Source organism: Apodemus sylvaticus, chromosome 10 (genome assembly GCF_947179515.1).
Source record: "Apodemus sylvaticus chromosome 10, mApoSyl1.1, whole genome shotgun sequence".
NCBI classification, from domain to species: Eukaryota; Metazoa; Chordata; class Mammalia; order Rodentia; family Muridae; genus Apodemus; species Apodemus sylvaticus.
This window is the reverse complement of record NC_067481.1, coordinates 27,883,430-27,954,428: the sequence shown is the minus strand read 5'-3', so window position 1 is coordinate 27,954,428 and position 70,999 is coordinate 27,883,430. Positions and strand designations below refer to the sequence as shown.

Genomic DNA, 70,999 nt, shown 5'->3' with positions numbered 1-70,999 from the left:
GCCTTCCAGGTCCCCCGGTAGGCGAAGGGTCTCTACCCGGGCGTGGGTTGTTGCTTTTGCTTGGACAATGGGGGTCAGTTTCCTTGTGGCTGTTTTTTTTTTTTAAGGAGGTAGGGTGTTGGCCTTCCCAGGATCTCAATTTGGACTTCAGAGTCTCATCAGTACTATTGGCTTCGCCTCAGTAGGTCTGGGTTTAGGAGGATGGGGAAATATTGTTTTAGGGAGCAGACTTCGAATGGCGGTGTAAAATCAGTCCTCACTCCCACAAAGAATCATGTCTGCAAAACAATACCATAACAAACAAACAAAATCGGTCCCCAGTGACTTTCCTTCTGTTTACAAGGTGGTAGGGGGCAGGCAACCAAGGGGAGATTAGAAGCAGTTCAGAGGAACCCCCTTCCTCTCTTTCAAGCCACCCCACCCGCTGTAAGGGGGAAGGCTGGGCAGGAGGAGGGAGGGACTTAGGCCCACGTGGTGGCGGGAAGAACTGTGTCTCCTGCATCCACCCCAGGGCCCCTCTACACTTTGTCATAGACCATCCTCTTCGGTTCCAATTGGAAGAAGTTCACCCAGCCTGGAGTTCTTCAACTGCTGCTGACAGGGCCAGGGGGAGGTGGTGAGAAGGAAGCGAGCAGGCAGAAGACCGGCTGTGGTCACCGGGGTGGGGGCTGTGCCAAGGGTCAGTGGTGTCCTTGGGAAAGTGAGTGCAACGCAAAATGGGCTGTTAAGGTTTGCAACTGCTTAGGCCAACTGGGCTGGACTGCTCTTCCTTCCAGCCTCTAAGCATGTCTCTCTGTCTCTGTCTCTCTCTGTCTCTCTGTCTCTGTGTCTATGTGTGTGTGTGTGTGGGGGGGAAGGGCTGTGGCAACTGTCCATTAGCTCTCTACAGTCCAAGTTCTGGATGGCAAGTGCCTTGCTGCAGAGCTGAGCCTATATTCCCAACTATCATTCAATCCAAAGGGGTCTTTGTTGCTTTCTACACAAAAGGGCTGGAGGGCCAGGTCCTGGTCCTCTGGATGTCTGGGGTCACTGGAGGATCCAGGTGAAGACTTGGTATCTGGAGACAGTGCCAAGGGGCTGGGGGGAGCCTGTCCTAGGGCCTTAGAGTTAAAAGGGTACTCTGGGGATTTGAGTCCTGTTTTGAATAACAGTAATGATTATACCATATGTTGTCTGTGTGCCAAGCACTATGCTAAGGATTAAATGCCTCTCCTTATCTAATGATTACAATATTTCTGTATAAGATAGAGCCCATATCCCATACAGATATGCACATTATCCTCCTTTCTTTTCTTTCTTTCTTTCTTTTTTCTTTTCGCTTTTTTTTTTTTTTTTTACAAATAAGGACACTGAGGCACAAAAGGGCCAAATACCCTTTCTAAAAGCAATCGGAATCCCCAGCTAACCCGCCAGGGGATTGACTGTCTTCCTGTCTTCTGTGGAGTGATACAATGTATGCAGCAAGGGCAGAGAAAGGTGAGAGAGAGAGAGAGAGAGAGAGAGAGAGAGAGAGAGAGAGAGAGAGAGAGAGAGAGAGAGAGACTGACTCCTGGAGAGCAATGCTTGCCGTGAATGCAGTAAGAAAAGAAATAATACTGACTGGTCACTGTTGGATCTCCTGTGCTGTACAACCCGGGTAAGGGAGCCCCGTTCTTATTCTTGTTTCATAGGTGAAGAGACCGAGGCACGGAAAAGGCACACACAGGGGCTTTGTTCGTTTGACTGCAAGGTAAGAGCAATGGAAGCTGAGGAGGCGGTGGTGTGTGCTGTGACCTGGAGTGATGGGAAATGGGACCCGGATGGAACTAGAGGGGCTTCCCTGGCTTGCCTTGGGGACCGAGGTGGCCCGGGGAAGGGAGTTGGGAAGCAGAGATTTGAGGAAGAGGGACTGCAATGGGTCAAATGTGCAGTGAGGAGGGACTCCCAGGGGTGTGCCGGCAGGGGCAACGGAGAGAAAGGTGGCTCAAAGACAACCCCCAAGTGGACTTAGCCAGTGGGACAAGGAAGAGTTGGCTTGGGCAGCCAAGGGAGTCCAGGGCCAGAGCTGCGTGCTTGAATCAGGGGTTTAACAGCATTTGATTGGTCCATGAAGCATGGACCAAGATTCTGGGTTGCCGCTCCATCAGGCAGCCAGCCTCGGAGAGTTGGATCCTGCTGCGTTTCCTGCACAGGTGTCTTTCCCAGCCCTGCCAATGTAAGCAGGTGAAACTTACATACATGCAGATGTATGCAAATGAGCAAGCCAGCCAAGGCCCAGAGCCAGAGAGAGAGGCAAGCCCTCCCCCACCTCCAGGGACCCAGAAAGGGCCGTCCCAGCCCTGACTCACGAGCTGACAAGCCACTTGGAATGCCACCTCCCCTGCCTGGCTTCCTCCAACTTGGTAAACTCGCTCCTGGAATCTCTCTGAAGCTCAGGCCTGACGTTCCCAAGCTGGAACGCTGGAAGCCAGGGCTGCGGAGACATTCTAAGCCAAGAGTACGGAGTTGTTCTAAGTCCTTCCTCCAAAATCAAGCGGCTGGCGGTGGGAGACAGGTGCCTGTCTGGGTTAAAAAGCAGTGTGGGCCAGCAACATGGCTCAGGCCCTGCCTACCTGGTAGAAGGAGAGAACCAGGCCCTTCAAGTTGTTCTCTGACCTCCATGGATTTGTGTCCCACACTTTGAAAAGAAATAATAAACATTAAAATGTGTGCAATGCACACGGTATTTCCTAAAAACCTTTTGACACACACCGGGGCTTTGTAACGACTTGTGAAGTGCTTGGTTTACTAGCTCCATTTTACAGATGGAGACACAGAGGCCCATGTTGAAACGTCTTGTCAGGGAAAACCTGACTTGTGTTCACAGAACTGGCTTTCCAGAGCAGGCAGGCCCTGCTGACTCAGTGTTCTTGGCTCCACTCTGTGGTTTGTGCTGAGCTGAGGGAAGGGAGGGGGAGCAGATTCTGGAGTCTGGGGCTCAAATTTTCCCAGACAATCATGGAAAAGAAGTGGTGTGTTTCTTTTGTATATTTAATTTTTTTCATTTATTTATTTATTTGGGTTATGCTGGGGGGGGTGGAGCCCAGGGCCTTGAGCAAGTTAGGCAGACACTCTGCCAATGAACCTGAGGAAAAAACTTCCTTCCTTTGGGTCCCTGTGCACTCCAGAAACTAAGTTCTTGCCTTGGAAAGGGGGGCATACCCTTTGGGTCGAACCATGCATCCTGCTGTGGCCCCAGATTTCTTTCTTTCTCTCTGTTCTCCCTTTATCCCCTCTCTGTTTCCAGATACAAGGTCCCACTGTGTAGCCCAGGCTAGCCTGGAACCCTCAGTTCCTCCTGTTTCCATATCTCCAATACTGGAATCATACTGCCAGCACTCCGGGGTGTGGGCTTCTTTTATGAACCTACTAAGTTCAGAGTCTACAGCACACGTGGGAGATTGGTGTAGATTCCACTGAGTGAACAGTCACACACTGTGTGCACCTGTGGTGTGTGTGTGTATGTGTGTGTGTGTGCTAAACTTGTGGGGGAAATTACTAAATTTAAAACACACTGGCATGGCTCAGCAGTTAAGAGGACTTCCAGAGGTTTAATTCCCAGCAACCACATGGTGGCTCACAACCATCTATATTGGGATCTGATGCCCTCTTCTGGCACACAGATACATGCAGATATATACATAAAATAAATACATGTTTAAAAAAAAAAACAAACATACAGCACAATGAAGTACCTTACAAACAAGGTACTTGGGCCAAGAACTGGAACTCCTCAGGCCTCGCTTGAGGGACCCGCCTGGATTATGACTCTCCCTCCTCATACACCCTGGCTTGTACATTTGTCCTCTTGTTTACCTGTCTCCTGGTGACCTTCCATGACTGGAAGGCCACACACTGGCCTTCAGCTCTGGTTATTCCAAGACAGGTTTTCTTTTTCTCTTTTCTTTTCTTTTCTTTTCTTTTCTTTTCTTTTCTTTTCTTCCTTTTTTTCCCCCCAGACAGGGTTTGTCTTTATATTCCTGGCTATCCTTGAACTCACTTTGTAGACCAGGAAGCTGGCCTTGAACTCAGAAATCCACCTGCCTCTGCCTCCAAAGTCCACTGCCCAGTGACAGGTTTTCACTGTGTAGCCCAGACTGCCCTCAGATTCCTGGACTTCCTGCCTCAGTCTCCCAAGTGCCGGGATTCCAGACCTGTCCATCAGCTTCCTGCTTCCCTTAGGGCCCCTCCTGCCGGACTGTGCAGCTCTCTGGGCTTTCCCTAGAACTGCTCCTATTCCTTCCCTGTCACGTGCTCTTGATGGGGTTTGCTCCATCAAGACATGGATGGAGTCCTGTAAGGTGTGACTGTGGTACACCGACATGGGGTTGACACGTGCTAAATGACCAGTGAACATGAACTAAATAAATAAATGAAAGTGAGTGTGTGTGTGTGGAGGGGAGGGATATGCTTTTGTCTCTTTCATCAGAATCCCAGCGACACGGGTCCCATTGAGGCTACAGGGCCACATTAAGAGACAGGTTTCTGACAAAGGTCCCTGCTCCCTCCTTCCCCTCCTGCTGCTTCTCAGCGGGGCTATCAGCTTGGGTCCTGGCCTTTCCCCCAGTGCAGCCAGGTGGAGCACTCCAGCTTGGAGACCCGGTCAGTCTGAATTCTAATCCTGCCTCCACCCTACAGTGACTTGGACAAGTAAAACTTCCCTTGTGTCTCAGTTTCCTCATCTGGGGAGTGACACAAGAGCGAGCCCAACCTCAGAGGACTGTGAGGATGTAGGAAGTTACCTGGTAACTGCATGCAGCCCAGGGTTCAGGTATCAGAACTCCCTTCTCAGCTCACACTCGGCCTGCCAGGTGCCAGACTCAACCTACTTTAAGAAAAGTTTTGGTATTCTAGGTGTGGTAGCACATGCCTGCCACTCAGGAGACTGAGGCAGGAGGATCAAAGGTTCAAGGCTTGGGGTTGGGAGTTGATGACTCAGTGACTGAGAGTGATTGCTGTGAAAGCAAGAGGACATGAGTTCAAATCCCCAGCACCTACGGAAAAGTTCGTTCGTTGTGCCCCTCGCCCCAGGGTTAGGGGTTGGAATGCTGACCTAGGATACGTAGAACTCTAGCTTTGATTCCCCAGCACCACATAAAACCAGGGGCTGTGGCATGATCTCATAAGCCCAGCACTTGAGAAGTAGGTGCAGGATGATCAGATGTTCAAAACTAGCTTCAGTTACAATAGTTGGTTTAAGGCCAGCCCGGACCACCTGGGACCCTGTTTCAAAAAAAAAAGTAAAATGGAAAATAAAAGCCAAGGAGTCTGGTCTTGTTACTACATCATAGAGCTCAGAGGGCTTGGTGATGGCTGGAGGTGTCACTCCAGGCTGTAGAATTCATGCAGGTTCTGTCCATCCCCAGACCCCTAGCTACCAGTGCCTGACACAGTGTCCTGCATCATCCTGAGATGCTCAGGGCAACTTTGATTCTCCAACCACTCCTAACGTTGCCCTCAGCTCCTTTTGTGTCCTTGGAGGGTCCTTGTTGGCTGGCTTGTACCTCTCTATTAGGATCTCAGCTAAGCCTCACCCTGTCAGGTGGGGCAAGTATTTCTGTCCCCATTTCACAGATGAAGAAACCATGGCTCAGAATGGCCTAGGACCTTGCCTTGCCCAACATTGCACAATGATGTGAAAGAGCTGGGGCTAGATCCCCAGGCTGGTGTCTCTGGGGAGCAGCTCTCTGGGTCTTCCCAGAATATTCCAATAGATTCTTAAGTGGGCAAAGGAGGAGAGATCTACAAGATGCCGATGGCCAGTTGCCTGGGTCTCTCTGGGCCATGCAAGAGAGTTGGTGGTTGCCTGAACAAAGCCAGACCCTGGCAGCCAGACAGGACAATGAACAGGGTGAAGACTCGGAGAGGAAGAAGCAGCTGATCCCACAGACAAAGAGGGTGGGATGTTAGAATTCTCTGAAAACCCGTGAGGGGCTGCCCACTAACTCTGTGTGATTGTCCGTATTTTGCTTTGTTTTCTCAGTATTAGGAATGGAACCCAAGGCTGTGTGTATGCTAGGCAAACAGTAATGATGGACTATAGCCCAACCTCTAGTACTCTGTGATTTAAAAAAAAAAAAAAAAAACAACTCTATTTTTGTTTTGTTTTTACATTTATTCATTTTGTGAGTATGGCGTGTGTGTATGTGTGTGTGTGTGTGTGTGTGTGTGTGTACCCCTCCTCAGACACATGTCACCACAGATGAGGATATCAGAGGGTAACTTTTAGAATTTTGTTCTCCCCTTCCACTAAGTGGATCAAAACTCAGGTTGTCAGGTTTGGTGACAAGCACAGTCCCTTGAGTTCTCTTGGTCCCTCTCTGACTTTTAAGGTCACATGCAAGACAGCAAATAGAAGCCACAGGAATGCAGTTCCAGGTTCCATAGGAAGTTATTTTTAATAATGTGCTTTCTCAACAGCCCAGATTCAACTCAAGTCCTTCCATGTCCTGGGTACATCATGGGTCCTTTCCTGCAGAGACACCTGATCTGCAAGCCCCTGCGTCTAGAGGGCTTCCCACGGAGGCTGCGAGATGTAGTTGAAGGTCTGGACTCTAGAGCAGAGACAAGAGATTTGAACTCCAATTCTCTAGTTTACTAGCTAAGCGCCCCTGGACAGACGGCGGCTTAGGACCTGCGGTTTTCACTTTTCTCATCTGTAGCATGGGGTTACAGCTACGCATGAGGTCATTAGAAGATCAAAGGACACATCATGTGCCCGGCAGAACACAAGCCCATGGAATGCCAGTAAGGTGGGTTTTGTGATGGTGGTGTGTGTGACTGGGGGCTGCATCATAGGCTAGAGGAATGTGCTGGGTGCCCACTAATGTTGTATGATTCTGTCCCCCAAGTATCAGGAAAACAGCCAAGAAGCAACCAGGAAGCAGATTGACTCAATATAGGAAACGGAGTGGGAAACAAACAGACCCTCTTGGAGGTCCAGGGAACTTCCCTGCCTTTGCTCTGTCCCCACCCCCAGGGCTGGGATTGACATGGAGACTCTCCTGGTTCCTGGAGGACCCTGGCATCTGTAGAGGTGGCAGGAATCCCAGACAGTCCAGCCTACCCTGGAAGCCCTGCCTCTGTGCGGCGTGGGGCTGGAAAGTTCTGACTCGGTCACCACCTGCTATAACCACAAACCCTGAAGTGGCCCAAGCCTCCAAACCAGCGAGATGACGTGGCTTAGCCTGGAAGGTGGTGGTGGCCTCTGAGTGCCAGGCGCCCAGCAGGGCAGGGAGGAGCACTTGGCAGCCTGTGGACAAGCCCTCAGCCTCCACCCTGTGGGGCTGCTCAATTACCATGGTTCCTCTGTGCGTGTGTGTGTGTGTGTGTGTGTGTGTGTGTGTGCGTGTGTGTGTGTGTGTGCCAGAGGTCAACATCAGGCGTCTTTCTCAATCCCTGTCCACTGAACCTGGAACTCAACAATTCAGCTCAGCTGCTGCTGGTAAGCCACAGGATTCTCCTGCCTCCTGCCCAGTGCTGGGATCGCAGGCATGTGTGCTGTGTCCAGCTTCTTAGGTGATGCTCAGGATGCAAAGCCATATTCTGATGTGTGCATGACTCTGCCCCTAATCTCTCCACTGCCATGGGCCTTAGAGCGAGAAGATATCTGAAGTCCTCCAAACCAGTGGGCTTTGAATTCTGGAACCAGGAGAGATGGGGTGGGATTGGTAGTTTGCATATTAGTAAACACCTTGATGGGAAAAACCTTTCATCCCTGTGCCCCTCAGGAGACACATGAAGAAGAGAGACACAGGAGGGGACAAGACTGGTGTGTGCTGATGTAGTAAATCAGATGAAAACCAAGCTGTTAAGACTCTGGTACAGGGTGCCTTTCTGTCAACTATCTTTTTTGAGATAAAGTTTCTCAGGGTTTCTATAGCCCTGGCTGTTCCTGAACTGTAGATCAGGCTGGGTTGGAACTCAGAGATTTGCCTGCCTCTGGTCTCCCAAATGCTGAGATTAAAAGTGTATACCACCACCACCCAGCTTTTTGTTTATATTTTTTCCTATCTCCAACCCCCGGCTCTGGTGCCCTGTCCCTGAGACAAAATCTTACTGTGTAGTTCTGAATGTCCTTGAACTCACTCTGCACACCAGGCTGGCCTCAAAATCAGAGATCCACCTGCCTCTGCCTTCCAAATTCTGAGATTAAAGGCATGCGCCATTACACTGACCCTAAAACCAACTATCTTTCAAAGCTCGTTCCCCAAGATTAGAGAGGACCAAGTTCACAGGGAAGTCCTTCTTGGGTCTGTCCTCCATACCTCTGTCACAGGTGGTGTCAATCATATGAGAACCAGTCAGCCTTCCCAACTCAGCCCCCCACCCTGCATCACCAATGCTGCTAAATCAAAGGGAGGTTTTTTTAAACTTAAAAAAAATGATTCTTTATATAAATAGGTGGCATGTATGTATGTATGTATGTATGTATGTATGTATATATGTATGTAAGTATGTATGTATACCACTTTGATACATGCAGAAGAAGGTATATAAGATCTTCTAGAACTGGAGTTACAGCTAGTTGTGAGCCTCCTTGTGGGTTCTGGGAATCAAACACAGGTAGGTACTCTGGAAGAGCAGTCAGTGTTTGTAACTGCAGGGCCATCACTCCAGCTTCCAAAAAAGATTAAAGTGTGGGGTGTCGGCAGGTCCTTCAGGCTGAAGTCTGGAACACATGGGTGAATGTTTGGACCAAGTTCTCTCAGGGGCACTCAAATGCTTGTGAAATAGGTAACCCCGCAATGGGAAGTGGGGATCTGGTTTGGAGAGAGTCAGTCTCTGGCTCAGTGCAAGCGACATTACACTGAAGGCTTGGCTTGTGGGACTCAGGCCTCTCCAAGGCATGGCGTGGGGTCTCACCAAAGTCTGGCCAACAACATACAGTGAAGTGCTTTCTGAGGAGAATGCCAGGGAGCGGCCAGCAAATGAAGAGAGGGGTGGGGCACTAGTGATTCACTCTCTCAGCCTCCCACCCCAGGGCCCAACTGCCAACTGAGCACCAGAGATTTCATGGACCTGTGTGTCTGTGTGATGGATGGTGTGTGTAACTATGTGGCTGGTCCCTGTGCGGCTGAGGCCATCTGATTAGTGTGTAACTGCGAATGTGGTGGGTGTGTAACAGAATGTGTGCGTGTGACTCCCTGTGTCTTGGGCGTGGCTCTGCACATTGTATGGGAGCTATGCAGTTGTGGCTGCATGTGACCATGAAGCTGTGTTTGTGTGACCACGTGCACAAGAATGAATGTTATTTGTGCTGCGTGTGTGAATCCCAGAGACAGGTTCTGAGAGCCAAAGGGCGCTGGGTAGATGGAGACAGAGGCGACTGTCTGCATAGCTGTGTCTTGCTGCGCGTGATCTGTGTGCGGCTGTATAGAGGCAGCTGCGGTGGTTATGTGTGGCCATGTGGGACCCTGAGATGTCTGCACGTGTGTCTGAGAGTCTGAATGTGCTTGCTTCAGTATGACCTTTTAGACATCACTGCTTGGTGGGTCTCTGGGTGTCATGGCTTCAAGTCAACTGTGTCACTGTGCACTCCTCTGAGGGACTCGGTTGGTCACTGTGTGACTGTGACTGTATGTGACACCTTCCTCAGGTGCCTTTGATGTGGTTGAGTTTCTAGGGGCCCATAAGATGCTGCCTCACTCTTGAAGACCTCAAACGATGCTGATGCCTTCAGCACAGCCTGGGAAATCCCTGTCCCCCTCCCCACCCTTCTCCATTCCTTCAGGAACCTGCTTGTTTTCTGTTTTTACTGCCTAGGGTGAGTTCATGGCTACAGCTGACTCACTCTGCTCTTTCCTAGAGACTTGAGGAAGGATTTGAGATTGCTTGGTTTGGGACTTTGCTCAAAGGCTCCATCAATTAAGTGCATGGTCAAGGACATCATGGGCACTGTGAGCACAAAGGCATCTCTCTGTCACCATCTAGTTCCCACCTTCCTGCCCTAAATCAGAAAGCCTCTCTCCTCATCTGAATGTCCTGCCTCCTAGTCACAGACCACCGAAGGGTGCTGGAGACGTTGGATGCCACATTCTGGTTCCTGGACCCATCTTCCTGTGGGTGATTCACAGTGCCTGGTGCCAGCAGGAGCTGCATCCGTACTGTGTGGGCGCCCCCTATGGGCAGAGCCTGCCCTAGTGCAAGGAGAACTTAGTTGGGAGGCTGCCACAGTTGATGGGGAGGAGATGTGATCCTTGTCCCCAAGTGTCCTTTAGTCTTTTATAGGGGACTCAGAATTCCACTCAGGACCAAGGTCCAAGACAAAGAACAAAGAATCATACAGTTTTCTGGACTTGGGGAGGAATCCTAGAGGCTTCTGGGAGGGGCTCAGGACCCTTTGGTACCTACTAGGAGGAAGAAAAAAATCCAGGAGGGTAACTGACCAGGACCTAGGGAGGAAACAAATTCTTGGAAGGTCTGAAAGACTGGAGAAGTGGAGAGACTGAGGGATTCCTGTTCTATGTGGGTGACGTGGGAGGGCTTGCACTGAACCCAGTCCCCAAGGCAGACGAACTCTGCCTAGGCAGTCTGTAGATGGGAAGTCCCCCTGGTATCTACCTGGTATCCCTCCAGCTGTAATTGACATGCAACCTGATGTCTCATTTCCAAGGGTAAATTTGAAGGCTGGAGCCTCTCTTCACCCTTTGCCTTCACCTAGGCAGCCAGTCCAGCTGTGCTCTGAGCTAGCCCACAGGCCCAACTTGCCCCATGTCCACCCTGAAGGTGTTTCTGGCAGGCCCTTGCCGAGCCAGTGGCCAAGGCCATGAAAACTTCCGCCTCCGCCATCCTGGCCCGCTGCCTCTGCGGCTCCTTCCAGCTCCTGGGACAGACTAACTCAGCAGATCAAACCCTCCCCCACTGGCTCCAGCCCCAGACGCCCCCATTCCAATGTAGGGGCGTTGGGAGAATAGAGAAGTTAAGGGGCTGGGCTTCAGGCAGTTCTTGGTTGAGGTCTAACCTCAGTATCCCAGTGGATGAAATGGAGATCTGGTGTGTGTCCTGCTGGGCGCATAGGGAGGCTCCAGTGAGCTCATGGGTGTGAAGGCCCTAGTGAGCCGTAAATAGTCCAGTGCCCGTGGGAGGGAAGGGGCCATGTTATTCCAGCTGGCCTCAGCTACCCACAGGGAGGCTAACCAGTGGGGCTGGGAACGGGAAGGGTCTCTGAGTCAAGTCCGAGAATGGTAAAATCCTGAATTGGTACCTCACTCACTGAGAGCCGCTAGGTGCCGGTCAGACCTACAGAGGCCACATATACCAGGACTAACTGCTGTGTGACAGCTTCAGGGTCTGAGACATGGGGACTCTGGACAAACCATTTGGACATGTGACTGATGAAACTACTTTACAGAGAGGGGGTGTACCCAGAACCCCAAGATCACCAGAGTCACCACTCAGCCTCCGAGGCCTCTGCTATACATGCCTGTTATCCCAACCCTCAGAAGCTGAGGCAGGAGGACTGAACGTTCCAGGCCAGCCTGAGCTATATAACATGACCTTGTCTCCAAAATAGTAATTAACTAATTAAAAAATTAAATAAAGAGCAAAGAAAATTCTAGATCTAGAAGTGGTCTGCTTGGAAGATCTTGCTACTTTTTTCAAGGCTGTTAAAAAAAAAAAGGCTCTAGAACCTTCTCCTTCATCTTCAAATGGGCAAACCAATGCCCTCCCGCATGCCCCTCACTGCCCCAGCCTTCCACCTCAGAGCCTGGGAACAGGCTGCACCTATTTGGAATGCCTTCCCTAGAACACACCCCTCCATCCCTCTCCCAAACCTTGCCCCACCAGCTTCTAGCCACGTGGTGTCGGGCAAGTCACAGCTTCTCTTTGAGCCCCCATCTTCCCATCTGTAAAATGGGAATGCTACTACCCCGCAGGGTGGTGGGGACCAAGGAGTGGCTTGTGGAGTCCCAAGCCCAGTTTCTGGTGCCAGGGAGCCCAGTTCCTCACGCCTCTAGGAGCCTTTCCCACGCCTGCCTTAGGGATCGCTGTAGAGTTTAGATATTTTGTTATTTACTGAATACTTAGCAGAAACTTCTTGGGAAGCTCAGGAGGGGTTCTGTGCCTACTTGGAAACACAGATGTCATTCCAGGTATAGGAAGTGACATTTATAGGCATGGAAATAGCCAGCCACTCTGACAGCATGGCTATCGTGCCTGGCTGGAGCAGAAAAAAAAAAAAAAATCAGAACAGAAGCAATCCAGGAAGGCTTCCTGGAGAAGGTATCCCTTGCAATCCCAGCAAAGTAACAAAGTAACAAGAAGGGCAACTCCACCAGGAGCGTGTGAGAGAGAGATGGGGATGTATTCTGTGGGGACACAAGAGGAAGTGGGGCTTGGAGACTGGATTGGAAAGGTCAGGACAAGCACTGGAACCCTCTGAGAGCCAGGCAGAGGAGCGCCCATCCATCAGGGTAGAAAAGCGGGGCTTGAGTTCTTGAGTAGGGGAGTAAAAGCTGACTGAGGCCCCCTTTACTAAATGAAACCCGCTTTCCGGAATTTTGCTAAGTGCTTGCTTGTAATGTCTTCTCAGTCTTCAAGCAAGCAGATGAAATAAACACCATTACTTCTGTTGTATAAGGGGAGAGATAGGCAAGGTGACATTCTCTAAGGTCACAGAATAAAAAGAAAGCGGGGTCATCCTGAGTGGCACTGCCTCCAGCCCATGTGCGTGCCACAACAACCCGGAGGCCCTGACAGAGGATGTCGGTAAGAACACGGGGCCTGTCTTCCCCCCCTGCCCTGATGGCTCCCCTCTGGTGGATTTGCTCTGCTGTGTCTCAGCCTGAAGAGATGAAGAACGCTGGACTTGTTCTCCAGCTATTGATGAGATGGAGGGCTTCACCCAGAGAAGAACAGGGAAGCCACAGAGGACCGCAGGCCAGGTGAAGTCCTGCGTTCCAACCCTTGGTCTGACACAGTGGCCAGGCAGAAAGAACCTCTTGCATTGGAAAGTCAGCCTCCGAGCTCAGCAGAGGTGCCCAGCACCAGGACCTGAACAGGTACTGTTTCCTGTCCCATCTGGACGGTGTGTGTGTGTGTGTGATCCTGCCTTTTCTGCCTGTCATACACAGACCTATGTTCTAAGGTGGTGGCAGGGCACACCAGCTCCCCTCTCCCCACCATCCCTCTTCCCGAGAGACTGCCACTCCTCCCTGAATTCCAATAAGGCTGTCTCTGGGGATTCTCTCTGTACCAATCCTGCCAGTCTGAGGGTTGTGTATGCGACTCTCCCTCCCCGGGATGTACCCTCACTTAGCAGAGGTCCTTGGAGCCCTGGCTACGCCTGCCACACACTAGGCACCAAGGCTCCAGGATCTCACTGAGCAGAAGAGGAGGCAGATGATGACCAAGGAAGCAGAACCTTGGTGCAAGGATGAGAAGTGTGCTGAGGAGGAAGGAGAGACAGACAGACAGACAGCAGACAGACAGACACACACACACAGAGAGAGAGAGAGAGAGAGAGAGAGAGAGAGAGAGAGAGAGAGAGAGAGAGATGAGAGCCCTGAGACCCAGGGACACAACCTTAAATGAATCATGGGTCAAAGTCTTGGGAAATCTCCTAACTTTGGAGTGGCAAAAATAAGGAAAAGTGGGGCTGGAGAGATGGCTCAGCCGTTAAGAGCACTGACTGCTCTTCCAGAGGTCCTGAGTTCAAATCCCAGCAACCACATGGTAGCTCACAACCATCTGTAATGGGATCGGATGCCCTCTTCTGCTGTGTCTGAAGACAGCTGCAGTGTATTTATATACATTCAAATAAACAAACAAATCTAAAAACAATAAATAAGGGAAAGTGCGAAAAGAGCACCCTTCTCGGAAGGAATGGCCAGTGCAGAGGTCTTGAGGTGAAGAAGACAGGCCTGGGATGTGGAGGAACCACAGGCTGGGGTCAGTGAGCTCACTCGGGGTAAGGGCGCTGGCCAGGAAACCTGAGGACCTGAGTTTGGTCCTTGAGAGTGTCATGGTGGAAGGAGAGAACCGACCCCTGCAAACTGTCCTTTGCCCAACATACACACGCACACGCATGACGAGGCGCACGTGTGCCCTCACCCTCCTCACATAAACAAACCCAGTAGCGAAATTAAAAGGGAAGATGGCTCAGCCTAGAGGGGAACAAGTGAGGAGCTGTGGGCGCTCCAGAGGTAGGCAGGGCCCAGAAGTACAGGGAAAAAGGCTTCCATGCAGGAGTCTGGCTACTGAATGGGAGGGGGGGTTAAGCAAGGCAGACCCCCCCCCTCCCGCATACTGATTTAGAGCCTTTTGGCTAAGTAAGGCAGGAGTGCTAAGGTCAGCTGAGGTCAACTCTCTCCTTTTCCCTACTAGGAGTTCAGTGTCTCCCACATTCAGAATCCTCCAGATATCCAGACTCAGGTTCCAGAACATTCTAAAAGAGTTGGCTTCATTTTTATCTAATGAGGAAGATTCTGGGGTGACTTCAGGAATTGCTATCATGGAGAAACTACCTCCTTTGCCTTATGGGGATCCCTCTGCGCCAGCCTGCCGTGGGGTGCCTGCTGTAACTGGGACTCTGTGAGGACAGTGCCTGACCGGGAGGAAGGTGCCACATCTACCCCAGGCTGAAATCTTCACGTAGACTAATCTTCCAGTTGGAGAGGGAAAGGTCGGAGGTGGTAGAGCAAGTGGCCAACCGGTGACCTTTGCCCTCTGGTTTCCCCACATCCTGTTGAAACCTCTAGTGGGCAAGTAGGGCTGGAGATGGTCTCTGTCAGGGTGGAGCTCCTGAAAGCTAATGGCCTCCTGGGGCTGACTTTGGGCAAGGCCGCCCAGCGGCAGGCCCAGGGAAGGGACTGAGTCAGATCCGGAGAGCAGTACAGGCAGCCTGCTGAGGTCACAGTCTGGTGGCTGGAGGTGGCCTTCTGACTCCAGTTCTCCACCCCAGCTGCTGTTTGTCCAGTGCATCCTTCAGCGTGTGCCAGGCACCCTGTGGCGTCCCTCAGGCACTCCTGGGACATCAGCTGTCCAGAGCCAAGTCTGGGGGTGGAGCTGCTGTCATCACACTTCCTGGGCCCAAGTCTGAGGGAAGATGCCTCTTGGCCTTCTGGGAAGAAACATGACCCTATCCCCCAAGAGCCCAGTCCAAGCACAAAGGCCTTACTCCATGCTCACAGAACCTCAGCCTGAGAAGAAACTAATATATATTTCAAGAACACAGAGACACATTTGAAAAGGCAACCTCAGCGAGGCAGTGGTGGCACACGCCTGTAATCCCAGCACTCTGGGCGGCAGAGGCAGACAGATTTCTGAGTTCAAGACCAGTCTGGTCTACAGAGTGAGTTCCAGGACAGCCAGGGCTACACAGAGAAACCCTGTCTCAAAAAAACCAAAAAAAGAAAAAAGAAAAAAGAAAAAGATAAAAGAAAAGGCAACCTCTGTGTTGGGGGAATACGTCTAAGTGGATTAACCACCTGGTATGCACAAGCCCTAGGTTCAATAGCCAGTACTGTAAAACCAAACAAACAAACAAGCAAACAATGGGGTGAGACCCTTCAAGTGGACCAAAACTGGTGGGGAGCCAGGCACCATGGGTGCACACCAGTAAGAAGTACAAGGAGCTCTCACAATTTGAGACTAGCCTGGGCTACAAAGTGAAAGCCCATCTCGTGCTGTCTACTGTCTCAAGGCTAGAATGCAAAGTGAGGAGGGTGGAGGAAGGCTGGGAGGAGCAGGAGCCATGGAATGAACCAGTATCCAAAGGCCCAGGCTCTGAGAGCCTTTGTGGACCCTGGGCCTCCTGCTTGGCCGGTTCCTCCTTGGTTCAGCTGTGGGGGAAGGGGTCATGCAGAGACCATGGTAAGCTCTGGGAATCATCTTTAGCCTCCCCCGGTCCCTGAAGAGGAGCACAGCCCCTAAGAGACCCGGGGGGTCTGTGTCCCTGTGGGTGGATGTGTCAGCTCAGCTCCTGTCCCTCTATCTGGAGCCTGGCCTCCTCCAAGCCCTCAAATGTGTCCCCAGTGCACCACATCAGGGAGCAAGCGCCAGGGTCCGTGTGCTGGAAGGAGATTTTTGGGCTCCCACTGACTCCCAGTCCCCCACCCTCATCTCCTGCCTAGGCCTTGTGTGCAGCCAGAGCCCTCCCCCGCAGTGGAGTGTAGACTGTTGGAGCTCGGCTTGGCCTCAGCCGGCTCACCCCTCACCTCCTCCTTTGCCCTTGCTGCTGGAGAACAGTAGCAGAAGCCTGGACCAGAAGAAAGCCAGGGCTGGAGCTTAGCCGCTGGTGCAAGGATGCTCCCCTGCATGGGGCAGGGGCACTTAGTACCTGTGGACAGAGCCAGGGAGCTTGCCTGTCTGCGGTGGGCATCCGTGACCCTCAGCAGGATGGATGGGGCAGAGTGTAGAATCAGAAACCCAGCAAGGTGGGCTCTAGAACGGCCGTGAAAAATAGAGGGTGCTGGGAAGGAATACACACACTCTAGGAAGAGACCATGCTTGGCTGTTGTTAGTTTGTTTTATTTTGTTTTTAACAGCTCCATCCATCTCAGGGTAACACTGACTGTCTTAGTAGGAGACGAGCTGCCCATTCAAAGAGGCGCTCAAGCACAGGTTAATTCTACTGACTATTGTGCCTTCACTGGATGGTCCAGTCCAGGTAGCCAGATGGTGTGATGTCCCTGTCAACACAGAGCCAAAACAGGTTAATCAGGGTAGACTTCTCAGAGGAGGAGGACTACAAGAGATCTATCTATATGAGGGACTGGGGCTAGGCCAAGCCCTAAGCTCTGTAGCTTGCTGGAGCCTTGGGCAAGCCACTGCTAGACAGCCCCAACCCCAGGAGTGTAGGGGCTTAGGTCCTAGGGTGCAGGGCGGCGAAGGGGAGCCAGACAGCTTCTTAGAAAGTGGCAGGCAGGTGAGCGGGGCTCCCCAGTGATAATTAAGGAACAAAGGTGCCGAGGAGCCCAGGAGGAGCGCAGGGCTACGCAGGCCTCTGGGGCAGGCTGGCTAATGGGAGCCTGGAGGAGAGGTAATAACAAGGGGAGGAGCGGGGCAGACAGCCCGGCGTCACGACGCCCACAGGCCGCCCCCTCGCCCTCCTGCACCAGGACAATAACTGCAGCACCTAGCTGGAGAAATGCGCAAACGCGCACGCGCGGATGGTGCCCAAGGAGCTGTTTCTGCGCCTCAAGGCAGGAGCTGCAGGGACAAGGTGGTGCGGGTAGAGGGGTTCTGGGTGACAGCTGAGCCCGCAGATGGTGGGAGGAGGGTGAGGTCAGCGGCGGAGGCCGAGAACTGGAGCAGATGGACATTCACGGAGAATCCCAAAGGTGTACGAGTGTCTGGATGGAAGTACCCGGTCTTAGAGCCAGCAATATCCTATTAGACGTCTAACTATGCTGCGGCGACTGGCTCTCACATGTGATGAAGGGGTAAACCCTGCGCAAGAACACTGGGCGCCAAGTCCTGGGGTCTGGTTCTGCCTGGACAGTAGCAAAAGGACCCTGGACAAGATTAATGGAGATTGGCTTCTTTACAATAATATGTCTACTACTTGGTCTGGGATGTAGCTCAGTTTGGTAGACTGCTTGCCTGGCACACACAGCACAAGTCTGGATTTCCATCAGTGCATGAACTAGCCATAGTAGTGCATGTGTAAGCTCAGCATCTAAGTAAGCTAAGCAGTAAAAGTAGGAAGATCAGGGGTTCAAGGTCACCTTCAACCATAAAGTACATTTAAGGCTAGCCTCAGGGAGACCTTGTCTCAAAATGTTTGTCCTTGTCTCAAAAATGTGTGTACAGTGGAGTACAATGCAGAGAACTTGATAGACAGGTATATAAGACCGTGGACCGGAGAGATGGCTCCGTGGGTAAGAGCATTGGTTGCTCTTGCAGAGGATGCAGGTTCAATTCCCAACACCCACACTTGTCTATAACTCCAGGTCCAGAGGATCCAACACCCTCGAAAGAAAGAGAGAGAGAGAGAGAGAGGGGGGGGGGAGGGAGGGAGGGAAGGAAGGAATGAAGAAAGAAAGAGAAAGAAAGAAAGAAAGAAAGAGAGAGAGAGAGAGAGAGAGAAAGAAAGAAAGAAAGAAAGAAAGAAAGAAAGAAAGAAAGAAAGAAAGAAAGAAAGAAAGAAAGAAAGAAAGAAAGAAAGAAAGAAAGAAAGAAAGAAAGAAAGCCAGGCAGTGGTGGCGCACACCTTTAATCCCAGCACTTGGGAGGCAGAGGCAGGTGGATTTCTGAGTTCAAGGCCAGCCTGGTCTACAGAGTGAGTTCCAGGACAGCCGGAGCTATACGAAGAAACCCTGTCTCAAAAGGAAGGAAGGAAGGAAGGAAGGAAGGAAGGAAGGAAGGAAGGAAGGAAGGAAGGAAGAAGGAAGGAAGGAAGGAAGGAAGGAAGGAAGGAAGGAAGGAAGGAAGGAAGCTGGCTCATGGTGTCTTCCTACACAGGTGTCCCTACCCTGTGAAAATCAGAGCCCCAGTCAGCCGTACAGTTGTCCCATCCTCTCACTGAACAGGCCTACAAGAACAAAATGTTTAATCTTACCTTCTGTGTGCATGTGCCTGCACACACCTGTGTGCACACAGCTTCACTGCAGCCTTGGTTTTGAACACACATTTAGGATTTAGCTCAGTGATCCACCACCACAGCACAGAATGTCAGCGGACACTGCCTGGACCACATGCTGTATGTTTAGAACGGGGTGTATGTGTGTGTGTGTGTGTGTGTGCGTGTGTGGTCTGTTTTCTACTCTTACAGAAAGAAACAAGATGGCTTGACTAATAAACAAATAACAAAACAAAGCAAAACTTTAAACGTTTTCTTAGCATCATGCTTCAGTATGTGATTATCAAGTTGCTATCTCTTCGGATTGTGATGTTAGAATGTTTGATTATTAAGATTGCTGTTTGATCTGGCAGTCCTTTGCTGTGTATGTGTCTGGGGCCTCCGATCAGCTCCTGTACACTGCTGCCTGGTTGGTGCCTCAGTGTCTGAGAGATCTCAAGGGTCTGGGTGAGTTGAGACTGCTGGTCTTCCTAGGGGGTCGCCCTCCTCCTCGGCTTCTTCCAATCTTTCCCTAATTCAACCACAGGGGTCCCTGACTTCAGTCCAATGGTTGGATGTAAGTATCTGTGTCCGTCTCAGTCAGCTGCTTGTTGGGCCTCTTGGAGGACCACCATGCTAGGCTCCCGTCTGTAAGCACACCATAGCATCAGTAATAGTGTCAGACCTTGGAGCCTCCCCCTTGAGACAGATCCCAAGTTGGGCCAGTCACTGGACCACCTTTCCCTCAGTCTCTTCTCCATTTTTGTTCCTGCAGTTCTTTTAGATAGGAACATTTCTGGGTCAGTATTTTTGACTGTGGGATAGCGACCCCATCCTTCCACTTGATGTCCTGTCTTTCTATTGGAGGTAGATTCTAAAGGTTTCCTCTCCCCACTGTTGGGCATTTCATCTAAGGTCCCTCCCTTTGAGTCCTGAGAGTCTCTCACCTCCTAAGTCTCTTGTATATTCTAGAGCCCCCCTCCACCTCTTACCCCCTGAGGTTGTATATTTCCATTTATTCTGGTGGCCCACAGGGCTTCACTTCTGTCCCCCCCCCATACCTGATCAGGTTCCCCCTTTCTCCTCCATCTCCCCTCTCTCACCCAGATCCCTCCCTCTCCCACCCTGTGATTGCTTCCTTCTTCCTCCGAAGTGGGATCGAAGCATCCTCACTTGGGCCCTTTGGCTTGTTAACCTTCTTGAGTTCTGTGGATTGTATCCTAGGTATTCTGTACTTTTTGGTAATATCCACTTATCAGCGATTACATACCATGCATGTCCCTTTGGGTCTGAGTTTCCTTCCATCCTGAGATGGTAGTTTTTAGTTCCATTCATTTACCTGCAAAACTCATGATGTCTTCATCTGTTTTGTTTGTTTGTTTGTTTGTTTGTTTTGGTTTTTTTTTTTTTTTGGTTTTTGGTTTTTGGATTTTTGGATTTGGATTTGGTTTTGGTTTTTGTTTGTTTTTGTTTTTTTGTTTTTTGTTTTTTGTTTTTTGTTTTTTGTTTTTTGTTTTTGTTTTTGTTTTTGTTTGAGACAGGGTTTCTTTGTATAGCCCTGGCTGTCCTGGAACTCACTCTGTAGACCAGGCTGGCCTCAAACTGAGAAATCCACCTGCCTCTGCCTGGGATTACAGAGGGCTGGGATTACGGGCATATGCTGTCCTCAGCCTTAATAGTTGAATAATATTCCATTGTGTAAATGAGCCACATTTTCTGCATCCATTCTTCATTTGTGGGACATCTGAGTTGTTTCCAGCTTCTGGCTATCACAAATAAGGCCGCTATGAATAGAGCAGAGCATGTGCCTCAGTGGGAGGAGATGTGCCCAACCCTCTAGAGTCTTAAGGCCCTAGGGAGTGGGGAAGCCTTGGAGGGGAACATCCTCTTGGAGATGGGGAGGAGGAATGGGGTGAGGAACTGTGGGAGGGGGGACCAGGAGGGGAGGCAATGGCTGGACTTTAAAAAAGTAAAAGTAATAATAGTAAAAAAATGATTGCTGTTTGTCTTAGTTAGGGTTTCTATTCCTGCACAAAACATCATGACCAAGAAGCAAGCTGGGGAGGAAAGGGTTTATTCAGCTTACACTTCCACACTGCTGTTCATCACCAAAGGAAGTCAGGACTGGAACTCAAGCAGGTCAGGGAGCAGGAGCTGATGCAGAGGCCATGGAGGGATGTTTCTTACTGGCTTGCTTCCCCTGGCTTGCTCAGCCTGCTCTCTTATAGAACCCAGGACCACCAGCCCAGAGATGGCACCACCCACAATGGGCCTTCCCACCCTTGACCACTAATTGAAAAAAATGCCTTACAGCTGGATCTCATGGAGGCATTTCCTCAAGGGAGACTCCTTTCTCTGTGATAACTCCAGCTTATGTCAAGTTGACACCCAGAACCATCCAGTACAGTGTTTGAGCTTAGCTGTTTCCTGAGCATGAATAAAAAAATTATTCAAGGGCAGCAGTGGGGCACGTCTTTAATCCCAGTGCTCAGGAGGCTGAGGCAGGTGGATCTCTGTGAGTTTGAGGCCAGCCTTGTCTACAGAGTAAGTTCCAGGACAGCCAAGGCTACACAGAGACCCTGTCTTGAACCCCTCCCCATCCTCCTGCCTGACCCACCACCAAAAGAAAGATTCAAGGCCAGGAGTGCTGATGCATGCCTTTAATCTTGGGAGGCAGAGACGGGTAGATCTCTGTGAGTTTAAGTCCAGCATGGTTTAAATAGCTAGTTCCAGGGAGGCCAGGAGACATAGTAAGACCTTGTCCCTAAAGAAAAGTTTAGGGAAGATAACTTAACAGTTAAGAGTACAGGTTGTTCTTAGAACCTGGGTTCAATTCCCAGCCCCCACATTGTAGCTCACCACAGTCTGTAGCTTCATCTGCACGGCAAGTTTCAGGACAGCCAGGGCTACACGGAGAAACCTTGTCTTGCAAACAAATGAATGCTTTTGGCATTTTGTGCTATATACTTATGCAACATTCTCTTCACTAAATGTTATAAAAAATGTCAATCAACTCTAAACACTGTTGCGGATACTCTATATCCTGCAGTATAAAATAAGCAGTCAACATTTAATTATTTATCATGATTCGTGTGTGTGGTGTGTAGGTGCATAAAGCCCCGATATCATGACACAAATGTAGTGGTCAAAGGACAGCTGCTTAAAAACCTGTTTTCATTCTCTTTTCTTTTTTTTTAATATTTATTTATTTTATTATTTTACATGTATGAGTGTTTTGCCTGCATGTGTGTCTGTGCACCTCATGTTTGTCTGGTGCCTGTTACTGGCCATATGTGTGCTGGGAATCCAACCCAGGTCTTCTGGGATAGCAAAAATGTGTTCTTAACTGAGGAGCCCACTCTCCAGGCCAGATTTACTTTATTTGTAACTAGGTATAGCTATGTGTGACCGGGGAGGGGATGGGATGGGGGTGCGGTGGGGTGGGGGGGTAGATGTTTAAGTAGAGATGTTTAAGAGTCCAGAAGAGGGTCTCAGATCCTCTGGAGCTAAAGTTACAGGTGGTTGTTAGCTGCCCAATATGAGTGCTGGGAACCAAACTCTGTTCCTTTACAAAAGCAAGTGCTCACTGAACTGCCTCTCCAGCTCCCCACAGGACTGCCTCTGGGAGCCAGTGGTCTCCTTCCTCTTCCGCTGCTGCTAGCAGTTTACCCACAGAGCCATCTCTCCACCCCCATGATTCAATTATGTAAAACTAAATAAGCACTTCATCTCATTAGTATGCAGATACAAGTTTGCTGTTAGGAAACGTCAAAATTATATGTATGTAAAGGATTATTTAAAATAATTTTTTCTTTAATCCTTCTAAAAATATATTTATTTATTTATTTATTTATTTATTACCCCCTTTTAGTAATTTATTTTTATTTTATGTTCATTGGTGTTTTGTCTGTGTGAGCATGTCAGAGACCTGGAGCTGGAGTTGCAAACAGTTGTGAGCTGCCAGGTGGGTGTTGAGAATTAAACCCAAGTCCCCTGAAAGAGCTGTCAGTGCCCTTAACCGCTGAGCCATCTCTCCGGCACGCCCCCACCCCACATATTTTTTTTTAAGTTTCCCTGTCTAGATCTTACTTTCCTGGAACTCCCTCTGTAGACCAGGCTGGCGTCAAACTCAGAAATCTACCTGCCTCTGCCTCCTGCGTGCTGAGGTTAAAGGCAGGTCCTATCACTGCCTTTAAACATATTTATTTTATGTATATGGGTGGTTTGTGTATGCACTGTGCCTGATGTCTACAGAGACCAGAAGAGGGAATCAGCTTCCTTGGAACTGGGGTTGTAGGTGGTTGTGAGCCGTCATGTGAGTGCTGGACCAGTTTGGAATAATATCAAGTACTCTTAGCAGCTCAGCCATCTTCCCAGCCCTCCCCACCCCCACCACCACCAAAATGTCTTTATGGCTTATTATTGCTAACTTTTTAGTTGTATTCCTATTTTATACAGCCAGGATTATGTTAACAATTTCCCAGGTGAAAGAGGTCATGAGTAAAAGAAGTTTCCAGAAGTTTTGTAGAAGTTTAAATGACCTGAGATCCAGGGCGGCAGCAAGTCTGAGAAAGCAAGGCACCGCTCATGATCCATCGGCCCCAACTCTGCTGCGGGAGCTAAAGACTGTAGTGATCCTGTCAGCTTCCTCAGCTTGTCCATCTTCAGTCTACCATGTCGCCCCTACCTCTTTGGCTACCTGCCAGCCTCCTGCTCCCCCCCCCCCCACACACACACACACCTTTTCCCAAAGCGGCAAGACCAAGCCCGTGTTTTCTGCAGGAGTCCCCTCTTCCTTCTGCCCTCAATGAGCTCCTGGCTACCAGTCACCATCCTTAGAGATGGCAATTGGTCCAGGCCCTTGGCAAAGTCCACGTCCTCAGCCCACAGGTTCAGACTATTGGCCAGCACTGAGAGCTGATCCCCACAGAGGCTCCTCCTCTACCACCAATTCCTGCCCAGAAGGCCAGTTTACACCTGCAAACCTTGCTCTATGACAAAACAACTCCTTTCACATAGTGAGCATGTGGGAAGTACCTGCTGCTTGCCAGAGCCCGGAGAGGTGCGGTGGGTTAGGGGGAGCAGAAGTTGGTGTGTGTTACCCGGTGCCCAGGGAATAGTAAGGAATGTCAGGCTGAGCTAACAACGCAAGATGTCTGTGTTTCCTGAGAGGCCTCCGGGTCTACGGTGGGATGAAGACGGTTCAGGGAGAAGTCGGGTGGGAAAGACCTTTTAGGATCATGCCAAGGGGCCCAGCAGGCAAGGGAAAGCAATATGGCAGTCCATCTCCAAAGTATGTGGGGCTCAAATGAAGGTTGGGGGGGGAGACCACACACTGAGATAATAAAGTGCTAAATAAGCTCCATGTGGTAGCACATGCCTGGGATTCCAGCACTTGAGAGGCAGAGGCAGGAAGATCATGAGTTTGCAGTCACCTGGGGCTACATGGCAAGATCCTATCATAAAAATGAATGAGTGAATGAATAAATGAATGAATGAATGAATGAATGAATGGTTAAATGAAGTATGTACTGATGGTGGTTATAGCAGGACCTGCATGTAATCCTAGCATCTGGGGTGTAGAAGCAGGAAGATCTGAAGTTCACTGTTATCCTTAGCCACATAATAAGTTTGAGAACTGCCTGGGATAAGTAAGATCCTGTCTCAAAAAATAAATAAAATAAGTAAATAAGATCAATTTAAGAAAAGAAAAGAAAAATGTTGGACTTGGTGGACCACATCTTTAGCCCCAGGACTATCAAAGGAGAGTCAGGTGGATTTCTGAGTCTGAGGCCATTCTGGTCTATATAGCAAGATTCAAGCCAGCAGTAACTACAAGGTGAAATCTTATCTCAAAAATCAAAAAGCAAAACAAATGATTAAAAACGTATAAAGACTGAGTAGGGTGGATGAGTTAGCTTAGCAGGTAAAGGCACTTACCACTGAGCCAGACGACCCAAGTCTGGTCCCTGGAATCCATGTATCAGGAAAAGAGAACCAGCTTCCATAAATAGTCCTCTGAGCTCCACATGTGTACCATAGCACGCACATGCACACATATAAACACACACATAATAAATAAATGTAAAGAGAGATGTTTCTGGGTGTGGGACTCAGAAATCAATAAATAAGACAAAATTTTCCTACCCGCCTTCATGACAACAGAAGCTTTTTGGTTGTGTAAAACAAACTGGGGGATGGTCGCACAAGCCCTTCGTCTCAGCTCCCAGGACAGAGCTGCACTCAGATCTTTGAGTCTGAGGCCAGATCAATAGAGTGAGTTCCAGGACAGCCAGGGCTACTCAGAGAAACCCTGTCTCAATAAACAACAAAAACAAGATGGCTGGATTCCATTTCAGCATTTGCAAAATAAAATAAAATTGCCGGTAGTGTTAAACAGGCATGGTTTTGTTTCTGTGAGTCCCAGAGTCCCCACAGATTAGCAAAGTGTTCAGAATGAATGCACGTGGCAGGTGGGAATTGGTTTGCTCTACTGAACGACACCACACGGAGCTCTTGATCTGTGTGACATGAAGGGCAGAGGGAAGTGTGAAACTTTCAGGAAGCTTTATGCTTGTCAATTCGATGGATACTAAACACCACAGTTACAAGCCTTTTCTTTAGTAAGTTAATTTATTTTTACATTTTATTATTATTATTTTACATTTTATCTATTGCGTGTGGGATAGTGCGTGTGTGTGTGTGTGTGTGTGTGTGTGTGTGTGTGTGTCACAGCGCAGAGTGGAGGTCAGAAGTGGGCTTTTCCTCTTTCCACCTCCCGGCCACTATAGGGGGAGGTAGCCGCCGCCGCCATGGCCTCACATCTGCAATGGATGGTTGTTCGGAACCGCTCATTTCTTGACCAAGAGGAATAAGAAGACCTACAGCACGGAGCCCAGTAATCTGCAGCCCCGCGACTCCTTCCGCTCCAACAGGCTAATTCACCACAAGACCGTGGGAGTGGAGCCCGCGGCTGATGACAAAGGGGCCATGGTGGTTATGGAATGCAGAGCCAGTCAGCGAAAACCTGCCGCTTCTTACGTGAGGACCACCATCAGCAAGAATGCCCGGGCTCCCTGCAACAGCATCAGTCACGTGATCCGAAAGACCAAGTACCGTCCTGAGCATGGCGGCCATCCGCGGGGCCAGTGCCATCCTGCAAAGCCAGAAGCCTGTGGTGGTGAAGAGGAAACGGACCCGCCCCATCAAGAAACCAAGAACTCCTGAGCCCAACACCTCAGAAGAAACAGAGTCCACTGACTTTTTCAACCATCAAAAGAAGAGGAGGAGGAGGAGGAGGGGAGGAAGAGAAGGAAGGGAAAGGGAGAGGGGGAAGGGGAGAAGAGGAAGAGGGAGAAGAGGAGGAGGAGGGTTTTTTCCTTTCACCATGTTGGTCCCATAGATCTAGCTCAAGCGGTTGTCAGGCTGGGAAGCAGCATCTTTACCCACCGAGCCATCTCTCTGGCCTCATTTGCTTGTTATCTGAGACAGAGTCCACTATGTAGGTCTGGCAGACCTGAAGGTTATTATACAGATCAGCCTGGTCCTCCCAATGACAGCACTACAGGCATGTGCCACCCTGCCCAGCTCAAAGCATTACGTTTTGTAAAAATATCTCCCATATAATTAGATGAACATGATTATAATTACAATTATGGATTTGATTAAATATTTTTATATTTAGTCAAATTAATTTTATGTTTATTAGTTATAGTTTATGTTAAATTAGAATTCTTTAAACATTTGTAAAGGATAAACATTTCTCAGTGTTTTCTGAAGGGCAGAAAGTTCAAGATCATGGCGCCAACAGATTCAGTGTCTTCATAAGGGTTCTCTGCTTCGTTGATGGAGACTTCTGAATTCTCATATACAGGAAGGGCTAATTCAGAATATTTAATCACATAAATATTTAGCTATACAAGAATTATGGCTTTACCAATATTTTAGTGGTTTTTCAAGACAAGAGTTTCTCTGTGTAGCCCTGGCTGTCCTAAAACTCATTCTGTGGACCAAGCTGGCCTCGAACTCAAGAGATCTGCCTGCCTCTGCCACTTGAGGGCTGAGATTAAAGAACCCAGAAGTCTTAAAGATGCTGGACAAGCATTTTCTTTCTACTTTTTTTTTTAAACCACCAGAAAGTGAACCTAGGACACACATACTACCCCTGAACTCCACCTCTAACCCTATACTAGAGAATTCAGTTATGGGAGAACATGTTTTATTTTTAAATAACAACAACAACAACCCAGGATCTTGGAATATAGCTTACATTTGCCTAGCATCCACAGGCCGTGGGTTCAGTACCCAGCACCATATAAAACCGGGTGTGGCAGTGCACACCTGTGATCCCAGCACTCAGGACATAAGAGACAGAAGGGTTGGAAGTTCTGGGTTCTCCTCAGTAACATGGGCAATTTAAGGCCTGCCCAAGATTCCTGCGATCTTGTCTTAAAAACAAAAACAAGACACAAAACCGCCTGCTGTGTGCTGTCGTGTGAAAGGCTTGGCACTCCTATCACCTCTTTCTTGCACTGTGTACGGACCACAAAGCACTGTGTACAGACCTCACAGGAGAGACAGGCATCCCATCAGCGACCACCCCAGCACTTGTGTAAATTCCACATTCACTCTGGTGTGGAGGCAGGGTTTCTTTTCACATATTAAAAACTTAAGAGTAAGAAGCCCTTGACTGGGGCTCTGTCTGTGTTAGTCCCAAGGGCAGATGTTTAGAGCTAAGAATTGTGTGGTACACAGCATCCCAGGGTCTGGCCAGTCTGACTGCTGGGGGCTCTTTGATAGAAGCTGGTTCTGTGTGTTCACGTGTGACAGGGCAACACTGCACTGAAGGACTCCAAGCAAAGAGAGAGACAGACAGAGAGACAGAGAGAGACAGAGAGAAACTGAGGAAGTCTCCCCTGTGAAAAAAGGTAAGGCCTCAGCCGGGCAGTGGTGGCCCATGCCTGTAATCCCAGCACTTGGGAGGCAGAGGCAGATGGATTTCTGAGTTCGAGGCCAGTCTGGTCTACAGAGTAAGCGCCAGGACAGCCAGGGCTAGACAGAGAAACCCTGTCTCGAAAAAATCCTGGGCTAGACAACAAGGACAAGAAGGGGGTGGTGATGGGGTAGAGAGATTAAGCACAAGAGTCTGTACCCTTCCCTCCAAGGCTGGGACTAAGGTGGAATGTCTGCCAATAATACTAAAATCAGAAGAACGCAGTGTCAGAGAAGTACCCGAGATGGACCCAGCCTCAAGCACTCCAAGCGAGGTACTAACAAGAGAGGAGCCCCTCCTGGAGTGCTGCGCCTGTAAATGGAGAGGCCAGGCTCTGAGTTAGACCTCAGGAGGCACTACTAGGGAATGGGGCTAAGTGGAGACCTGTTGGTGCCAGAAAGGGGCACCCAGCCTCAGAAGCCATCCCCAGAAAGGGCCTGCTTGGTTTGTGGCCCAGTGCCTCAAGGCTTTTCAGGCTGGACAAGATGACCTCACAGAGAGCGCTTCCAAGTTCAAGCTCTTTGCCCTGATCCCAAGGGCTAAAACTCCACCCGGGCGTCCTCCAAACTCCGTGTCTACACCTGGCAGGCCTTGCAGATGGTTATCTCCCCTCCCCCACCCCACGCCTCCACTCGGCCCGCCTGTCCGTCTGCCAACAGCCCCACTCTTGGCCTTTCATCTCGTGCCACGGCAGCCGGCCACGATGCTGGGCCCATCCCCCACCAGCCAGCTCCACAGCTTCTCCTGGGCTTAGGGCCCCACAGCAGCTGGAGACCAGGGTCCCTCACAGTGTCACAAATACCCAAAGCTTGAGACCCACCCCCGTTGTCCTTTGCTCCTGGGCTTCGCACCCAAGGGGACAGCTTGACAGGTGGGAGGACACACACGGCCAGGGAGAGCAGACGGGGTCTTCAGTCACCCTCCCTCCTTTGCCTGGGAATGGCAGAGGCAAAGATGGACAAGATGAGGATGAGTGGCCAGTGCCGGTCTCCCTGGGTGGATGGATTATCCACCAAGGCACTGCCCTCTCCTGGCCTCAGTCTACTTCCGGGGGGGGGGAGTACGGAATGAGATCGTTGTAATGGACCCAAGAGAAGCGCTGGTAGCAGGGGTGTGGCGCTGCTGTGTGAGCCCAGGTGGTAGGAAGTACACCATAAGGTGGTGAACCGGGAAGACTCCAGAGACAGCTCACAGTTGCCCTCTAGGGCTCTCCGAGGAAGGCTTGATGGGTGAGGCAGAAAGAGCTAAAGACCTCCTCCTGTTGTTGAGGCTGAGGCTCGGCCTATTTGAGCATGCCTCTGCTGTAGCTAAAAAGCACAAAGCCCCATCCAGCAGAGATGGGCTGAAGGTCCGTCCAGAGACGCTGCACGCATGCGCGCACGTGCACATGTGCACACACTCCACACACATCCGGTTAGGTCTGGCCAAAGTCCTTCAGGGTCCATGCTGAGATACGTGAGCATCTCTCACACAGACTGTAGCTCCCAACAGCAGACTCTACAGTCTTCTGTTCCCTCCCGCTTGCTCTACCACTCTGTGTCTGGGGTCGCAGCCACCTCAGAGCTGTGGGGCAAGTAGGGGTATCCCTGTCAGCACCCAGCAAGGGACAGAAACATGGACGGCTGGCTAGGAGGGGTGGCTTCTGGGCAGCAGGGACTGTGTGAGGAAGCATAGTGTGTGAACTGAGTACAGGGTCGGCTGGGTGGGTCCCACCAGGGGAAGGCAAGAATGGTATCTTCCTGTTGCAGCTGAAGGTTGACCCAAGGTACTGGCTGCTACAGCCAGAGACCCACAATCTGGTAGCCCAAGACAGAAAAATTATCCGTAGGCAGGAGAGACTTGGCAGAAGGGGATGAAAGGGGATCTATACTGCCTTACATATTTTTTCTTTACTGTTGAACCTCATATAATATATCCATAGGGGCTGGAGAGATGGCTCAGCAGTTAAGAGCGCTGGCTGCTCTTCCAGAGGACACAGGTTAAGTCCCCAGCAACCACATGGCAGCTCACAGCCGTCTCTTCTTCCAGTAAAGGGAATCTGGACAGACATGGCATGCTAACATACACACAGGCAAAACAGCCATACACATAAAATAAAATTAAAGTTAAAAAAAAGTGTATCCTTGTGTTTCTCATGGCATTTACAAGTATAATAATGGTATAGCTCAAATGAAATATTAAAGTTAGTTAATAGTGTGCCAAAGTGTGCTTCTTAGCTGAGACAAATGATATAGACCAATACAGTATGCAAAAACAGGAGAGACGGTGGTGGGCATATGAAAATTCTCTGAAACTTTTATGTATGTCTAAAACAAAAATAATAATGTTAAACAAACAAACAAACAAACAAAAACACTAGTAAGCACACACACCAAAGGCCTGTCTTACTCAAAGTGCCCCTGCTGAGAAAGTCGGTCACACTGCTGTGCGAGACTGTTGACACTGCCTGGCAAGGACGCCAAGAGACCAACGGCATTCAAGCAGGTCACCGGACAGGTACAGCCTGGCCACTGGGCACCAGGAAGGTCTGTCCTGGTGGGTCAAGGACATGCCAGGCTAATGACAGGTTTACCAATCACCAGCCTGTGCAGCACGGTGTGACTGAGGTACAGCAGTCACTCTCAGGCGCTGTGACGGCATAAATAAAGGGGCCTGACTCAGACTGAAGAGAGAAGGTATTTCGTGTTCCAAACAGGGAACGAGGGACTTGATTTCTCTTTTCCTTCTCTCTTCTCTCCTCCCTTCCCCTCTTCTCTGCTTTTCCCCTCCCCTGCTTGAGACAAGGTCTTGTATAGACCAAACTGGGTTCACTAAGTAGCTTAAAACAATCTCCATCAACTCCTGATTCTCCTGCCTCCCCCTCCCAAGTGCTAGGATTAAAGGTTGGGAACCCTATGCTGGGCTGAAATGCGTGTTTTCTAAAGCAAGGCCTGTACACGGACCCAGTTCCTTCTGACTAGGGATGTGGAGCACAGTGGTGGTGCAGGCTAAGGGTAGGACGTGGAACTTGGAGGAGTCGGTTGGCAGGCCCGACTCCTTACTCATTGTGTCCTTGAGCAAGCCACTCACTCTTGCGGCCTCAGTTTCCTCATCCGTAAAATGGAGCCTATCGCTCCCATCTGCCTGGCTTGCCTCCCCGAGTTGCAAGCGTCACATGAGACAATCATCGCAAAAGGGCCTGGCGTGGAGCAGAATCACCCTGGAAAAATGAGCACCAAGGCCATCAGGTTGCTGAGTGGCTGTCACACCCAGTTCTGGCCACCAAGGAGTCCCGGGATGTAGATCTCCCAGGAGCAGTTCCCTAAACAAGGCGCTCCCTGGGAGCCCAAGATTGCTGGGAGGCAGATGCCAGGCCCTCCCTGAGCCTCTAGGAGATAGGCCAGAGTCCCCCCTCCGTGGGTGAGGGCTGCCAGCGGGGGGCCTGGGAGAGTGGGCCGCCTGGGCTGGGAAGATGCTGAGGTAGAAATGGAGGTGCCTGTGAGGGCCCAAGCCCAGGGGGGAAAAAATTCTTACTAGAGCTGTATAATTAAAATCCTATTAAGCGGCGCCTGGCAGTCTCCCACCAACCCCCTCCAAGGCTCCTGCGAATCTCACAGCAGTGCGGCACCCTGCACTCCAGGCTCTTGCTGAGGCTGCTGGCTTGGGGAGAGCTGGGAGCCAGGCTAGCCAAGAACAAAACCAAGGATGAGCAGGGGGGCCGGATGTAGCCAGCTCCAGCTCCGGCCCCAGGTCCGAAGCTGAACCCTGCACCCCTGCCACTCTTCCTTTTGTTCGGTGAGGAATGACCATCCTCTATAACCTCCCTCAGACCCTCTGGCCTCAGGACTAGAAGGTTCCCTGACTTCTCATTGTCTCTCCTTCAAGTCTCTCCCAAGCTGCCAGCTAGCTTCTTAACCTCAAGCAACACCCAAGGCCCACTGTTCTCCAGTGCAGGTTGCAAGGTGACATTGGGCAGAGTTGGGTGGGCAGAGCTTGGGAAGTGAGATCTGGCTAAAGTAGGTACCAGACTACCTTCTCTTCCCACGCCCCAGTCTCCTCTTTGTCCACGCAAGTTTCTGAGACCTCCCCTCCCTCATGCATCTGCTTTCTGTGCCTCAGTGCCCCTACATCCACTTAGGTTGCGAGTCATTGTCCTCCATTCCTGTTTCACAACTCAGTTGATGGATCTCCTCTCAGCAGGGGCTCTGCCCAAAGTCATGCTGTCAAAATGGCAGACTCGTGAAAAAGAAGGGGTTCCCAGCCTTAGCAGCTCCAAAGCCATCCCTCAGCCTCAGCTCCTGCTCTCAGCTCTGCCCTGTGTGCATGCTGTGGGTAGGTTCTTTAACCCCCTGTAGGGGTCATAGTGACCCGATGCTAGACCCATGCCTTCAGAGAGGAGAACCGAGAGATCATCAGGAAGAGTGACCTTGAACCTCAGTTCCTGAGGGAGCCTGGCTCGGAAAGACCCTCTATGACTTTGGTTTTCTTCCTGGGTCACACGGTTGGAGTCACTCAGGGGCTTCTGGGTTGCATTGCTTGTCCCTGTCCCAGGGTAGTCAGTCTCACCCAGTCCAGAATGGCCCTGGAGGCTTTCTCCATAGACCCAAACTCCCCGGACCAGGCTTCATCTCTTTGCTTTTAAACCTTTCCTGCTAGCCTGCCATCTCGGAATGTGGATGAGTCAGGGCTTCAAGACGGAGCTCTGCCACCAACTTCCATGTGACCTTGGCCACAGTCACCCTGTCTGGAACCCCTTTTTACCTTTCAATTGGACTTAGTTCCTTCCACTTTTGTCCCTTCTACTTCCCAGTGAGCCTGTCCCCCTGCACACTCCTGGGTGCCAGGGTCCCTCCCAACTCTTCTTGGTCATTTCATCCCAGTGAGCTCTCACAGGGCATGCGCTATGTGATGGGTCCAGCTCTGTGCCAGGTGAGAGGACTGACCACAAAGACAAACCAGGGTCTCTGGTCATCGCTCCAGCAAAGAGATGAGACCAGAGGTTAAAGAGGCAGAGGTTAAGAAGTGGTTTGTACAGACTGGCACAGGGGGCCATCGATGCACCGCTGCAGAGGTGCAGGGCTCTCCCAGGGACTAAATTCACTTTTGAGCATTTGTTGTACTGTTCAATCCAGAAGGTTCTTTGGAGCCTGGGGTCACTGAGGCTCAGGAAGGGAAAGTACCTCACCTTGAACCAGTAACACCAACGTTTTGATGGGAACAAAGGCTTCCTTGTGAGCCCTGTCCAGACTGCACCTGCTTGGGGGTCGGGAACATTCTACAATTTCCTGGAGTAGGGGTAGCTGAGAAAGGTACAGAGGCCTGCAAAGCTCAGGCCTCTACCTCTATCCTCTTGTTCCCAAGGAGATGAGTCTGTCTAAAGCTCCATGGAGAGGTGGCTAGGAGCTCAGACACAGGAAAACAAGGCACAGCAGCCAGTTCCCAGGGAACATACGAGCTCAATCCTGAAGGTGTGGAGGAAGGAGGGATTCTGGTCAGCAGCAGGGGCTCTGTGAGGATTTCCTCTACGGGAGGAGACACAGACCTAGGTCCTAGGCCTATAAGCAGCAAGGAACCCTCACAGTAATCAACTCTGGATAGACCCACAGGAGATCTGCTTACTACCGATTCCACAGCAAACAAAGCACCTTCACACTGTGGAAACCACCGGAGTCGAGAGAGGGGGTTCAAAAAGGGTAGAGCATCTTCCTGCTATCTGCTGGCATCATATACCTGACCTTCTATGGAGTCCTTCCCAGACACTTCAGCCTCCTCAGATCCCTTAGAATGAGTCACCAGACCACATGGACTTCAAAGAGACTGATCTTGTCCTGAAAAAGCTAAGAAGCCAGCATGGGACAGAAGGATCGGTAGGTGGGAGGAAGACTCTAGGTTCTGGCCCCCTTCCTCTCTGTACCCTCCACAGGCCTCCCCTACCCCAGATCTCAGCAAGACCTGTACAGCTGCAGGGAGCAGGGACAACAATCACCGGCTGCACACCTGGTCCAAAGCTGCAAGTGATGTCACTGCCAGCTTCCCCGGATGTGGGATCTTCCTATGATGACAGATGAAGTCCACGGTCCTTTCATTCCACACTGAGAACAGTGTGGAGGGGGGGGGGACCCTCAGGGGTGCTTGCCAGAGACATCCCTCCATCCTGGAGTGGAGATTGGACAGGGCAGAATGCCTTTAGGGGTACCAACTAGCTGCTGAGATCACAGCCCTGCCCCATGGAGGTCCAGAGTTCTTCAAGTCTGTCTTCTATACCTCAGGCTACAGCTGCAGTCCCAACACATTCAGGGACTCAGGAGAGCAAAACAAAACAAAAAACAATGGTCAGGTTAGTAGGTCCCCTTTGTCATGGGTCTGTCCATACAAAAGACATTTGTCATGAGAAGGACTCTGTTAGCAGAGTGTTTGCCTGGCAGCTCCAAAGCCCTGGGTTTGAATCCCAGTACCACACAAACCAGACACGGTCACATTTGCTATAATCAAAGCACTTGGAAGGTAGAGACAAGAAAATGAGAAATTCAAGGTCACCTTCAGGTACTTGGTGAGTTTGGAAGCCTGGGTCACCTGAAACGCAGTCAAAAGGGAGGAGGAATGGGAAGGAGAGGAGGGAAGGGATTTTTGTGAGAGGCCAGGACTTTGAGAGGCAGCTTCGTGCCAATGCATTTTCTCTGCATCTGCCCCTCTCCTTACACTCTAGTCTTCCGGTTTTGGGGTTTTTTTTCCCCCCTCTGTACTATAAGATCCCTGTTGAACAAATGCCACCCCTCCCTCAGTTTCTCTGTAAAAGACCATTGTTCTTCTTTGTTTGGGGGACATTCTAGGGCTCTCACAGACCTCTGAGTCCCAGTCAGCTGAGTCAAGCAAGGTCAAGCAGCTGGCTCAACTCCCAGCCACAGAGGGACGCCTTCCCACGGAGGGCTGACAGTCAGGGCTTCTCTAGTCCCCAGGGCAGGGCCGGCCAGCTGACAGCATCAGCTCAGAGCCCTCCGGAGTCTCCTCAGAGTCAGCGCTGCTCCCACCCTGCCTTCCCCCAGCCCCACTCAGGACTCGCATCACCAACACCTTCCCATCGAGGGCCTCTGGCGAGCAGATGCACAGGAGGGCGGGGGTCCCTGCACTCCCAAGTCTCATTACCCCCGTGCCACCGCCCTGACTCTACAGTAATTGGGGGCCCGATTTGCATTTTGCTGTGTGTGATTTCTGAGAAGCTCTATGCTACCCTACAAAGCCAGGGGATCCCCCACACTATCAGGAGAGACAAGGAAAGGAGGAGGGTTGGAAAAGGCAGGAAGTGGGAGCTGAGACAGGACACTGAGCCCCCCAAATCCTCCTAGGAAGGGGAGTCTTGGCAGGGTCCCCCTAACCTTGTGCCAGCCCTGGCTTAGGAACCCCTGGTGGGGATAAAGGGGGGTGACGTCCTTTGCCTTCCCAGCTCAGTTTCCTCATTTGTAAACTGGGGTTAATGACACTTAACGAGCGAGGGGGGTGGGGGGCGTGTAATTAGCAGCTGCCAGCTCTGGGCTTTGAAGTGGGTGGAGGAGGGGGCCACTGGGCAGGGTGTGGGCAGGGCAGAGCTGGAGGCTTAGGGTGCCTGGCCTACAGGGAGAAGGTGGGAGAACCAGGGAGCCTTTCCAATTCGGAGATAAAGAGTTGGGGTCACACACTTACAGGGGCTCTGGGGGGGCAGGGGGCAGGCCAGAGGAACCAGAATCTGGGCCACAGACAGCTGTGGAGTTGAACTGAGGAGCCTACAAAAGGGCTGAGGAAGGAGCTCGGCCCATCTCCTCACCAGCATATGTTCTTGTGGAAACAACATATAGATCTAGATTCTTATGCAAGAAGAACTTCACTCCTTGTGTCCATTGACCCACAGTAAAGCGCACACAAGGCCCATTGCCACAGACAAAGGCAATCACTGCCAGCCCAGAGGCTCATGGGAGAGGACAGGCATGTCAAGAGAGGAGTTTATGGGGACTGAGACCAGGGAAGTGAGGACAAGAGGGAGGGAGCCGCCACCTCCTCCACCCATGGCCTTTCCGCTTGCCCCACTACGTCAGGACTGAGTCACTGGGAGAGGCCACTGTCCAGCAGGGGTGGGAGGACCTTGGGGACCAAGGTCTGGACACTGTCCCAGACCGAGCATCTGTATGGGGTACCTTTGGCCGGGTTGGCGAAGACGGTGATGTAGACTTGAGCCAACCAACCACAGTTCAGCCACCCACGCCTGATGGGTAGAGGCTTGGATGGGCCCGGGAGGCCCAAGAGGGCCTGTGAGGGTCAGCAAGTTGTCTCTGACATCCTACTTGCTGTCTCCGCACAGGTGGGCCCAGGAACCATCCATGATACACCAGACATAGGGAGAGGTCCTTCTCAGTATCAAGCCCTCTACCCACTGGTCCTCGAGCAGGAGCCGAGAACATGCCCTGTCACTCCCATTGTGCACCTTCTGTTTTCCAGATCCTTCTATATGTTCCCAGGGAGAAGCTTGGGGGTGACTGGATTTGGCCGTCAGACAAAATAAGTGAACAATTATTTTTGGTATCTACTGGGTTCTGGGCTCTGAAGCTTGGGCCAGGAGCATGGGCAGAGAGAGCCCTACTGGGCCCCCTCTCTAGCCAGAATGTTAGTGTAGAGAAAGGACTAGAACTCTTCAGAAGGGTAAAAGGGGATGTTTCCAGAGGCAGTCTCAGAGGGCAGAGAAGGTTTCAGGGGCCCGGGGGAACTGTGGGTAAAGTCTCTGCCTGTCATGAGTTGCAGAGGCCGTGACTGGGAGACCACTTTCCCACTGGCCCCATTAAGCCTAGGGCTCACCAGCTGCAGCATCTGGAACAAGTGACATGGATTCTTCCTGCCCTCCCTGCCTCCACCCCCCAGTATACAAGTACTGGGGACACAGCAGGCCCTGGTCTGGGCAACTTGGCACACACAGACTTCTGTCTGCTTCGTAGACAGCTGTCAGGAGATTGCAGACATTAGAGCACTTTCAGAATAGGGGCTGGAGGAGGGAGGGGAGCACCTTCAGAGTGGGGCTGGAGGAGGGAGAGGGGAGCTCTTATATTGGTTAGTTAAGGGATCCAGAGCTAGGATGAGCCCTTGCCCTGTTAAGTTGTGAACACTCACCAGTCTGCTGGGGACTTGGGACAATTTCTCTATGCATACTACCCTCTGTCCTAGTCAGTGTCCACCTCTCATGTCCCTGTATCCCTGGAGAGTTGTCACTGTCATCCCACATGAATCCTTATGAATCTCAGGGGTAAATCTTGTAAAAAAAACAAAACTCTATTAGGGGCTCTGAGATGCCTGCCGGCCTACAGTGCAAATGTTCTGTTACAACCTGAGTTCAGTCCTGGAAATTAACTCCACAAAGTTGATCTCTAGCTTCTACACATGTGATATGCAAGCAACCACACACACACACACACACACACACACACACACACACACACAAAACATACATAGTAGCACATGTGTTTAATTTCCCCACTCAGAAGCAGAAGCAGGAGCGTCACAGGGAGTTGAAGGCAAACTTTTCGTCTTCATAGAGAGTCCCAGGCCAGCCAAGGCTATACAAGCGAGACTTCATCTAAAAAAGAAACCAACCTGAGGCTGGGGAGATGGCTCGGAGGTTAAGAGCTTCTCAGATAGAGGACCAAAGTTCAATTCCCAGCACCTATGTCAAGTGACTCGAAACTGCTGCAACTCCAGCTCCAGGGGACTATTGCCTCTGACCTCCAAGGGCATCTGCACTCGTGTGCATACCTACATGCAGAACGCACACCCCACACATAATAAAAATTTTAAACAACCAACCAACCAAAAGACCATAGTAGGTTAAGTGTAAAAACTAGATATGGTTGTGAAGAATAGATTCTTTAAATGAAATTCTGTCATCAAAGCGAAATGGTGAGACAGATAGCTACACTGCGGCTAGGGAAGAGAACAGCCCTGTTCCTGGGACATATACAAGGAAACGTTGAGGGTGACCCTTGAATTGTTCAGGAGAGGGTGCCTGCTCTATCCCTAGTAACACACACACACACACACACCAAGAGTAAAATAAGAGTGTGTGTGTGTGTGTGTGTGAGAGAGAGAGAGAGAGAGAGAGAGAGAAAGAGAACACGAGAGAGAGAGAACACGAGAGAGGTGTGGCAGTGCACATTCTAATCCCAGCACCTGGGAGATGGAGGCAGGAGAGTCAGGAGTTCAAGGCCAGCCCGAGCTCAGTAAGGCTGTGCCCAAACAACAACAATGAAAAGTAAACAACAAGACCAGAGAGATGGCTATCATCCGGGTGGAGCCGTGAGGCCATTCCGTACTATTTCACATTTGCAGCTTTTGAAATTGTACCCAGCTAGAAATAAAAAGAATGGTTGGTTGGCTCCCAGTGGCTTCAGCTGGCTTCCTCCTCCTTTTCCTCCTGTTTTTCCTCCTCCTCCTCCTCCTCCTCCTTCTCCTCCTCCTCTTCCTCCTCCTTCCTGTGTCTCATCCCAGCACATACCTGGTTGTCATTTTCTGTGTCTTTTTTTTTTAACCCATTCACCCCTGTGGTGAGGGTTCTTTTCACACCATCTTCCTGCCTCTCATCTGTGTCAACATTTCCATTCACTCATTCATTCATTTACTTGTTCATTCATTCACTCACTCACTCACTCACTCATTCACTCATTCATTCATTCATCCCCCACACTCATGGGCAAGCCCTCCACATCACTCGTGGCATCCACTAGAGAGCCAAGAAGGTTCACTGACAGCCTCAGTGATTATGAGTGGCTCTCCCTCTGTGTCCCTGACTCCTTAACATTGACCTCAGTTGGGGGAGCGGTTATGTTACACTTCAGGTCTCCGGGCCTCTCGGTGGGGTGGGGCCTCTCCGTGGGGTGGACGCTGGTTCTTTGTCATGAGACTTGGATGGCTTCTCCCTTTATTCTGGAGCACGCATAGGTTTCCGAAACCTCAGCTGTGACTACAACCCTAGCAGGGGCATCCGGGCTATGAGCCAAGCAGCCCTCCCAAGAGAGGGCTGTCTCCTCTTTTCTCGCTTTCTGACCTCTTCTATTTCCCCTGGGCCTGGCCATGAGCCTATCATCCTTGTCTTGTAGAGGTGACATCACCAGGGCTCCCCAACAAGCACACACACCCCAGAGAAGCAGGGACTCCTCTGCATCTTGGCCATCTCGCCTCTCCAACATCAAAGGCCCAGGCGGCAGCAGTGTGTCCCTCCTCCCGGCCCCCAGGGGTAATCAGAGCCTGGAATGTGTAAGCCGCCGGACCTACAAATAAATAAATACTGAAGCACGCGGAGCCTCCCGCCCGCCCCTCGCTGCCACCCAGCACCCTGGGCTGGGACCTAGGCACAGGGCCAGCTCCTGACAAGGTCGAGGGGACCGCCTGGAGCTGGAGGTGTGTGTGAGGAGTTTCGCGTGGGCTGAGGCCTGGCTTATCCTAGGCAGCATCAGAAAGCCTGTGACGGGGGGGGGGGGGGGGGGCATAGAGGAGCCCTAGGTGTGTGTGTGGGGGGGGGGGGTTGTCCTTCATCAGGGAAAGCCTGTGACGGGGGGTGCATAGAGGAGCCCTAGGTGTGTGTGTGTGGGGGGGGGGGGGGGTTGTCCTTCATCAGATGCGCCATCTCTCCCCCTCACAGGCTAGGCCACCTCTGGTTCTGTACCTGCCAGTCCAAAGCCAGCCTGCCTGCTTCTGCAGCTGCATATTGAAGGGCCCCCATGTTGGGGAAGATGGTGGGCAGGGGCCGGGGATTCCAGGATGGACCCAGATGATTGATTTCCCTGAAGAGAGAGAAGAGGGGGAGAGGAGGGATAGAGAGAGGAGAGGAGGAGTGTGAAGAAGGAACAAAAGGAGAGGGAGGGGGAAGAGGAGGAAGAGGGGGAGAAGGAGGAAGAGGAGGGAGAGGAGGAGGGGGAGGAAGAGAAGGAGGAAGAGGAGGAAGAGGGGGAGGAGGAGGAGAGGGAGGAAGGGGAAGAGGGGGAGGAGGAGGAAAAAGAGGAGGAGGGAGAGAAGCTAATCTCGTGAGAAGCAAAAAAGAACCCCAGGGAAGTGGCCTTCTTTTACAGCTTACCTGCTGTGTAACTTTGGGTCAATCACTCGTATCTCTGCTCCTTAAGCTTTCCGAAGCACCTCTTCTGATTTACCTTTCTGAGGCTTGCCCTCACCAAATAACAGGAAACAACTTTTGGTATGGGCAGTTCTGGATATAGAAGCCAGGGCCTCACACAGGATAGGAAAACACTCTTCTAGTGAAGATGCGCCCCTTGACTTGACATCTTTCTGTTTGTTTGTTTGTTTTTGTTTTTTGTTTTGTTTGTTTGTTTTTTTTTTTCCGAGACAAGGTTTCTCTGTGTAGCCCTGGCTGTCCTGGAACTTGCTCTGTAGACCAGACTGGCCTGGAACTCAGAAATCCACCTGCTTGACTTGACATCTTGTGGGTGTCCCCGTGTGTCTTTGATTTCCTTGAGGGGCCTGACACGGAAAGCACTAAGAACGTGCTACATGCTAAGAACCACTCTAGAAATGGGAACCAAGCAGTGGGGTAGTCTGGACCTCTTAGTCTTTTCTGTTTCATGTTGAATCCAGAGAAACTCCAGAAACTCACTCCATACAAAAGTACACCTACACTGGGTACTGTTGCTGGGGCCCTGCCCAACTCCATCCCTGGGTCTGGAGCAGAGCAAACACCTCGGAGAGGCAGCATGTTTCCTATCTCGTCCTGTCTCCTCACCGGCTGGCTGCCACAGCCTGAGGATCACATTCCTCAAGGAGGCAGGAGCCTCATGCAAATGCCTAACCTTCCGAGTGTTACTGCCCCCTTTCCCAGATCCAGAAACTGAGGCACAGGCACAGGAAGTGACTTAACAATCTACATCAAGGCCAGGCTAGAGCTAGGGCTTGCTCAATATACCTTTCTCTCCAAGTCCTCGGGGCTTCAAAGCCTGGGACTCCTCCAGGTTTCACTCCCTAGAAGTTTTTGTCTGTCTCAGGGCCTTTGCGTCCTCAGTTCTCACGGCTCCGAACGGATGCCCGCCATTCTGCCGAGGGCACGGAGCGAACAGCCCCAGCGGACATAGAAGCCCAGCGAGATAGTTCTACAGGCTCCGAAATCATACTCTGAGCTGAGAGCTGGTGTGAAGCAGTCGGGCAAAGATCTGGGCAAGCACAGGGAAGCTGGGAGGTCACAGTGCAGGGGGGGGGGTACCCTTTGGAAAGGCTCCCCAGAGAAGTGGGGGTACCAGTCAGACTTTCTGCTCTGCGCAGAAGGGCGTAGGACTCACATATGCATGAGTTCGTCCAGCATCCACGGAGCAACTCTCTGTATCATGTGCCCAGCACCAAGAAGGGACACAAGACCTTGTTTAACCTTAACAGGAGTCCAAAGGAAGAAGCTATGGTAACCAGTCCCTCCTCACAGATAAGGGGTTAAGTCACCTTCCTGAGACCACCTGGCTAGCGAGTGTTCGCTGCCCTGAGTGGAGGAGAGTAGAATATTTTCAGATGATGGATGGATGGATGGATGGATGGATGGATGGATGGATGGATGGACGGACCTAGGTTTATCCTATCCCCAAACAACTCATGCCATATTCGTAGGCCTGAGAGGCAGTAAGCAAGAGACTTAGGCCTTCCAGGTTCCCAAAGGAGGGGCACCTGACTATTTTCCTTACCCATCGTACTTATCATCAAACTGAAAGCCATAACCGTGGTCTACAAGGCCCTGTAAACTCTGAGTGCAGGCTCATCTGCACCCTCTCTTGTCTCGTTCCACTCAAGTCCCAGTGGACTCCTCCACATTCTTAAACACAGCAAACCCTCCCACCTCTGCCATCCCAGGGCCTTTGCACTTTCCACTGCCTGAGAAATCTCCCCCCAGCTCTCCACCAGGCTCTCTGCTTCTATGACCTTCCAGGGAAGGTGGACTGAGCTCCTGATCAAATATTTCTCTCCATCACTTCCTGCCCCTTTATCTACCTTAGTTTTGTGCCTCAGTTGTCATAACCATGCGTACCCTGTCTATTGATTTTTGTTGTTGATGTTTAGTTTGTTTGTTTTTTCCTCAAGATAGGGTTTCTATGTAACTGTGGCTGTACTGGAACTTGATTTGTAGACCAGGCTGGCCATGGACTCAGAGAGACCTACCTGCCTCTGTCTCCTGAGAGTTGGGACTAAAGGCGTGTGCCATTATGCCTGGCTCTTATCTATTGGTTTTGATTTGTCTCCTCAAGAGCATAGCCTCTGCAAAGGCAAGGGGAGCTTGATTTTGATGGCTTAGCACTATGTTTTCTATACTTACAGTAGATCCCCTACAGAGTCTCCTATCTGTATATACCCCCTGGATGGATGGATGGATGGATGGATGGATGGATGGTAGCTCTCTCTGGCTGGTCCTGAAAGGAAGGGCAGGGTCTGCTTAGACATTCTCCATCAAGTCTATTTTTTAAAGGATATTTATCATATTTTTAACTATGGCGGTGGCAAAAGGAGTAGTTATTTGCACGTGTGTGGGTGTCCACAGAGGCCAGAAGAGTAGAGCGCCAGACAGTTGTAGGCTGTCCAACATGGCCTCTGGGAACCAAACTCAGGTCTTCTGAAGAGCAGCAAGCAGAAAGTGCTTTTTAACCATTGGGCCAGTAGTTAAGCACGCCCCTCCCTAGCTGGGCTTAAGCGGTGAATCAAATCCACCAGACAAAACGTTCCTTCTTCGAGCCGCCTTCCTTAAATTTCTACCTTCATCAGCAAAAACCCAGATCCTCCAAACTGACGATTGTGTTAAGGAGTAGAACAACTGTGCCTTCCTCCTGAACACGCCATCTCCCTTCACCACAACCTTTCCAGAAGAGGAGGAGGGGGCAACAGAGCCCTCTGGGTGCTGCCCAGGTGGGGCCAGCCTGCAGCCGCCTCGTCAAGGTGGTACCCAGCCAGGAGGCAGGAGGCGGCGCCCTGGCTTAAGGCATGAATGGAAAAGGAGGGGATGAAAGAAAGCCAGTGCTCCCAGCCTAAGGGACAAAGGGACTCGGCAGGTGTGAGGGGCCTGGGGGCCACGAGGGCAGAAACTGGATCTGAATCAGATCAGTGCCACCTGTGGCAGGCTTGCTTCCATTCGTCTTCTTTGGTTGTCCCTCACTCTGGGGACAAAGCTCAGGCAGGAGGTCGGAGCAGGGTCGGGGTAGTCTATGTCTCTCTGTATCCCAGCTTCCCCTTCCAAGAAGCAACCACACAGTCGGTTCTCCCCAAGGTCAGAGCCCGGGAAGAACTCGGAGAAGATGGCCTGACTCTGTGCTTTTACACAGGAGACCCGTGAGACCTCCAGGGTACAGTAGCTTACTGAGAGTCACCTGACTAACCGCTGGCTGAGCCCACACCTGGCTCCAGGAATTTTGGCTCTGGCCTCAGCTGGTAGGAAGTGATCTTTTCATTACTTTATTTGAGTCCGGGGTTCTGGATAAATTAACCAGGCAGGACTTGAACTCATAAACTCAATGGTTTCTCCTTCCTCGGTCTCCCCAGTACTGGGGGATTACAAGTGCAGGCACCACACATGGCGGGAACTGATCTCTGTCTCTTTAGCCTGTCCAACCTCCTAGCAGGCTATCCTGAGATGGTGACCAAAAAAGCCAGGACGAAACCGAGTCTGAGCAGTGCATAAAGAGAACGGCTCATGGCTCATGGCTGTAGGCAGGGTCCCCTTAGATAGGATGCTCCCCCAGATACTGCCCAGCCAGGATCTCCCCAGACATTATTCTTTCCAGGCAAGATGCTTCTCCTAAGACCAAGTGCTCCCAGAGTAAGGTGATCACCAGCAGGGTGCTTCCTGAGGGCAAGGTCTCCCAGGAAGAGGTGTCGCACAGGCAAAGGGGGTAGACAAGGCTGAGCCTAGCCAAGGGGAAGGCCAAACTCCTAAGGGAGCTGGCATGTGGAGGGGACACCTTGCTCCCACGCAACTGCCCGGGGCCACCCTGAGCCCCACCCTTGCCGCAGCTGCTTTGCCCCAAGGTGTGGAGGAAGCCTGGAGACGTAGGTGAAAGGGAGGGGGCTGGCCAGGTAGGAGGGCAGGAGAAGAGGGAGAGGGGGAGGAGGACAAAGCGGGCCTGTGTGGTACCTGGGACATTCCCAGTCTCTGCCTTGTCCCCTCCCTGATCCTTCTCTGAAAAGGGAGGGAACAATGCCCCCATTGAGGCCCATTTCCCTAGGGATAACATCTCTGTGTCCACCGGGACAGAAGCCAAGCAGGTGAGCCTTGTGGGGGCTGAAAGTCTGCTCTCCAAGCAGCAGGGGCAAGACCTCTGAGATGAGGCCAGGGGTCCCCAGGAGGGAGACTGGAGGAAGAGAGCCAAACTCTGCTCCTTGTTCTGAGGCCAGAGCAGGGGGCACGGAGACAGAGCTGCGGGGGAAGGGGTGTCAGACTCTTCTTCAGTACAGTGGCGACTGCTCTCTGGTTTATGGAGCCCTTCTCTGTTCTGAGAAGGGAGACAGGAGTGTCAGTCAGAACCCTGGCGGCTGCGGCTGACCTGCTGATGTCAGGAGGTGGGCCCGCCCTCTCCCTGTGTGACAGACATTCAGAGGGAATGAGTGGAAGACAACTGTGGCCGTCTTTTGTTCAAGTTGTTCAAGGGTCTGGGGATATAACTCAGTGGGCAGAATGCTCACCCAGCAAAGACGAAGCCCAGAATTGGGTCTCCAGCACCATATAAGATGGATATGATGATGAAATCCTATAATACAAGTACTCAGAAAGTGGAGACAGAAGGGACAGAAGTTGAAGGTCATCCTTGGCTCTATAGAGAGCTTAAGACCGGCCTGGCCTAGAAGCCACCTCAAAGTAAATAAAATAAAATAAAATACTGTTTGTATCAGGAGCAACAAGAGTTCAGGGCCTCTTTGAGACCCATCCAAAGACTCCAACACAGCGGGAAGCTTCACTAGATATTATTTTACTTGCTGTTCCATTTGAGATAGGGTCTCACCATGTGGTTCTGGCAGGCCTCAAACTCACAGACGTGGGCCTGCTCTGCCTCCTGAGGGCTGGGATTGCAGGCCCTTGAGAAGCTGATACTGTGGATCTGACCCTGAACTGGGCTGAACACCCATTCAAGTGGATGATGCTAGGCTGCAGTCAGCTTGATATATAATGCAGACTGACCTATAGTCACAATCCTCCTGCCTCAGCCTTCTGAGTGCTGGAATTACAGGAATTCACCACCACTCCTGCCAATTTTAAAGCCTTGAGGTCATCCCAACACTGAAAATAGTCTAGTAATGTGGAGGAAAACTTCAGCCTCAAAAGGCTGGCGGGGCCATGGGAAGGTCACGGGGCTCAAGGGCGACAGGAACATTTTGTCACAGTGGCTTAACCTCACAGATGGAGGCCCCAGGGAAGGGGTCAGGGTCGAGAGGCACTGAGATGACTTCAGAGGATCGGTGAGATTTTAGCAAACAGCGGCAAGATGGAAGTCCTCCAAGCTGAACTCCAGGGCTTACTATCGACTCAATCAACTTCTGGCTTCTGTTTATTGAACAACTACTACGCTCCAGCTGCTGGGTGCTATAGACCCAAAAAGCCATGCCCCAGTCATCAAGGCAGCCACCGTTCACTCCGTCAGCAGCAGCAGGAGCAGCCACAGCCTCCATCAATGATGAGACAGTTTCTAAGCCTACAAAGGATGTCATAGTTGGGCTTAAGACAGATGGTTGACAAGGATGGATAGAAGAACTGAGCTTATCAGGTAATAATATGGGTAAGAGCTTGGGGCCCACGAGCGGAGGTCACTGAACGACATCTGAAGGAATAGGGGTGTTTTTCCCGTAGGCCATGTGGAGTCATGGGAGGCTTTTGAGCAAGGGAAGTCTACATCTACAGCAAGGTAGCTGGGTGGTGGCACTAGGAGAGGGTCCCTGCTTGTCTCTTGGGCCTATTTTGTGATGGGATAGCTCCAGCCAGCTGGGGAAGGAGGCCATCTCAGAAGTGGATGTGAATGGCCAGTGGCTGGGGTGGATGCAGAGAAACTTACACACCAAGGCAGGACCTCAACCCTGGCCCTCCCCTCCAGGCCATCTGTCTTTCCTCCCCTAAGAAGCCTGTTACCTCCCCCCCCCCTTCACTTCCAGCTTCTCTCCATCACACCAGAGGACCAGAGTCTCACTAAAGCTTACTTCTCTGTGCAGACCATGACTTCAGACAGAGGCAAGGGACAGGAAGCCTGCCTCTGGAGCCTCAGGATGGAGGTGGAGATGCAGGTGGGGGAAATGATGTGACTCTGCCAGGTGCCTCCTCAGGACCCCCAACACAGGCATGCAAATACATTATTGGGGGCTGGGACTGGAGGACCGCCAGCTAGTGACATAGCAGTAAGTAGGGTGGTTGCCACGAACCCACAAACCCACCCCCACGCAGGCTTCTGCCCCTCAGCCTCAAAGCCACTCCAGCTGAGCCACCTGTCTCTCACAGGTCCCAGTGGGACCTCAGAAACAGCTCCCTGAGGGGCTTCATACTTCACAAGGATACACAGGAACTCTTGGCCCAGCCAGCAGCCCTGACTCATAGGAAAGGTAGAGGCCTATGGGCTCCCAGGTGGGCTGGGCTCCTGTGCAGGCCAGGATCCCAGGCGCCTGGAGGTACAAGGAGACCTGAGAGGAATGTTCTCCTCCCTGGGGTTGAGGGTGGGGATGGAGGCCTGGCGCCTAGAAGCCCATCCAGCCATCCACCCTTCCTCCGAAATCTAGACACTTCCCCTATCAAGCATGTCCTTTTTTATAGATTTGCCGACACATTGCCAGACCTCTCTCTTTTTAAACAGCTCCTCTGGATTCTCCATGAACAATGACACAAGGCACCGCTCCGGTGTCCAGACAATCCTTTCCAACTTGATCCTGTTATTAGCCAGAAGCCTGGTATGTTTCACTTTATAGAGACCCACAATGAGGCCCAGAGAAGGTAGGTCGTTTGCCCCAGGCCCTCCCTACAGAAGCCTGTACTTGATTCACTTTCCAATCACCAGATATCACATTAGACATTTCCTTTTGACGGTGGAGGTGGTGGAACACCATTAGGTGACAGGATTGAGTACAGAGGACCTTGGGCTCACCACTTGACCTCTGACCTTTCTTGGCCGGCCTCCTGCACCTGGACCGGGCAAACTGGCCTAGAGCTGGCCTAGAGGAGCAGTGCCCTGAGTTAATCCTTCTGGGATGAGACAAGAGGTCAGAGGGCAGGCAGGTGAGGGTTTGCTCTTCCAGCCCAGCTCACCTGGACCTGATCAGGAGGATGCAGGATCACCTGACGGCAATTGCATCCACCAAAGGGATTGGTAGAGAGCTTAAGAGAAAGTTCTGGGTATCAATAGCTTAGCAATGACTAAGCCATATTACCTTCCTGAGCTCCAGTTTTCTCCCTGTGAAATCGAAGGCCATAGGACCTACCTCATAAGCTGTTCTGTGCTTCCTGACGCCCACAGTGACTATGACCTGGCTGGCCATCAGAAATCATGGCAGGGCCTGCCCTGGGGTGGCTGGCAGATGCTGGGAGTCACACTTTCTACCCTGCCTCCTGGATACTCCTGCCCCCACACAGACTCCCAAGCTCCTTTGTAAGTAGCAGACAGAGCATGCCCAGACTCCCAGCAGCACCTTAAAGCCAGAACAGAGCCAGAACAAGAGTCAGACAACAGCCATGGCTCACTGTGACCTCTGTGGGGCTTCGGAAGCCTGCACCTGCGCGTGTCACCTGCGCGTGTCACAGTCTTTGCCCTCAGCAACACGTGGATATAGCCGCTTGACTGAAGATTTGCCTCATAAGTGTTTGTCTCCTCTCTGTGTGAGGAGGCCTGGCTCCTCAGCAGGGACAGATAGCTGCTAACTTGTGGAACAAGGCCCAGCCTTCCCTAGGGAAAGAGCAGATGTTTGCCTCCAGCTGTTTGGCTCTTAATCAGTCCTCAGAGAGGGCTGCTAAGGCCTCCCCAGGGTTCCGCCTGACAGTGGCTGAAAGTGGCTTCCAGCCTGAGGCAGGGGGCTAAGGCCTGGAGAGGTGCGGCCCAGGAGGCCCAAGAGGCATCTTCTCTCTCAAAAGCTACGCAAGAGCCCTGGGGTCTGAGCCAGGCTGGTGGAGGAGGGGAAGGCCGCCAAACCTGACTTGTTCCTCATTCTTTGTCTCCTGAGTCTCTCCAGTCACCACTTACAATGCATGTTCCTCCCAGAGCACCCTAATACCCTAGAATGGCCAACCCCCACCAGCCATCTTGACTGACCCTTTCTTCCTCTGTCCTGAAGACTTTTCTGGAGGGGTGGAGTGTGGGACTGTGGTTTCCATTGCTCCCCTGTGAGGAGTCAGCCAGCCTTCACCTGGGTCCAGCGTTGGATTTGTCTTCCCATGCCTTCCTATCTTCAAGGCCGAGTAGGCAGAGAGCTGGGTGGGCAGCTGTTACCGTGACAGTCGCGGCAGCGGTCACTGCCATCCCAGCACTTAAGGACCACATCCTAGTTAGGATCTTAGATTCTGGAACTAGACAGCTGCTACATTTTGAGTGTGGCAGGTGGTCAAGAGGACACTGAGACAAATTACTGGGGATTAAAGAGGTTATTAGAAGAATTATAAAGCCATGATCAGACAGAGAGGCAACATCATGGCAGAGGCTCCAAGGAAAGCTGAGGCTACCGCATGGCAGGGGTCTCTGAAAAGAGGCTTCACACACCTTTAATTCCAGCTCAGGCAGAGGCAGGTGGATCTCTGTGAGTTCAAGGCCAGCCTGGTCTACAGAGTTCCAGGAGCTACACAGAACTACTCTCAAATGAGCTACTCTCAAATGGGAGGAGGGACCAGAAGAGGGGAGAAGCAGTGGGAGGGAAGCCCTTAGATCTTTTAAGGAAGGGGATGATTTCACAGCAGGATCCCATAGCCAGGCACAATGGCTCCTGGCAGATATCCGGGAAAGTTGTGGAACAAGACATAGGTCTCAATAAGGCCACTATGACACCTTATTGGTGTCACCAATACCAGCTTTTGTGTGAGAGGCTGAATTGGAACATTACCTTCTTGCAACCCACAGCAGCCCCGAGAGGCCACCCAGAGCACCTGGCTTTCTCCTCAGCCCCGGCCTCCTCCTCCAGCCTGGCCTTTCTAGACAAACGAGGCTTGAGCTCCTGACAACAAGGACTCTCTGTGACAGACTGTTCTGCCCGTGGCACCTGCTCTGGGGCATTTTGATCATGAGGATGAACCCAGAGGGTGACCGAGCCTCACTCTAGTCCAGCCCAGCTGCATCCCTTCCCAGAGTTCCATGGGATCCACTCAGATGTTGAACCCAGAGCATCAGGCAGCGTCCAGAGCCTGCAAAGAGCCGGGCGGTGGTGGCACACGCCTTTAATCCCAGCACTCGGAGGCAGAGGCAGGCAGATTTCTGAGTTCGAAGTCAGCCTGGTCTACAGTGAGTTCCAGGACAGTCAGTGCTATACAGAGAAACCCTGTCTCAAAAGACAAAAAAACAAACAAACAAAAAACAAAAACCAGAGCCTGCAAAGGACCCAACTTCAGGGCTGTGCCTTCCTCCAGGAGGGAAGCTGGCAGGACAGGCCATTGAAGTCCCCAACTGTGTGGCCTACACACTCCCTCCCCTGCACAATCTGGTACAGAGGGAGAGGCAGAGGGAGAAAAAATTGTGCAAGAAGCCTGTGCGGGGCTCAGGAGATGGCCTGCTCAGCAGGCAAAGGTGCTTGTGGTACCAGCTGGGCTCAACCTGAGCTGGGCCCACAGAAGAGCAAACGTGGAGAAGCAACCTCATAAACGTGTTCTTTGGTGCCTCTATAAGTGTTCCTGCACACACACGGTAAAAATTAATTAATTAATATTTTAAGAAAGCAGCCTGCATGCTCTCTGATGAAGCAAGGGAGGAGGATACAGGAAAGAAATATTTTAAGGGCTGATGGAGAGCCATTGGCCTCGGTATGATGGTGCCCTGGGAGCTAGTAGCTCTGAGTGTGATATCTAGGACATGTTCAGACCCTCAGAGTGTCAGTGTACCACCCCAACTCTCCCCTGCCTGCCCCACAGCAAAGGAATTATCCAGGCTTCTAAGGAGAAGGGCCAGGAGAGGCGAGGGGCAGATTCCCTGAGCTCTTCCAAAGCCCAAAGTGGAGGATAGGAAGGATAGGATATACAGGCACAGTGCCCTGGAGCTAGTTGGCTGTGGGGATGAGGGTTTCCTATCCCTCCTGATAGCCCCCTGGGAAAAAATGGCCTGGCCAGTAATCTGAACAGGGGAACCCCTGTGCTCACTATGCCTAGCCTGGACCCCTCGTCCTGTTTCTATGGTATTACTTTCTCTAGCCCAACAGGGATGCCCGTCAGCTGCCCAAGCTCAGAGTCTCTTGCCTGGACTCAGGACCCAGAGGAAGAGGTGAGGAGGAGGATCAGGCCAAGCCCGGAGCTCAGTTTCCAATCTGGTCATTAAAGAGTGACTGGAGGAGATCTTGCCTCATCTCCCAGATCCAAGCCTTCTCGGAGATAGGATATGGACTCAGGGAGGGAGGGGCGTTCCGAGGTGGGAGGGATAAAAGCTCTGAACCCCACACCTCTGAGGGGACTCCTGGCCCAGCCTGCTTCCGTCCCATGACTCGGTCCCCCCAGGCCGTGTCATCGTTCCCCTTACAACCCCCCTCATCCAGTTGGTGGTGCCTCTCTCCTCGTGACCACATGTGGGTCTCAGGTCGCAACAAGGACCGGGTTCCACTGTCTTTGTTCCTGTACCTGCCACCCGCTGGGTGCCTCCCGAAGGCAGAGCAGAAGCACGTGGCTCTGCCAGATGTGGAGCAAGTGGGTATGTCCCTGGGCACCCAACCCGGCAAACAACTTCTGTGGCTGTAAACCCAGGAAACAACAACCCCGGCTCAGCTCTCCACACCTGGTGCCAGGGGCCCAGGGACAGCCTCTAGGTGTCCAGAGCCCTATGAAAAAGGACTAGGAAGCCACCCAGGGGAGCCTGCTGGGCTCAGGAGACTACCAGGGCCTGGCACCACCTACTGTCTCTTTTTTCCAAATCATGTTACTCCAGCAGGACCTGTTCGTTTTACAACGGCCTCTAGCCTGACCTTCAAAGTGTCTTCTTTGAACATCACTCAGCCTTCCTAGCTGGGCTCCACATTTCCTTCTTCCAGGAAGTTTACCAGGATTGCCCAGCCTCTGCTCTGTTGGTTTGCACTACTCCCACACACCTACTTATGAGTATAAAGAAGAAGAAGGACCTTTTTTTCTTTTTCTCCTCCACTTCTTCCCTTTTTTTCTTTTTTCTTTTCTTTTCTTTTATTTATTTATTTATTTTTGGAGATAAGTCTCCTGTAGCCCAGGTTGGCCTCCAACTTGTAGCCAAGGCTGACCTTGACCTCTTGATCTTCTCACCTCTGCTCCCTAGTATTGTGATTACAAACATGCCCCCCACACAGGAGGGTGTGGCAGCTGGGCACTGTCCCTCAGATGCCCACAGCACCCTCCTGTTGGAATCCCGTTCCACGCATGGGGTCAAACTATCTTCAAATTGACCAGAGACAGGGAGCATTTAGGGTGAAGTATCCTCCCATTTATGGAAGACCCTGGGACCCAAAAAAGCAGAGATAAATCCAAAGGTGACAACCTTGCAATGGGCTCCCGTCCTAGGTCTTCTGACCTTCCATGACCCAAGAACACCTGATCAGATCAGATCGATTCATCCTTGGAGTGGAACCGAACCAGAGGAAGCTCGGGTGTGGAGAGTAAGGGGTGTGCAGGGCTGGTGCCAGGTGGGGGCCAGGTGGAGACTGAGGCAAAGTCGCAGCCTGCCAGGAGCTGGGCACCATGGGAACCGGCTGGGAGTGGTTCTGGACCCCGCACGCGGAGGGGGCGCCGCCGAGCTTACCGCAAGATTCCGCCCCTCCGAGGGCACAGACAATGGGGTCGCTGTGCCCGGCGCCCCCTCCCCTGGCTCGCTGGCCCCCGCCCGCCCTCTCTCCCCAAAGCTGCTTTCAATTTAAACGCCTCCAACCAGCGGGTGCTGCCCCGGGGGGCGCGACCGCAGTGCCGAGCGCCCCTGTAATTTCCGCAGGGAGCTGACCGGCTCAAACGCGGCCCCGCTGTGCCCCGACCGCAGGCCCCGAGACCGGAGACGGCGCCCAGACAGCCTTGCCCGGGTCGTGGGAGCGCCACCGGGGCGGCATCCTCCGGGGTCCAGCCTCAGTGCCGCCTCCTCCAGGCAGTCCACCCTAGCCCACGGAGCCCTGCTTTGCCACCTATGAGGGCCACCAGCTGCTCCTTTTGCGGGAGAAAGTCATAAGGAAGAGGTTAGTTCCCCTGCAAATGTGAGATCAGGGTTGATTCTCTTTGGATTAGGAGCTCAGCAAAAAGGGATCCCATTAGGATCCACAGGGCTGGGGACTCGCAAGCGGAAGACACAGTGTGTTTATTAAACTTGTAATTCTGGGTTCAGAGCTAGAGGCTCCCTATGTAGCTCAGGCTAGCTTTGACTTTGCAGCCCTCTTCTCTTGGCCTCCTGAACAGTGTGTGTGTGTGTGTGTGTGTGTGTAAGCCATTGCACCCTGGATACATAAGATTGTTTTGTTTTGTTTGTGATAGGGTCTTATGCATTCCAAACTAGGATGCTTGTAGACCAGGCTAGCTTTAAGGGCAGAGATCTGCCTGTTTCCTAAGTTCTTGAATTAAAGGTGTGCACTACCTGCCCAGCAAGACTTTTAATAAAAACAATGAATTGGCTATTTTAATTATAATTTTATTAATTAATTTTTAATTATTCTGTTCTTCAACCCACATCTAGCAGTAGTGTGCAGTTCTCTCTCCCACCACGACCAGAATATGATTTTGGGAGACTGGGATAGCTTGAGCTAGCACCTGCTAAGCCTGCTGAGGAATGAGGAGAGAGATCCGACCAACCATCATAAGCTAGAGGCCCCAGCCTTGCAGAGACGGTTCTGGCATGGGGTGTCTCCAGTAGAGCGGGTGGAGGACAAGGACATCCGTCTGAAGGTTCTCCACTCAGTGTGGAACACACATACATAATAGCTAGATACCAGGAAGAACTTTCTAAGTTGCTGGCCAGGGGAGTATGTGCAGGCCCCAGACCCCCTCTGGCCTGAAATAGTCATCATGTCCCCTGTCCCTCTGTCTGATGCTCTGCCACCTGCTCTGCCACCATGGCACCATGAAGGGGCATTTTGGCTAAATGCCATGGTTGAGTTGTCCCAGGGACCTGATCCCTTGGCTTACTGTGGTTCCTGAGCCTGTGTGGTGTAGATGGGAGCTCCTTCAGAATCTTCCAGTGGGCTCCTCTCTCTCTCTCTCTCTCTCTCTCTCTCTCTCTCTGTGTGTGTGTGTGTGTGTGTGTGTGTGTGTGTGTGTCTGTGCTCAGCTGGTCCAGGGAGGGAGCTCAGCTGGGGGCTGTGGCTTGTCCTGAGTGTTCAGTTCTACCTTGTCCCCTCTCCTCCCCCCCATGTCCCAAACACCCCTCTCTTTCCAGTCTGGCTGTTGTGGTGAAGCTAATCAGAAGTAATTATGGGGGAAGAAGGGATCCTGAGAGGGACCCCCACAGAGACCACCTCATCCGCCCTGGACCAGCCCTGGTGGCCCTAGCCCCAAGGCCTGAGCCTGGCTCAGCCCTGCCTGGGTGCGGGTGTGTTGGGGGGGGGGTGAACCCACGGGCACCTACCCCGCCATCCTTCCTCCCTCCCCGCTCAGCCCGAGCCACAGACTCTGCGCTCCTATCTGCTTGCCTTAGCCCTCCTACTCATTCTAGATTCATTGACTACTTCCCAAGCAACCTCTGTGAGCCAGGCTTACATTGGACTTGGGGCCTGGTTCCTTCCCTCCCCGAGCAGACCTAGGTCAGGGTAGATGCCACAGAGGGCATTGGCTTAGAAGCCTTTGGAAAGGTGTCTTCCCGCGCTCTATCTCGAATGCCAGGGAAGCAGAGCACACCCTGAGCTCTGATCCGCTGTTGACTTCTGCCATCCTAAGCCCAGCCTCGATATTCAACCCAGCCTCCCGCCTGGAGAGACAATGTCAGGCCCGCCCTGCACCGCCTACTGTCTCAGACCGCCTGCCCTCCACAGCCTCTACCTGGTACACCCTGTTCTTTGCAAGGAGGGCCTCTTCCTATCATTTGGCCTCTCTCAGGTGCCCCTTTGGGGTTTAGGGCTCTCAGCTGGGAGAGTTCAGAGACCACAGTGAGTGGTTTCATCCTACCCACCTGGGAAGCTGGGCCCTGAAGGCACAGCACAGTCAAGCTCTGGCCTTCACTATCAGTGGGATGGTTTCCGGGGTGCATGTGCGCGTGTGTGTGCGTGCACGTGTGTGTCTGTGTGTGGGTTTTCCCCTGGTGTCACACCTACAGGGCAGTACCAGACTCGGGTCTTTTTTCTGTCTCTTCACCATGCCCAGAAGGATGGAGCAGCAAACATCAAGCCTCCGCCATCTTGCCTTCCTTCCCAGCCCTGCCTCAACAGCCTGGAACCAGGAACCAGGCGGTGGCATGCTGTCGAGTGGGAGGGACCAACCAGCGGAGGTCCAGTTGAGGGTCTCTCTCTAATTTGCTTCTGATCCTTGATATCCAGAGGAAAACAAACCTCCTTTGCCCTAGAGAATGCCAGGCATAAACAGAGGTCAATGCCCCCCTGCCCTTGCCCTGGAGGTGCCAAGGTGGTAATTAGGCTTGGGGGCACAGGCTGTGGGGGTGGGAGTGGGGAGGCTCTTACCCCGGGGAGCTGAGCTGGGCAGAGAAGCTGTGTGGTCTGGGTAAATGGGTGGTTTGTAGGTGGTCTGGGGGTTGAATGAGTGTTTGGAAGGGAAACTGGTAGAAGCCAGAGGTGGGGCAAGCAGGGAACAGAAGCCTTGGAGAGCAAAGCTTAATCTTTCTGGGTTTTTAAGTGAAGCCCCTGCTGGTACTTTAGAGGCATCCGGCTCCAAGGAGAAGTCTGGTCTACAGGGCAGCCTCAAGATAGGGGGGGCATCTGGGTTGCCACAGCAGGGCGCAGGCTCTCTTCCTAGGTTAATCAGGGAGCCTCCATCTCCCACCTGCTTCCTCAGCTTGGGAAGGAGAGAAAAGAGGGGTCCCCTAGCTGGAAGGAGGTGCCTGCTGAGTCTGCTCCCCCTCCCCAACTGCTGAGCTCACTCTCAGCCAAGCTTCTCTCTCACTCCAGGGACAAACTCCTTAGACTGAAAGCAAGTGCCCTTAGAGCTTCGGGTCTGCTGTTGGCTCCTCCCCCAGCCCCCCAGGAGCCTCATCCACAGCTTCCACAGGACAGGCTGCAAAGGGACACTGTATCCTAACTCCATCTCCCCAAGCGTCCTCAGTGTCTCCACCTGTAAGATGAGGATCATCCAGTACTTAACTGCCAGGATTAAATAAGGCAGCACAAGGTCAGGGTTAACGAAGTGGCAGTTACAGCGGTGACTAACACCCCACAAGATGCCCCTTGTGTCTAGAGGCCAGATCTCCTCCTGGGAATGGCTACCCGGAAGCTGGGACCTGGTTATGACCCTTTGCTTAGGGACTGTGATGGTGGCTGGCAGGAGCTAGGGTGATCAGGTCATGGGGCGGAGGTGGAATGGCTGGGAAGGTCCGGTGGCATCCTGCCCAGGCCCCAGGCACACTCCTCCTCCCTGGATCTCACCACCTGCTGGCCACCTGTCCCTCCAGTCCCACCACAGGTCTGAACTCCACGGCCAGAGGGTGTGAGGGCACCCTGAGGAAGGGATCTGGGGGATGGGGACACTGCTGGGCCCCTCGCTGCAGGGACTGTGTCCTGGTTTGTCCTGTGTCTCTCGGGAACCTGGGAGGTTCTCAGAACGAGGAGTATTCCACAACTTCAGACCAGGAAACTATGGCGCGACTCCTGGAGGCGGAAGGCTGTCAGACCAAAGGAGCCCTGGAGGGGAAGCTAACCCCCAGAACCTGGTCCGAAGGGGCTAGGCTGGCCTCAGATGTCAGTCTCTCACCTCCATGGCTTCACCAGTGTCTCTCCATTTTGCTTGATTCAAGTTCCCCATTGATGGGAAAGTCCTGGGGAGGGAAGGAGCAGCTACTGAGAACTGGAAAACCTGGGAAATTGTCTGGTGATTTCAGGGGAAGCTTGGGTGAGGCAAGACCAGTTTCTAGTTCAAGGTCATTCCCAGATGAGCCTCCCCTCCTAGCTCTCCTCCAGCCCCTCCATTCCTCTGTGTTATCAGGTACAGAATGTGTACGTGTACGTGTGCGTGCGTGTGTGTGTGTGTGTGTGTGTGTGTGTGTTTACAGCAGGAAACAGTCATGGGAAAAGGAGTACTTTCTTTTCCCCAGTCAGCTGGCAGAGCAGACTGTTGGGGGTACCCTGAGTGTCTGGGACACCAATTGCCAGCCCGAGGACTCCTAGAATCCCAAAAGACCCTCTTTATTCTGGTAAGGATGACCTATCTGAGTCAATGTTCAGAAACTCTTCCAAGGTGCCTGGGAAGGGACAGGTTTGGCAGAGGGCACATTTGGATAGAGAAAGAACAGAATTTCAGGACTATCCAAGAGACTTAACCCCTCGTCCATCCTGTGCTTCTGTGCCAAACCCTGCGGCATACTTGTGGAACAGGCCTTCCCGCCTGAAGGTCGTTACAATGCTTACTGGAGTTGGCACATTAGCACTTTGGAAGGACGAAGATTGCTGTAAAAGGCCTACTGTGTGCAAAGGTGGCATTCTAGGGGTGAACGAAGAAGTCATCATCTCTGCCCTCAACTGCTCCAAGCCTCGCAGTCAGGCTCCAAAAAGTCTCAAAGATGAGAACCAGGCTAGGTCGGACGTGTCAAGAAAACAGGGTACAAATGGATACTCCCACCTGACGGAAAGATATAGTCAGTCGCATGTATGGTCACACACCCACACCCCCAGCAGCCAAGGGGTAACTTGAATCCTCTACCACAAGGTGCTCTCGGGCTTCCAAGCCTTCTCTGAGACCCCACCTGAATGTGCCCTGTCCCTAGCTTCTCCTGGACTTCCTAACAAGTGACTGGTCTTATGAGCGTATGTAAAGATATATTTATTTACGGGATTAGGGGATTAATCCTCCTCCACCACAACACCCTAAAAGCCAGGAACAAGCTCATCTGTGTGGTGTGCCAAGGTGGTCGGCCGTGAAGACAGAGCAGGTCTGAGGTAAGAGGAGCTCTAGGATGTGGCCAGGGTTGAGGGGAGTGAGATGCAAGATGAGGACCCAGGCTGGCAAGGTAAGCTGGCATCAGATCAGGGCAGACTGTAAATGCCAAGCGATGCTGGGACTTTATCCTGCCGGCAACAAGGAGCCATCAAAGGTTTCTGAGTGTAAGAGTGCATGCTCCGACCTGTGTTCTAGGATGTCTCTTAGTGCCGTGCGGAGGAGGGAAGGGAGGATGGGGGGGTGCTCCCTGGAGCTAGGGGGAAATAGCCACTGTTGCAATCATCTCAGGAACTGGTGAGAACAGGCCGGAGTAGGTCAGGAGAGAGGGGGAAACAGGAAACCTTCTCACCGAGGACTAATGCAGGAGCTGCAGAAACCGTGTCAGTGGCTTCTGTAGAGAGAGACAGGGAAGGCATACTGAGGATTACTTGCAAGCCAGGATGAGTAACTCATGCCCATAATTCCAGCACTCTAGAGGCAGGGGGGTTGTGAACTTGGAGCCAGCTCTGGCTACCTATTGAGTTTGAGGCCAATTTAAACCTAACCTATGTAATAAATAACTTGCCATTTTCCAGTGGCAATAGGCCCTCCATATTGGAGGTGGTGACACCTTCAGGCTAACTTGACCTACCTAAGGCACGGTGTTGGAGGTGGGTATTATCCGTGAACCACACACAGATCAGAACGTTCTCTCTGGTGTCTGCACAAAGGCTCTATCTAAACCCAAACCCATGTCACCAGGCCTCATGGAAATCCCTCTCCAGGGTACCTCAGCTCTCCCAGAATGTGAGGCTCCTAGGGGCCCTGGGGAAGGAGTAGAGTCATAGAGGACTGGGGACTGTTAGCTCTGTCCTTTAAACACCTCATAGATAGAGAGGAGATGGGGCGCTCTGGCCGTGGCCCACTTCAGTGAGGGTTAACAATGAGGTGTGATCTGTGGGAGATTCTCTGGCAGGTAGGGGGTGGAGCAGGGGTTGGTGGGGCGGGGGAGTTGCTGAACTTGAGGTTCAGAAGGTTTAGCCCCAAGATCTTTGTTCTCTTCACCTGCCCACCACATACTCCAGTGCACAAGTTGGAACAAAAGGCTTCCCCTTGCTCCTGGACGCTTAGAACTCTAAACGGAACAATAAGAGAGGAGGCTTTGGGTGGGGTGTGGACCGTGAGCATGGCTCCACCTGGCAGTGTGCTGGGTCTAGCAACTTGGCAAATAAGACCTGGCTTCAGGACATAGGCTAAGGATGAGGGCCTCAGAATCAAAGGTCTAGCCCTCCACACTGAGGAGGGACGCAGCAGCCAGACCCAGAAAGCAGGAGAAAGACCCCAGGACTCCAGAATACCCTCATTCCAACACACACACACACACACACACACACACACACAGAGAGAGAGAGAGAGAGAGAGACACACACACACACACACACACACACACACACGCATGCACGCGCGCACACACACACGCACGCACGCACGCACGCACAGAGTTCACAACTCAGTAAATGCTCAGGTTACCAAAGTCTGGTGGCAGATGCTGACAAAGGTGTGACAGCAGTGTCTAAGCCTACCTCACACCACACCTAGCTCAGAGCTCCCCAAACTGGCCTGGGGTCTGGGGCCAGGGGGTTGTTTCTCAGGAGAATGGCAGAGCCAGGATGACAGGAACCCAACACCAGCCCCCCTGTTCCCCCCCCCACCCCTCCCCAACTAGAATCTCTCCCTTTTAGCGTACAGCCCAGGTGTCTGCCTGAGAATCCACTTGGGGGCAGAATAGAGGTTGCTGAGCTGACTGCCCCAGCCTCCAATGCAGGCTGTCATTCCCTACCCTGGGGATAGGGGTGGGGGACTCGGAACTGAAAGCCTATTGGCGGTTACTACACTAACAGCTGAGCTGACTCTCTGCTCTTAAAATGAAAAGGGATGTAAAGCTTTCTGGACTCTGCCTGTGCTCTCTTCAGCTGTGCTTAATGGAGAGTCCTTCTGTTACTGGGAGGCCTGTTCCCAGAGCAGAATTGTGCGCCGGGGTGGGGTGGGGTGGGGAGTGGGGGTCGAGGAAGCAGGGTAGGGTCGGGGGAGGATCTGCGGCCACTGGGATTCCCCAACTCCAGCACGCTGAAGCCTCTCCTAGCCTGCCCATTCAGGCTCCATGCCTAGTGCACCTCCAGGTCAGCGACCACCCAGCAGCCGGCGGCGGCAGTGAGGGGGTGCGGGCAAGAAAGGGTTAATCTGGCAGCGCCTTTCATCAGCAGCTTGGCGAGCTCCCAAGGCCCACAGGCTGGGTACCTGGGCGCCTACCTCGCCTGTGGGGCGGAGACGTGACCACAGGGCAGCCCTGCCGTCTGCATTCCTCCCAGTGAGTGACAGCCTTGCGGCCACGCCCGCCGCGGAGGAGGGGAACAGGGGGCTGGTCCACCGCGGAGTGTGTGTTGGGGTGTGGGGGTGCCCTTGTTGCTGAAGGCGTGGGCCTGGAGGGGGCTCTGTGAAAGGAGAGAGATCAGGACATCTGGGAGAGCCAGGACACTGTCAGAGCTCAGAAAGGTGCCAGTGCGCTCTCCCAGATCCAGTAAAGACTAGGCATGGCCGGAAGTTCAGGGTTTCCAGAGAGATGTCGCCACAAGATCAATCCAGCCAGGCCTAGGCCTAGGGCCCTGGGATGGGTTCTGTTCCCAATGTCCTTCCTTTGCTGCCACCCTCCCATGACACGGTGGCTGGATGGCCATCCTCAATTCCTGGCCCCTGAACTCACCAGCTCTGGCCTTTGATCTCTTCTGGACCTGTTGGTGCAAACAGGAAGTTGCCTTAGGCTTGAAGCAAACTTCAACAGGGTGTAAACAGGCGGGGTGCCCCTCCTGAGGCTTCTCCAGGAGAAACTGGGTGAGACTGGGTTCCAAATTGGAAGCCAAGGTGTCCTAAGAGGATATACCGTATTTCACCAGTGGGGCCAGGGGGCTCCGGAGAACATCTGGATTGCAGAGGGGCCTTTGTAGAGCAGTAGAGTTCCTAGGGTGGATCTCTGTAGAGAGTACAGCTCCGGGCCCAGCACCAGTTCCTGCAGGTTTCTGGGCTTTCTCCTGGGAGCCCAAATTCGCTCGAGGTCATCTTGTCCACGTAAGCACTCTAGAAAAAGGGGCTGAGTGACCCAGACCTATGATTACAGCTTCTGGTCTCAGCAGTAGAGCACTTGCCTAGTGCACACCTGAGTGTCCTCAACCCACAGTAAACTAGAAGAGATGGATTCTGTGAACCCACTCTGGCTCCAGCGATAGGCCAAGCTCAGCCCAGCTTGCTGTTTCTCTAGTAGTGTCTAAGGGTCCTGTGTCCATGCAGAGACATACGTCAGAGAAGCTGTGTCCATGCAGAGGCACAGGTCAGGCTGTGGAGAGAGAGAGGCAGGTGAGGCCGCAGGATCAGGGTTCTCTTTTCTCTTCTCTTCTTTTCTTTTTTGGTTTTTTGAGACAGGGTTTCTCTGTGTAGCCCTGGATGTCCTGGAACTCACTCTGTAGGCCAGGCTGGCCTCAAACTCAGAAATCTGCCTGCCTCTGCCTCCCAAGTGCTGGGACTAAAGGCGTGTGCCACCACCGCCCAGCCTGGCTCTCTTTTCAAAGCATGTTTAAGTTGCCTCTCCTCCATTTTCCTTTCCTGGAGGCCAATATAAACAAAGGCTGAAGTTGGGTTTAATGTCTACATTTTTCTGAAGACCTCTCTGCCTTTGCTATTCTGCCTGGGTAACCTCCTCCTCCCTCTCCTCCTCCTCCCTCTCCTCTTCCTCCTCCTCCCCGTCTATCCCCTCTTCCTGTCTGGGGGAATGGAGTTCACAATAGGCTTCCTAGAAGGACCAGCAGATAGCCAGATGCTATGGACAGAACTTACTCGTAGTCTCAAGAAAAGTTGTCCACCAATGCCTGCGTAGCATATGCTTGCAATCCCAGCATTTGGGGGTGGAGGCAGGAAGATCAGGTATTCAAGGTCAGCCTTGGCTACAGAGTGAGTCTGAGCCCGACTTGGGCTATATGAGATCCTGTCTCAATAAAGAGAGAGAGAGAGAGAGAGAGAGAGAGAGAGAGAGAGAGAGAGAGAGAGAGAGAGAGAGAGAAGAGAGCAGACTGCTTTTTCAGAGCAGAGGACTTTCAGGCAGGGGTCAACAGCCAGAAGACCCTGCTTCTCTCTCCCCTGACTCAGCCCTGGGGCCTCTGACTCCACCTCCGTTATCCCATCTCTAAAATGGGATAATAGCCCCAGCAGCCAAACAGTGGGTGTCCTGTAAGTGCATCTGCTAATTAGAGGTGGGTGGTCTGGTGGTCGTGGTCGGCCTGGGGGGGGGCCCTCCCTGGGGGGGGGAGAGCAGGGCAATCTGGCCACTAGGACCGACCCCAAGCCCGGTTCTAAACCACCCAGCCCCAAGTAAGAACATCCTTCCAGCATCCCAAGCATTACCCTGAAAACCAAGGACAGCTGTGGACCAGGGACAGAAGAACAAAGCACCAGGCTGCATCCACGGAGGGACTGGGTAAGACCCAGGGTGACACCAGAGATACAAATGCCCGCCTGCCGCAGAAGCCCAACAACCTGAGATTGATCCGCAGGCCCCACAGAGTGGAAGGAGAGACCCACGGCCAGCAAGCTGCCCTCTGACCTCCACATGCGTGTGCATACATACATGATAAATACATGTAATTAAATTTTTTTAAACAGGCAGCAAGGCAAAAAAACTGGTTTTCCCTCCATCCCTCTGCCTGGCCTCTGAGGCGTGGGTTTAGGGGACAGTGACCAGCTGTCCCAGATTGCTTGAGACTGCCCTAGCTTTCGTACTGAAAGGCTCACATCCACATCCTAGGCAACTCTTCATTCTGAAGTGAACTGGAATAGCTGCTGACTTGACTAGGCAGTTGGAAGCCTGGAGATACAGGGTGCAGACGTCTGTCCACTCTGCAAGGCCTGTGTGACCGTGAAAAACGCTGGAGGCCCAGAATGCTTGCTTGGCTTGAGCACCAGAGCTGTGACATCACGACAAGGCAGTTCACCCTCCGATGCATAGAGGGCTAGGGCCTCTTCCAGCATTATCCAGTGAGACTTCTCATCCAGGGACTGTTGTCGATATACATGTGTGCAAGCACACACGCATACACATGAATGTGCATATATACGTGGATGCATACATACCTCACCACATACACACTACACGTATATACGTGTAGACCTTACAGGTATATACACATCTGTGCACGTGTGCATGTGTGTGCACGCACAAACACACACACACAGAGAGAGAGAGAGAGAGAGAGAGAGAGAGAGAGAGAGAGCAGAGCCCAGAGACTCCTGGCCAACTAGGCAGCACCTTAGAGGAGGCCAGCCCCAGGTTGCCATCTGGTGGTAATTCCCCAAGGAGGAGATTTACCCAGGTGACCCCTAGGTCGGACTCCTTTAAACAGCACCAAATTGCCTTTGACACAAGCAACCTGGGGTCACTGCTGGGGGAGGAAGACCCTAGACTTTGAAGGCCACACCCCTGTACTACCTTGAAGCCATTTCTGGGGTGAGCCTTCCAGCTGTGCAGCAGCCTTCCCCGCATCAGAGGCATTGTGGGAGGGGTGTGGGCGCAGGAGGGGTGAGGAAGTGGGAGCAAGCCCTCCCTCTGCGTGCCCAGCTGCTTTCTTTCAGAAAACACCAGACCCTTGCCTCTTCCACACCCGAGGTTCTGTCGATCTCAAAATGTAACTATCTGCTGTGCTGCAAAGAGAGAAGCCAACTGTGACCCAAGGGGGACCCGGGCAGGAGAGCTCAGTGGAGTACACCCGAGGTTTGCCTGTGGGTGCTTTGCACGCACCACAGAGATGAGACAGACAGGTGTCTGGACCCGCGCGCGCGGGGGATGTGGCATTGCTCAGCTTCAGGTCTCACAGCGGGCGAGCAGCCTGGCCTTGGGCCTCTCACTCACAGCCAGGCCCCCCAGGCTGGCCAGGGAAGCTGTCAAATCCCCCACTCCAGAGACAAATGGAGCCGTCAGAGAAAATGGCTTGTAATGGGGAGCAGGAGCCAGGCTGGGCCGGGCCGGGAGAGGCCTCTGCTGGCCAGATGTGAATTCTTCACTAATCACACCAAATTGGCCCAATTTGTTCCCTGACACGTGGGGGGGGGGGGGGACCAGCTCCGTCTTTCTCCCACCGAGCGAGCGGGGTTCCCTCCCTCCTGCATGGAAACACTTTTGCTCTGGAGCTGGGGCCGGCCAGCTGACAGCCGAGCTGTGAGGAAGGGTGCTGAGACCTTCCTCTCTGGAGATACAGGAACTGGCTCGGGCTTGCCTCTCCTCTGTCACTGTCAGCCCCTAGCTCTGGGTTCTGATGTCACACTGTTTCAGGATCCTGGGGCATCTGTCCTCTGCAATCAGAACCAGAGAATTAGAACCATCTTGGGATGCGTAGAGAAGCCTTCTGGGAGAGACACGGGGAAACTTTAGGGCAAGACCATGCCATATCTTAGGAGCAGCAGTTCTTTTCAGGTCCCTTCAAGACACAACCTCACAGACTGCTGAAGGGGCAAGAGCTCATTAGCCAAACCCTGCGCTTTTTTTTTTTTTTTAAGATAAGGGCTCAGCCCAGGCTTGCCTTGAACTCACAACCTAATGCACCTCAGCCTCATAAAGTACTGGGATTATAAGAGCGCGCCACCATGCCTATCTTATCCGTTGAATTCTTGTTCCAGAAACCCACGCTGTGGCAGACAGTGTAGCTCTCTGCCGGAGCTCTTGTCCGGCATCTGTGAGGCCCTGGACTTGATCCTCATGGCTGAAAAAAAAAAAAAAAGATAAAAAGGAAAAACCACTTGCTGGTGGTTCAGAGCGTGGCAGGAAGGCTGTTATGGCACAGAACACCCTCCATGTACACACACACACACACACACACACACGCACGCACACGCACAGAGTGGGACTAGAAACACAGAGATCAGGTCAGACAGGCAGGGTGTGAATGGCCTTGCCCCTTACGGCATCTTCCTGTTTTATACCAGGAAGGGGTGCTCGGCAGGCCCAGGGCCTAGGTACTGGGGCTCACCCTCTGGCTCCCTAACCTCCCTTCTCACATAAGCAACCTGAAGGCCGAAAGCTGCAGGCGAATATGTGTGGAGAAGCTGGGATACAGAGAAAGCCAGTGGATCCAGCCAGTGTCACAATTCTGGGACCCAGGGTCTAAGAAAGGGGTACAGTGAGGTTACTCTGGATGCATGGAGTCCTCACTTTTGAAGAGGAGGTTGCTGGGAAGTGAGCAGACTGGGGCTGTTGATCCTTGAAGACAGAGTCAGAGACCCAGAAGTCTCAAGGCCCAGGCTAAGGAGAGTGAGGCAGGGTCCTGCTCCCACCCTATCCTCCGCCCTGTACCTGGGGGAAAGGCATAGGACTGGAGCTAAGATAGAGGCCTCCCAGCTCCAGGCAGGCTAGCTCTGGGGAAGAAAACACCTTTCATTTTTCTGGTCCTGTCCTGAATTCCTGCTGTTCCCTACCTCAGGGTGAAGCCATTCAGGGCTTTCCCAGTTCACCTTTCACCCCAGCCCAAAGCTCCAGCAGGCTGGTCCTGTTACCCCTGCCCTCCTTGAGAGCATTGCATCGTGGTGGGCTACTAGGAGTGGTGCGATGGCTTCTGGGATAGTAGGAAGGCACCTGGTGTGGTGAGACCCTCTGACCAGGCCAGGTAGGACTCGCTGCTCCTGAGGGAAGGTAACCGGCCCAGGGGAAGAAGCCAGGGCTGTGGGAGAAAAGGCTGGGGACAGAGACAGCATGGCTTATGTACCCCCTCACCCAACACTGACTTGAGTTCTCTAGAAGAGAAACATCCCAGGCAGATGTTGTGGCACATTTGGGAGGTTTGGGCAAGAGTATCAAGGGTTCAAAGTTATTCTCAGCCACACGGTGAGCTCTAGGCTACAGCAGACTGTCTCAAAAAAAAAAAAAAGTTAAGAGAAAAACGTAAGAATCCCTATGACAAACCTACCCTACCCCATGTGACGATGCTGCTGCTACCCTAAATCCAGGCACTTGCCTTTGTTCCTATCTAGTTTTCCCTGGGTAACAGAGCGCCCCCTCTTGGCAGGGCCATAAACTGGATTCCAGAGAGTCAAACACAGACAAGAGGAAAGTCATGGAACACTAAGTGTCTCCTTCCTTTTCTCTGTCTTGCCCTCCCCCCTTCCTGTCATCCCTATTTTTATTTATCTATCTGTTTTCCGTTTGGGGAGACAGGATCTCACTCTGTAGCCCAGGGTGACCTCAGGGAAATCCTCCTGCTTCAGCCCCACCTGGGTTTCTTTTATTGATTTTTTCTTCCTGAAAACAAACAAAAACAAGACGTTACCATGAGGCCCCGGGCTGTCCTGGAATTCACTCTGTAGACCAGACTTGAGCTCACAGAGCTCCACCTTGCCAGAGCTCACGGGATTACAGATTTTCACCACCATGCTGCCCCCTCTGCATCTCTGTTAGAAACGCCTTCTGCCCGTGAGTTGCGCGCCAGGTTCTAGCTGGTGTGTGGACCCACCTTCACTAATAGGCTTCTTTCTCAGGCCCCAAAGTCACCATGACCTGGGTCTGGATTCTAGTTCTGTCACTGTCTGGCTCTGTGACTGCCACCTAGTTTTATGTCACCGTGAGGTGTGTAATCTCTCCGGACACCCGTTTCCTCTTTTGTGAAGCAGGAAATGTACTTCAGATGGCTATGAGAGCAGCAGAAACTCGAATAAGCCCAGCACAGAGGGACTGCTCCACAGGGTACTAGTTCAGTAAGTAGTAGTAGGCACACTGGGTATGTCTGACCCAGCACTCAGAAGGCTTAAGGCAGAAGGGTTGAGAGTTCAAGACAAGCTTGCCTACTGTCAAAAGAAGAAAGTGGAGGATGAGGAAGGAGGAGTAGGAAGGAGGAAAAGGAGGAGGAGGAAGGAAGGGGAAGGAGGGGAGAGGAGGAGGGAGGAGGGGGAAGGAGGGGGAGGAGGGCAAAGGGGGGAGAAGGGAGGAAGAGGGGAGAGAAGAGAGGAAGAGAGGGAGGAGGGAGGAAGAGAGGAGAGGAGGGGGGAGGGGAGGGGGAGGAGGCAGAGTGAAGAAGCTGGTATGGTAGCAAAAGCCCATAATCCCTGCACTTGGGAGGTGGAGGCAGGAGGTTCATGAGTTCAAGATCAGCCTTGAATCTTGGCTACCCAACAAGTTCAAGGCTGGTACGGGACTCTTTTTCAAACGCATGCACGCACGCACACAGATAGACTTAAAGGAACTTCTATTTATGTTTTGTCCGCTTCCAATACAGATCATCAGACACCAGGAATAGGTGTCCTCCAACAGTGCGGGGACTCTTTTAAGTTGTGTGTGGATGTTTGTACAAATGTGGAGTCCAGAAGCTGGATGTCTTTTCCTATCAGTTTCTACTCCTTCCTTCCTTCCTTCCTTCCTTCCTTCCTTCCTTCCTTCCTTCCTTCCTTCCTTTTTTTGTGTATGCTTTTATGAGGTCTGGGGAGAGGTCTGTATCTTTCCTTGTCAGTTTCTACCAACCCGTTCATTCATTATTTATTATTATCATGTGCGTGTTTTCATGGGGTTTGGGGCGAGGCCTCGGAGCCACCCTGTGCTTGTAGAGGCTAGGGAACGGCCTTGTGGAGTCTGTTGCTTCTTTCCACCTTTAAGTGTGCTCCAGAGACTGACCTCAGGTTCCTGGTATTATGTGACAAGCGTCTTTACCTGCTGAGTCAGTCATCTTGCCAGCCCTAGTTACCCCTTCATTTGTTTGAGACAGGGTCCCCCCTGTCCCACCCCCATCTGCTTCCTGAGTCCCAAGATTAAAGGTCTGTGACAACTCTTTTGTTCATCACACTTTTTTTATTTGTTCCTTTGGGGTGTGTGGGGGTACGTGCACACCCCCGGGTACACAGATACACACATCCTATGGCTCTACAAGTTATGAGAGTTAGTTTCCTTCTTACCCTGCTTAGGTTCCGGGGATGGAACTCAGGTCGTCCGACTTGATGGCTCGTGCCTTTTACACCCCAGCTCTCTTGTCTGAGACAGGGTCTCCCACTGAACCTTTAGCTGGCCACTTAGGCTAGGCTGGCTGGCCACTTATTGTCACCTTCCAGAGCTGGGATTACAGACAGGCGCACCTAGCTTTTAAGTGGGTGCTGGAGACCACACTCGGGGCCTTACGCTTGGGCAGCAAGCGCTTTACTACTGAGCCATCTTCCCAGCACAAGGGAAACATGTCTGAGTGCTTTCCTACAAGGTGGGCAACAGCCAAAATTCTGGCCTGTTGTGTCAGAAAGGGAGCTAGTCTGGGTGAAGATCAGAGAACGGGATTTGTGCTTCCTAAGACTTCAGCGAGCATAACTATCATCAGACCAGAGCTGTTTTGTCCAACACACAAGGCAGGACCTCCTTTAGATGCTCCAGTTTACATAAGGTCATCAGGTTTGAATGCTGCCCCACTGCCCCCGGGGTCCCTCCTCTCTTTTCAATCTGATTGCCCCACACCCCTGACCTTTCCCAGAAGCCATCAGTACGTTTCCCATAGCCATTCTCACCAAGACCCAGGGATGGCAGATAGGCCGGTTCCACCCAGAAAGGCTGGTGACGGCGACTGACTGTCTCCAGGACTGACCCTCTTGTTGTCCCTGCCCTGCTGGCAACCTGTGACCTCCTCCTCCCTGTCTCTGCGTCTTTGTGCCACCCCTATGGCACCCTGCCACCTCTCTCTAGGCTGGTACTCTGTACCAGGCCTTGGGCAGAGCATTGGGTGCCAGAGCCGGCTGGTGCCAGCAGCTCAGGCCTCCTCTTGCCGAAACCTGCCACCTCCCAAGCCTGTGGTCACACAGTCATCCCCTTCCGCAGCCACCGGGGAAGTGCTAAGCTCCAAAGAGCTTTCCCTAGAAACCAGCACGCCCTCCTGTTGCTCTGACCCAAGGCGGGTGCTGCCAGCTTGATACCAGGGGCGCTGCCCAGAATCTTTGCCAGGGCTCTGGCTCCGAGGTTAACATCCTCATTCTGGAGTGACCCCTGTCCCAAGAAAATGAAATACAGTGGGCTATTGGCCAGCAGTTCTCAGAGTTCAGCCTGGGGCGCCTCTATGAGCAGGCATTGAGGAGAGGGTGAAGGAAGATGTACCTGGGCCCGCCACTGCTTAGCTTTTATTCCAGGCTTGTGCTTTACCTGCTATCTGTCTGTTTACATTTATGTATGCATTTATTTGAATGGGGGAGTCATACATGTGGGACAGTGCAAATGTGGAGATCAAAAGGCAGTTTGCATGAGTTAATTCTCTTCTTCTCTCATGTGGGTCGAAGGATCATCAGACTTGGCATCAGACACTACCACCCACTGTACCACCTTCTCTATCTCTATCTCATCTATCTATCTATCTATCTATCTATCTATCTATCTATCTATCTATCTATCATCTATCTCTCTATCTCTATTTCTCTATTTCTCTCTATCTCTATCATCTATCTCTATTTCTCTTTCTATCTATTTCTTTATCTCTATCTATCTATCTATCTATCTATCTATCTATCTATCTATCTATCTATCTATTTTGGTTTTGCAAGACAGGGTTCCTTTGTGTAGCTCTGGTTGTCCTGGAACTCACTCAGTAGACCAGCCTGGCCTTGAACTCACAGAGATCTGCCTGCCTCTGTCCCTCCAAGTGCTAGGATTAAATGAGTATGCTTTTTTTTTTTCAGACAGGATCGTTCTACATAGCCCTAGCTGTCCTGGAACTCTCTATGTAGACCTGGCTAGCTTGAAATTCACAAATATCATCCTGCCTCCTGAGTGCTGGGATCAAAGGCATGTACCACCACACCCAGTGACCTTAAACACCTGATCTTCCAGCCTCTATCTTTCTAGTGCTGAAATTACGGCCACACTGTGCCCAGTCTATTCATTACCAGAGCTTGAACCCAGTGCTTCATGCCTAAGAGGCAAGCACTGTACCAAGCGAGGTACCTCTTCAGCCCTTCTATCTTATCTTTACTGTGAAAGCATATTTATATATACTTTATATGTAAAGATATTATATATATATATATATGTATGTATGTATGGTATGTATATCTTTTTCTTTTATGTTGTTTCCAAATGTGCTTTAATAAAAAGAGAGTCTTCTAAAACAATTTCTGCTCTGATATTTTTTCTTGAAAACCCCTTAGGTACAACACATTGTTCAGAAGTCTCCTGGTCTACACCAGGGGTTTATAACTGAGAGGCAACTATAGAGGAAAAGAGCTGGATAGACAAAGTGAACAGATGGGTGGGTGATACTGAGGGAAACTGGTAACTTTCCTTGGGTAGGACCTGACCATCATTTCTTCCATCAATAACTGGACCTTTCTCTAAGATCAGTGCTCCCACCCCTGACTTCCAAAAGGCCCCGTGATTCTCAGGTTTTTCCACAGTATAGATAACCACAGCTTCGAACACGCCTCAGTGTTCCCATTTCCAGCTGATCCAAACCTTTGTTCCCACCCAGAGATGAGCCTGTGGCATTTCCAATCCTGGGGAGGACCGAAAAAGAGGGTGGCACACCTTCTGTCCGCCCACACAGCATCTTTCCTCATCTGCCATCACTCCGCACCTCGGTGTCCTCCTCTGTAAACTTGCGGGGTTCAACTCAGGTCTAGAAAGATCCCTTCCACAGCCAGCAACTCAGTCTCCTGGAAACCGTGGGCTTCCACAGAAAACCAGACTCTCCACATACGTAATGTTCTGCCATTTTTTCTACAGACACTGTGAAATGACTACATGCTCTGCCCCGTGCCAGGGGTCAGGGCTACTGGTAACACAGCCCCTAACGTAAGACCCTGTTTGGGAGCTTACATCTCTCTTTGACGGGCAGCAGGGTAGGACTAGGCTAGGGATTATTTGTTGAAACTGGGGATGGGATTCTGTTTTTACAGTGTTAATTTGGCATGCACAAAGCCATGGGTTTGCTCTCTCCAGGACTGTATAAACTGAATTTGGTGGTGCACATCTCTAACCCTGAGCTCCTAAGACAGGGGTAGGAGCATCAGAAGTTCAAGGCCATCTTTGACTACATATTGCATTTGAGGCCAGCCTGGGATATATGAGGCCTTGTCTATAATAATAATAATAATAATAATAATAATAACAACAACAATAATAAAATAGTTTAATCCCCCCCCCCTTTTTTGTTTTTTTTCAAGACAGGGTTTCTCTGTGTAGCCCTGGCTGTCCTGGAACTCACTCTGTAGACCAGGCTGGCCTCGAACTCAGAAATCCGCCTGCCTCTGCCTCCCAAGTGCTGAGATTAAAGGTGTGCGACACCACCGCCCAGCTAGTTTAATCATTCTTGACATAAGGTCTCCCTGTGTAGTCTAAACTGGCATTAAACTTTGAATTCTCCTGCTACAGCTATCTAAATGCTGAGGTCATAAATGTGTACCTGGTTTAGTCCCAACACTAGGGAGGTAAAGTCAGGTGGATCTCCATGAGTTCCAGACCAGGTTGGTTTAACAGAGCGTGTTCCAGGCTAGCCAGGGCTGCACAGAAAAACTGTCTCAAAAAAAAGAAGTGTGTGTGTGTGTGTGGGTGTGTGTGTATGCGCAACATTCTTGTCTTTTCTTGGCTGTTTTCTTCTTTTTCTCACTAGAATATCTGCTCACAAGAACAGCAACTTTATTTGAGGCTGTTGTTGTTACTGGATCCACAGTCCCCGTGTCTAGAATAAAGACTGGCTCTCAGTAGATATTCGATAATTAACCTCTTTTTTTTTTTTTTTTTTTTTTTTTTTTTTTTGAGACAGGGTTTCTCTGTATAGTCCTGGCTGTCCTAGAACTCACTCTGTAGACCAGGCTGGCCTCGAACTCAGAAATCCACTTGCCTCTGCCTCCCAGAGTGCTGGGATTACAGGCGTGCGCCACCACCGCCCAGCTGCCCTCTTTTTTTTTTTTTTCCAGGACACCTTACATCCTGCCCAGGTGTTTCATCATAGGGCTACATCCCTAGCCCTGGCTTTTTGAGACGAGGGTCTTGCTCTTTAGCCCAGGGCCTCAACATCCTCCTGCCCTCTATGTGTATCTCCCAAGCATGGTGGCCCCGAACTAATCCTGAAGAAACGTATAGGTGAGGTATGGAAAGGAAGCCAGCTGGGGCCTGCACGGCGCTTTTGCACAGTCACAGGCACAGAATAAGTGTCATTAAGTGAGAACTGTTATTATTAGACACACAGCAACGGGCTTCACTGATAAAGACTGGAGTTTCACAAGGAGGAAAACAAGATTCGGCGAAGATTTCAAATATTGCTTCATGCGATAGATATTTCTGTCGCGTCTGTCATCCATCTTGATTAGAAAATGATTTACTTCACTG

The 70,999-nt window shown here is 51.8% G+C and overlaps 1 pseudogene; it reads left to right on the top strand.

Annotated features, from left to right (window-relative positions):
- Nucleotides 1-25,335: 25,335 nt before the first annotated feature.
- Nucleotides 25,336-51,761, top strand: LOC127694351 (60S ribosomal protein L28-like; annotated as a pseudogene).
- Nucleotides 51,762-70,999: the final 19,238 nt, after the last annotated feature.